The sequence below is a fragment of the Zingiber officinale genome, chromosome 9A, assembly GCF_018446385.1.
Source record: "Zingiber officinale cultivar Zhangliang chromosome 9A, Zo_v1.1, whole genome shotgun sequence".
NCBI classification, from domain to species: domain Eukaryota; kingdom Viridiplantae; phylum Streptophyta; class Magnoliopsida; order Zingiberales; family Zingiberaceae; genus Zingiber; species Zingiber officinale.
The window spans coordinates 13,902,789-13,974,877 of record NC_056002.1 but is presented as its reverse complement, the minus strand read 5'-3'; positions in this window follow the sequence as shown (position 1 = coordinate 13,974,877).

Sequence of the window (72,089 nt, the reverse complement as noted above, 5' to 3'; positions counted from 1 at the left end):
GAGCATCGGAGATAATGAAGGGTATGAGACTTTCATTATTGTGTTGATCACAATTAGTGAAGTTGTGAACAACGATGAGCAACTCTTCAGGGGGAGAGTTTTCAACAATGGGGCATTTGTTGAAGTGTACTCAAAAATTGAGGCATGGGTTGATGTGTGCTCAAAGATGGGTTGATGTGTGCCAATAGGGGGAGAATGTGTGGTTAAGTTAGGCCTTCATTACCTATGGGGGAAGTCATACGGGGAGAATGAAGGGAACCAACATTCATACTTTGGCATGAATGGAGTTAAGGTTATGGGATTAGCTTAACTCAAAATGGTCCAAACTTAAAGGTATTGTCAAACATCAAAAAGGGGGAGATTGTTGGTGCAATATCCCTTAGGTCAAGGTTGACTGAGTTGACCAAGCTTGAGTCTTGGTCACAGTTTCGATGTTTGACAATATATGTAGACACAATGGACAATGCAGGTGCGGTTGTTCATGTGAGGAGATTCTGATCAGGGACTGATCAGTGTGGATGAAGAAGAGTCAAGTAGGTCAAGGATGACTGGATACTTGACTGGGAAGTCCTAACTGGAATGTTAGGTAGAAGAAAATCCTGGTGAGTGAAGCCAGGTGAAAATCTAGTGAGTGAAGCTAGGTGAAAATCCTGGTGAGTGAATCCAGGTGAAAATCCTAGTGAGTGAAGCTAGGTGAAAGTCCTGGTGAGTGAAGCCAGGCAGAAGAAAGACCTGGTGAGTGAAGCCAGGCAGAAGAGAAATCCTAGTGAGTGAAGCAAGGTGAAAGTCCTGGTGAGTGAAGCCAGGCAGAAGGAAATCCTGGTGAGTGAAGCCAGGTGAAAGTCCTGGTGAGTGAAGCTAGGCAGAAGAAAGTCCTGGTGAGTGAAGCCAGGCAGAAGAAAGTCCTAGTGAGTGAAGCCAGGCAGAAGGAAATCCTGGTGAGTGAAGCCAGGTGAAAATCCTAGTGAGTGAAGCTAGGTGAAAGACCTGGTGAGTGAAGCTAGGCAGATTGGAAGTCCTGGTGAGTGAAGCCAGGCACAGGGAAAATCCAGATGGATCAAGGATGATCGGACATCTGGTGTTTGGAAGTCCAAGTAGGTCAACGGATTGACTGGATACTTGGCACGAAGAGAGAAGTCCAAGTAGGTCAAAGGATTGACTGGATACTTGGCACGAAGAGAAAAGTCCAAGTGGGTAAAAGGGATTGACCGAACACTTTGTGGGGAGTCCTAGCAGGTCAAGGGAGTGACCAGATGCTAGGCATGATATACCAACAGGTCAAGGTTGATCGGATGTTGGTTTGAGAGGCTTGGGACTTGGTTTTGGGCAAAAACCAAGATCTGGATCGATCAGTGGATCGATCCGAGCTCCAAATCAGAAGCTCGGATCGATCGGTGGATCGATCCAGTCTTCTGTCAGAGACTCGGATCGATCGGTGGATCGATCGAGGTCCCAATCGATCGGCCGATCGATTGGGACGCCTGATAGCAGCGGGAAATCCGTTATTCCAGAGAGGCGCTCTGGATCGATCCGTGGATCGATCCAAAGCCTCCCCGATCGATTGGGAGTTTTCGAATCGATCGGGATCCGACCGTTGCGTCGTATTTGAGCTGCAGGCGTGCGATGGCTGCGGCAATCTCTTCACCGATTCAATTCAGATCTTCACCAGCTTCTCCACATCTCTTCTCAAGCTCGAGATCGCCAGTTCTTGAAGGCTCTTGAAGGTTCTTCCAAGTCAAGAGGCGGATCAAAGCAAGAAGAAGAAACTAGGGTTATGGTTTTTGCTCTCATTGTAAGCTTATAAGCTTGTATTTCATTGCCTTTCCTTTTCTTCTTGTATTGAGTCTTGTAGGGCTTCTCCGCCCTTGGTAGTTACCATAAAGGAGAGTTTTATTAGTGGAGGGTGTGTGTGTAGGTGTGAATCCTTGGACTAGTCTCCTCTTGTGAGGTGGATACCAAGTAAAATCCTATTGTTAGCATTGTTGTAGTTTGTTTCTTTGTATTCCGCTGCGCATCACTTTGAAGAAACAAGCAACGAAGCACGACGAGCACACGCGAAGCTATTCACCCCCCCCCCCCTCTCTAGCTACTTTTCGGTCCCAACAGCATCATCCAACACTGCCCTCCAATATACCGCTAATGGATCGCTGTCCTCCAATGTGCCGCTAATAGATCAAGCCGTTGCATCTATCTCGCTTCCTTCTCCGTCGCGCCTCCGGTTCTCAAAATAGTATCATGCATAGCAAGGATACAAGCCGCAACATAAATAAATAAAATTTACATTTATCGATCCTATAAAGGAATTTACATGTAATCTAAATCAAACAGAATTTAAAAAAATAATACGGCAATCAACCGTATTTAATTATTACAATTATGCACACACAACAACCTCGACATGTCCGAGGGTTCAAATCATACACAAACATACAAAGCCATAATAGTTGGATCTAGGATGTCTGCAACCACAGAGTTAATCTATCTTGCACATCCTACTATTATCCGACCTAAACTTATGTACAAACAGTGCATAATTTAACCAAAAACCAATCACACAGAACCATAAAACATGCTCTGATACCACTTGAAGGCGTTGGAATTCCGTTCTGTTTCAATTTCCCTGTACAAAAAAATTGTACAAGAACAAAACTTTTCCTATCAACCCGCATGTTTAATCAAACATGTGTTTGATTAATCAAGCAAGTTCTTGAATGATCAAAGCACACCTTGATCGAAGTACAAGATCGCTGGCCTCTTGTGTTAATATTCCACTCATCTTCTTGGACGTTGTGTGGTTGACGATCTACCAAGACAACAACCACCCTTCCTCTCGTTTCTCCAAACCGTCGGCTACAAAAGGAGGCTCTAGGATGGGGCACCTTCTAATCTTCTTCCTTCTCCTCTTCTTCTTCTTCTTCTTCTTCTCCAATCCGTTGGCCACCAAGGGAGAGGGGGTGGGGGTGGGGGACCGGCCACCAAGGAAGAGGTGGGATGTCGCCGACCCTATGTAAGGAGAAGAGGAGGCTTATGGGAAAATTAGATTTTAGGAGGCACCATCTAATTCTTTTATAACCTTTGCCGTTGGTTACAAAGAAATAAAAATAATAGAATTCTATTTAGAAAAAATCTCCCTTTCTATAACCTTGCCACCGACCCTAGGAGGATGGAGAAAACCAAACCAAAACTAAGTTAAACCAAGTCAAGTTAAATCAAACAAAGTTATGGATGGGTGGATGCGAGGCTTTATATAGAGGCTACAATAGGGACCTAGAGGAGGAATTAGTTTAGGCCTCCTAATGAGCTTGGGCTTCCTGTGTTCGACCTGAACACCCAACCCAAGTCCATCAATAATAACTCATACCACTAAAGGGTTATTATTGAACTACCGCACCAATCCCATATTACAATATGAGCTCCTTCTTATCATGAGTGTGTTAATCTCCTCGTGTTTAAGATATCGTATGTCTGTTAATTAAATGAGTTACTGACAACTCAATTAATTAACATCTGATTCCAAGAGTAGTACCACTCAACTTTATTATCATGCCGGACTAAGTCCACCTGCAGGGTTTACATGATAATCCTTATGAGCTCCTCAAGGGGACATCATCAACCTAAATAATTAGGACACAGATTCCTTCTATAATTAACAACACACCAGATAAACAGTACTATTTCCCAACTCATCGGGCCTATTGATTTAACGAATAAATCTCACTCATTGGTAAGTTAAAGAAATAAATACTAAGTATACGTGCTTGTTATTATATAGGGATTAAAAGGATGCACATCCATAATAACAGAAGTTCTATTCTTTTATGTAGTCAGTACAAATCGAATAACCTCAAACGGTCCTGCTCAATACACGCATAGTGTACTAGTGTAATTTTATAGTCAAGACAAACTAATACCAAAATACACTACAACCATTCCAATGGTTTATCCCAATCTATCTTGGTTGTGAACTACTATTTATAATTTATAAGGAACCGATAGCATGATCTTCTGTGTGGCACCACACACCATGTTATCTACAATATAAATTAAATGGACAACTGCATTGACATATATATAAATATAAAATGTAAACATTTGACCAAAGTGATTCTCATTTCAAAATATTTCAAAACAGATGTTCATACAAAAGTTACGTTTATAGTATACATCCCAACAGTCAAAGCCTTTTTAGAGCAGCACGCAAGAGAGAAACTTGTAGTGGTTGTTGTACTGAAGTTCCTGGTTGAAGGCCTTTAAATAGGTCTATTTCGAGCACTTAGAACCCCTCCAGGCCCTTGGACCACGTGGTCACCTTGGACCATCAGGCCCCTAGACCACTCCGGGCGCCCGGATCCCTAGGGCACCCCCGGCAGCCTCTAGGGCGAGCTAGTCCAGGCACCCGGCCCCCCCCCCCCCCCCCCCTTTTTCAGTACTTCTTCTTCTACAAAAAAAAGGGGTTAGTTTTAGGCAACAAAAATAAGTTCATTTTGCAAAATAGAGTTAGTACAACTCAGCAGATAGGAGCAGTAATTAGATCATGTCTCCTCGAGATCATGATCTAGTCAAGATCTTAACTTAGATTTCCCAAATGAACCTAAGTTAGATTGACGCTTACAGTCCTTCAACGGGAAATGCGTCCTCACTGGATCTCTCCTCCAGTTGCTTACCTTCACTTACCAATTGCAATCACTTGACTTGCCTTTGACCCACCAGGTCTTCCCACCAGTTGTCAAGTCCGCAGACTCAATTGGACTTCAGCAAGTTATCAGGTCGCGCAAACCCTATCGGACTTCCCGCTAGATATCGGGTCTCGCGGACCTATCTGGACTTCCTACCATCTATCGGGTCCACAAACCTAGTTGGATTTCAGCCTTGTGTCAGGTCCTTCAAACCAGCCAACTCCTACACATTTGGTAGAAATATTAGACAAACATCACATCTAACTTTAACATATTTAGCATATATCAAAACTAGATTATTAGTGCAACTTGCACCAACAATGATATTGATCATTAATTAACACTTTTGTCATTAATTATTTTGTACATGTTCTCCTTCTAACTGTACAACATGAGAAATTTGACTATTTTGTTTATGCCTATTTCGTCCATACCAAGTCACAACCAAACAAATAACTTGGGCCGATGCGAGTTGATACATACGATGCAACTTAATGAAATCATTCCGTTTTGATCACCCATCTATAATCAAATAAATAAATAAAAAATAAATTATGAGTAAAAGCAAATAATTAAATGAGAAACAAATAGGAAAATAGTGTTTAATAAAGAAAAAATAATAATTAAGCAGAAGATGGGCAAATGTGATAAGCAAACAGTGATGACTTGATATTTTTCTTATTGTTTTTTTTTAAATGAAAGAGAGAGTGATGGATGCATATGTCTAATGTCTTCTTTTTGCTCTTTCTAAGGTGTTCAGATAGGGAAATGAAATAGAATACTTATTTCACGGGATAATGATAGTATGATAGTTGACATTAAAAAAATAGTATCCTCGCTTATTGATGGCTCCTAGTTCACTCCGTTAGTTCCATCATCTTAATTTACAATAAGATAGAAACTTCATATCCATAATTCAACCCGTAGTAATATGAACTTGTAAACACACCGCACAAACCTTAACTTAACAAATCCAATTACATAACACAACCCTAAATTCTAACAAACTTACCAGCTTAGATAAAAAATTTGACCCTAAATAAACTAAGAATACAAAAAGACATTAATCAAAACAAAGTGAATCAATAGAAGATGCAACCAAACAATTGCAATTGATGACCCTAGAGCCAAAAATCCAAAAGGAATATGGGTGGCAATATTACCTTATGTGCAGACGATGAAGCGACCGTAAGAAGAGAAAGACACAATCAATAGCAGTAAGAAGAGGAGCAGCTTGTGTCGTGAGAAGAAAGGAGAAACACAAAAAGAGAAACACTTCTAGTAGAAAGACATGATAAAAAAGCATAGAATTGAAATAGGGATTATTTGGAAATTAATATTTTAAAATAAGAATAAGAATTAAACAAAAAGTATATTGGTTCCCTTCTCCTTTCTTGCACCCCAAATTAGGGTGTAAGAAAATCTTTCTTTTCATCGTGAAAAGGTTAAAGCTTATTGATCCATATCTTTCCTTTCCTTTCCTTTCTTTTTCTTTACCCCACTCGTTTCCAGACAATGTTTGAAGTTGTCCTTCCCCTTATTGATTGTTCACTTGCTTTTACTCACCTCATCCCAAACAATGCGTTAGTGGGACTGGCCTGGCATGCGAGGAGTCAAGCTCATGTACAAAGCTTGTGCTATACAACTTTACGCAAGACAATAGAGAACCAAATTTGATTTGCTAATATTTAATTAACATTATTAATTAAGCCTGTGACATCGTTCTAGCAATTAATCATCATCGATCAAGTTCATTCACTAGCATTTTTTGAAACAGAGACAAAGGAGCAGAGGGAGGCATTTCCCAAGTGGCCACCCTTCACTTCGGCAAGCGTCGTTGCACTTGCTGTTCTTCGCACAGATGCCACGAAACGTGTTGCTTACTTTCACGCACGTCCCCAGGAATTTTGCATCAACATGCCCCATCTCCTCTGCAAAAGTTTGGAGCAAATGAAGATTATAAGAATTTTTAATTCATTTACAATTCTAAACTAGAATCAGTAGTGAACTTACCAGTGGCTAAAAGGAGTAGGACGTGAAAAAAAGAACAGATGAATGCCTTCTTCACCTCCATTGATCTTTTGAGTTCTTGACGATTTCAAGCAGTAGAGAGAAGGGAGATGTATATATAGAGAGATGAGGCATTTGATTTTGTAATAGTTTATGTTTAAATATGAAACGGAAAATTTTATACCTACTGAGTTTGGACAGCTAAGTAAGGACATGTAATTAAGTGTTGTTCACAAATGGTCTTAAATGTGCTAAATAAAGAGAAAGAAAAAAAAAATCACACATGGTCTTAAATGTGCAAAATAAAGAGTACGAATTTTTCTTTTTAAAAAAAGAGAAGGATAAACATTATTTTTAAAAAGTCAACAGTAGTTTACCTTCGCAGTAGTTTGCCTTCGTTGACTTATCTTTTACTTACCATTTGTATGCATCCAGCTAATCTTAATTTATTTGTTATGGTGTTCCTTCCTTTTTCAGAAAGAGAATTTACAATGTAATTTTCGAAAAGAGAAGAAAACTAACTGTACACTGGTTGAAGAAGATACGATCATACAGTTTCACCTGATGTGCATTCTTTTTAAGGAAAATAGTTGAACCTCTTTAAGCAGATGAAGAAAATGCAACAACTAACTTATTCAAGTGGAAGCGAGAGTTTGTAATTGTGCTGTCGTTCGATTTCCTCACCTGGGAAATTTAAGGTGCAAAACTCAATCAGTATATATGCCCAACGAAATCTGTGATCTTTGATAGAGAAGAGTATGTCAGCCATATATAGGCTCAGCTGGATTTGGTTGCAGCCATGGGCACAAAGGATCTCCTTCTGATGTATGTTCCACTCCAGTGCACAAACCTATACATTTGATCGTGCGACATCAAATGTTATTAAATTTTAGAAGTTAATATACAAAAAAATAAGAATTGAAGCAATAGTGTGATGAAGGTATCCCCTTCATAAGTGGCCAGTCATTTTTAGATGATATGAGATTCATCCCCAATTTAACATGGTATGGACTTAGGGCATGCAGCACCTCTAAGTCATGATGGATGTAAAAGAGTGTGATGAAGGTATGTTCTATGTCTATCAGTGTTCAGGTGGCTAGTGACCGATGGGCATGCATGAGCTGACAAAAGAATACTACAGGCCAGCAGGTAGCCAACTGGACTTACCTGAGCATAAGAGTTGATTCTATTACTGCACTTGCCCGTTTGGACATTCCAGATCTTGATGCAGCTCCGCCACCAGAAGCCAAGGTATGTGACTGAAAACGGCATCAAGCAAAGGCTCTTAGTGCAGCGGTGGTCAGACAAGCTGTGCAGGAAACTTGATGCCCTCATCTTTGAGGAAGACCAAACAATGAACAAGGTTATCGATCATTGCCGCCACTTGCTAGAATTCCCCACTGTCTGACCACTTCAAGCCACAAACTTCCTCCGAGTGTGCTTTAAGATGATGTGCCAAATTGTGAAAACATCTCAGTACTGCAGGAATTATTTTTCATTCAATCTCCCTTACAATGTGTTCAGTCTCATAGGTCGATACAGATCTATAAATTAAACACTAATGGATGATAAAGAACGGACCCTGTCGATTGTATACGTGTTTGAAATGCGAATGGAAATAAAAAGGTGATGAAAATGAATGAAATTGCAGTTTCACTTTGAAAATTTCAAGATTTTATGATTAATTTATAATGTATCAAAAATTTTGATTTTGTAAAAAAATGCATGTGTAGATGCTCTGTCCCACACGTAAGTTCGCTGGGTACTTAAAAATAATTTGAATTTGTACTTAATCAAGTTGATTTGTGTGTGAGCACAATCTGTACGCATCAAATGCCCGACCGATCATGACAAAATTTGTCCAAGTAAATGAACTTTGCCACATGAATCCTCTTGCTTGCTGTTCAATAGTACTGGCCAGTGGCTATCATTTAGCCTCAAGTTGAATAGCCTTTTCTTGGTCATCCAACGCAGATCAGGGATGAAGCTCCAAGATAAGAAGATGATCTGGAGCATAGAAGTAAAGTGCAAAATTGCAAGATCCATCCACCTTGTTCCCCAAAATTCTCTCTCTCTCTCTCTCCCTCTCTCTCTTCACTTTGCCACAAAATTTTGTGCTTAGTTGTATATATGATCTTCCTGTTATATTCTAGGAAATAGACATCTGTCGTAACCTTAAAGCAATGTCGAAAGAGACGAATATGTTTTAAAGAAACTCTATCAAATGCAAGTCTCAACATCCTTCTTTCTTAACTCAAAGACTTGCTTGAACAACTTGTGTCCTGACTCGGCAGCAGTACTAGTCGTTCACTCGGAAGCAGGCAACGGCTTGACACTTGATCGACCTGACAAGAAATTGGAGCACTCGATTGACTTGGCACATGGAGCACTTAGCCGACTCGGCACTCGAACACTCAGAGACTCGACACTTGACACTTTACTGACTGAACAACTTGGGTACTTGGCTAGCTCAGTATTATACTACTCGACAACTTAGTCATACAAGGCAGTCCAGTTTTCCAAGCGCTCAGTCATCCCAAGTAGCTTTTCCTTCCATGTTTGACCGCTTAAAATTATCCGCTCAAGTTATTTTGACAGATAAATTTGAAGTTGAATTTTTTAATTTCAATTCAGAATATATCTATGTAATCTCTAACAAAAATTGTCCAACAATCTTAAAACAAATTTATTTCTGTTGAGATGATTACGGAAAATGTTGAGGTACAATAGACAATGTGTGACGACTCGCTCCGCCCCGATTGAAAATGTTCTAATTAACCATGGGGAAAAACCAGAGAAGTTTACTAGGTTGTGTTGGAAATGTGAATGGAATAAAGAGATGGAGACGAAGAGACTATTGTGCATGAGTTTAGTCCCACATTAGAAGTCTCTTGGCTTTATTGTTGGTTTATATTATGACACATGCATTGACGTTGTAAACATATGCATGGGGAGAGCTCTCTCACGCGTGAGTGCGCAAGGGTGGGTGCAAATCCAAGGCCCAGATTGTACCGAACCAAGGTTGACTCGTGCGCGAGCACGACTTGTGCATGTCGAATGCCGGACCGGTTGAGGTAAAATTTACCCAAAAAAATGAACCAACATATAGCCACTTGAATCTTACTCAAGGATGTAATGGAAGCATTAATGTGAAATTAATGCTGATTCCGTAACGTCTCGACATTAATGGCGGCATTAAACTCCTTAATGGTGATTTCGTAACGTCTCAGTATTAATGACGACATTAATCTCATTAATAATGATTCTGTAACGTCTCGACATTAATGAAGACATTAAACCCATTAATGACGAAATTAAACTCAGCATTAAATGATCATAATTTGATCATTTATTGCAGGCAAGATGAGAGCTCCTATATAAGGAGGCTGGATCTTGAGCAAAGCGAAGAAAAAAAAAACGAAAGCAAAGCGAAAGCAAGAGAATTCCTCCACCTTCGTTCCCTGATTCTTTTCTCTCAGTCGTGCATCCACTCGGCTAAACTATTTGTGATAGCACTCAGGTGCATTCTCAGTTCGCCACGAACAACCAGTGCTTGGTTGTGTTCGTGGTCTTGCCGTTGTATCCTGGGAAACAGACGATCCGAGAAAACCTCGAAGCACAGCCAGAAGTGGGACGAATCTGTTTCAAGGAAACTGCGTCGATCGCAGGCCTCGGTCCGGTGCTCTGTTTGTCCGCTCGGTTGGACTCTTCATTTGCTGGGTCGGCCACTCGCCCTTCTGATCTGCCCGACTGGTCTTCCGCTCTGCCTGTCTATCCTTCAGTCTGCTCGGACGATCTGATTGCTCAGACTCTGAGGTCAGAAAAACCAGCCCCTGCTGGCAGGCTGAGATTATCTGCTCAGGTCATCTTAACTGTGAGTTGAATTTAATTCGAGTATTTAGATTCAGCTAATTTCCTGTAAATCTCCGACTACATATTGTTTGGTTTCCAACAGGTTGAACATCAAAACGTAGGTGGCAACAGAAGTTCTTTTACTTAACCATGCTAAATATGACTAGGTACTCGATCAAGGAATCTCCCAAACCAGCTGAGGATGTGACTAATGTCCAAATCATCAGTGTGGTTAAGGCATGGAACCATTCTAAGTTCTTATGCTAAAACTACATCCTTAATTGTTTTGTCGACTCATTATACACTGTATATAGTTAAAAAGAACGACTAAGGAGCTGTGGGAATCCTTGGATAAGAAGTATCAAATGCGGGATCCAAGAAATTCATCGTGGGCCAATTCTTAGATAACAAGATGGTTAACTCCAAGACGATGAACAATCACGTCCAAGAACTTCTGGTGATTCCGTATGAGATTCACTCAAAATGCATAGTGCTGAGTGAAACCGTCCAAATATTAACTATCATTAAGAAGTTGTCTCCTAACTAGAAAGATTTCAAAATTAATTAAAGTATAAGCGGCAGAAAATGAATGTTAATGAACTCATTACTAGACTTCAAAAATTAGTTGAAGCACAAGACCTGGGCTGGCGAACACAGAGCGTCGTGGTGAGGTGACGGAGGAGCCTGGGGGGCGTGCGGAGGCGGCACCTTCCCGAAATGGTCGAACTAGCCCTAACTCTCTTGCATGTGATTCAATTAACTCTTCTTATGGTCGTTTATTTTAATGCTTAACATCGTTAATTTGTTGGGGCCAAGTAAGAAGCTGGATTTGGCCCAATACCAATATATATATATATATATATAAATATATATATATATATATATATATATATATATATATATATATATATATATATATATATATATATATATATATATATATATATCAAAGGATAAATAAAAGTTCAATTAAATCAACTAAATTTAAAAATTCAATTAGGTTATTTTAAAATTTTAATTTTTTTCTATAAAAAATTGTATAAGTTAAATGGTTCGATTTTAAAATCTCTTATTAAATTGAATAAATTAAAATAAAAAAATTAATCAATAAATTCCTAATTAAGTGAACAGTCTTAACAAGTTATTGTAAAATTTCCTATAATATTTAAAAATTTCAACTAATTTAATTTTTAACTGAATTAATTGGTATTTTATCGGTTCAATTTTATTAAAAAATTTTAATTGATTAATTTAATTAGTTCAAAAATATTTGATTTATTGGTTTCGATTAATTGATTGGATTACACGTATGCATTTACTTACGACAGCTAATCAAATTTGATTTGCCAACATTTTAATTAGCATTATTAGTTAAGTCAACGACATCGATGCTAACGATATTAATCATCACGCATCAAGTTCATTCACTGACATCTTATGAAACAGAGACAAAGGAGCAGAGGGAGGCATTTCCCAACTGGCCACCCTTCACTTCGGCAAGCGTCGTTGCATTTGCTGTTCTTCACACATATACCATGAAACGTCCTGCTTACCTTAAAGCACGTATGCTTTAAACTTGCATCAACATGCCCCATCTCCTCTGCAATAATTTGAAACAAATGCAGGTTATAAGAGGTTTTAATTCATTTACAGTTCTAAATTAGAATCAGTAGTGTACTTACCGGATGCTAAAAGGAGTAGGACAAGAAAGAAAGAGCAGATGAATGCCTTTTTCAACTCCATTGATCTTTTGAGTTTTCTATGACTTGAAGCAGGAGAGAGAAGCGACATGTATATATAGAGAGGTGAGACATTTAATTTTGTAGTCGAAAGAGAAAATAATTAAGTTAATGTTTAAATGAAACGGAAAATTTTATACCTACTGCCTTTGGAGTTGGACTGATACACGTAATTATAAATTCGTGCTGCTCACGTTGAAGGAGGGTCATAAATGTGCTAAATAAAAGAGTGGGATTTTTTTTTTTTAAAAGAGAGAGAATATTAATTTACTAATGACAAGAATAAATATTTTTTTAAAAAAGTCAACATTCTTTTACCTTCTCCAACCCATTTTATCGGTTCCAAACATAGTTTGTAAAATTACGATCTAGATCGTAGGATCGTACGATCTTATGATTCGAAAATTTAAAATCGATTCAAGATTGTGTATAATTGATTTTGTAGTAGGATCGCAACAGAATCGGTAGGATTGGAATAGAATATGTAAGATCGGAACAGAATCGATGGAAACTTTGAGAAGTTATAACTTTTGACTTGAATTGAACCACGAAGCCTATAATATATCAAATCAAAACTCGTTCAGAGACGATCTTTAATAAATTTCAAAGTTTATCCTTAACCATCCTATTTCAAACCCAAAAAAATATCATTTAAATTCTTTTCGGATGTCCAGAAGATTTTATCTTTTTATTATGTTTTTTCATCTTATTAGGGGGTTAAATTATTTGTTTCAATTATTTAAATATATATTTAATTATTTTGAGTTAATTTTTATTAATAATATCATGTAATTTCTTTTCCCAAAACGATGAGTTTTTGGATGCCTGATGCCTATTATCTAGTATTGAGTTTTTGGATGCCTATTATCTAGTATTGTGTAGTATCAACCAGTCTTTAGAAAATTATTTCTATGTTTATATTTAAATCAAATGATTCAATAGCTTCTGTTATATATGTTAAATGTTTTGTAAATATTTTTGACATTGAATGTGTTATTATTATTATGTTAATAGAAATTTTAATTTCTTTTATTTTTGACATTGAATGATAGTTAAATTATAAGTTAATTTAAATTTATAAATATAGTAATGTAATATGAAATGTAGTATAATGATTATATATATATATAGTTATCTATTTATATGTAAATGAGTTTTTTTAGTTAGTTTTTTAATTATTAAATAATGTATGATAAGATTTTAAAGATTTTTGATAGGATCATGCGATTCTATGATTCGATCATGACTTTAAATCAATTCTGAATCACAATTCTACAAATTAAGATTCCAAAACTAAATGTTTTTTTAAAGCTTTTATTTACAATTTGTGTGCACCTGGTCCATCATAATTTTTTTGTTTTGCCGTTATGCTGTTCCTTCCTCTTCAAATAGAGAGTTTATAATGTAATTTTAGAACATAAACATCCTGTTTGGAATCCTATGGAATTGAATTCCTATGATAATTGGAATTCAATTCCATAGTTTAGAATGAATTTTTGAGATGGATTTGATATGGAATTCAATTCCAATTCCATTCAAAACGTGAATAGTAAATTAGACCTCAAATGGTGAGATTTGGATAGGGATTTATCATGAACAATTAAAATTACTTAATTGCCCTTTTAACTTAAAACCTTTTTTTTCATCTGTCAACTCTCTTGTTTTCTCTTGCCTTTCTCTCGTGCGTCGTTTTTCTTTGTGTCGAAAACTTCTCCTTGTACCGTTTCTCCCGTGCGCCACCTTCTTCATACTGTTGTCTTAACTGTGCGATCCCTTCTTCCTATTCTTTAATACTTAACTTGATTATTAAATGATTAGTTATGAGAATAAAATGATAAATGTATAAGAATAGATTCTAAATTAAGGAATTCAATTCAGTTCTATTATTCACTAAGTCATTTTAAACATAGGAATTGAATTTAATTTATGTCAAAATTCAATTCCTAATGAAATTCAATTTAATTCTTTCACTTAAATTGTTTCTAAACATGGTGAAAAGAAAAAAAAAAATAAGAGAGAACTAATTGTACACTGGTTAAAGAAAATACGATCGCACAACTTGATCTGATATACAGTCTGTTCAAGGACAATAGTTGAATCTCTTTGAGCAGGGAATTCGCCGATACAGGCATCAAACCCTTTCCAGAAACCACGAGTGGAGACCAGCACAAGTTTACCCGGGCTGTAGCCCGGGACCCAGTTGGTGGTTATGTTAATTTTACTTATACACAGTATGGATTTTGAATTTCCAAATGACAAAGAAAGGGCCTATAGCCAGGGGATCCCTTCGAGGCTATTTTTAGCCAGGGCATATTATAATTATTAGCTTCGCCATTTCTAGAAACGAATGATTTCATCGGCAGCAGCCAATGCCACCGTTGATCCGTCGGAGCTCTAAGATGAAGAAAATGCAATAACTAACTTATTCAAATGGAAGCATGAGTTTGTAATGTGCTGTCGTTTGATTTCCTCACCTGAGAAAGATGCAAAACTCTATCAGTATGCACAACCAAATATGTGATCTTTGATAGAGAAGGATGTTACGTTCCAAGATGTAGCATAGATGATAGACAGATGATATTTTTAGAGTAATAATGGGTTCGATTTCCAAGAACTAATGATATGCATGGTTTATTCCATCATGTACCTTCCGCCTATGTAGCTATATTTCTCTCATTCTATATTCATGGGACCTATATTAGGGGACTTATTAAAATAACAGATCTACCTTTGATAGAGGAGGGTATGTCCAGAGGCGCAGCTGGTTTTGATTTTGCAGCGCCAAGAAAATTATAATAAATAAATTGACCTTCCTCGAGGTATAGTGATCATCTTGCTTACTAATAGGATAGAAAATGTTTCTAATGATCTTATTTTTGTCAGTTTTCATAGTTTGTTTCAATACTTAAGTATGCATCATTGAAAACATGTCATGTGTAAATAAAAACAATTATAAACGGAACATATGCAAGAAATATTAATATTAATTTAGTTAGGCAAATACTTATATCAAATTCAACCCTAAAAACTATGAATAGGTAGTAGGTATGCCAGAAGTTTTAGTTTCATTTGATATAATTAAAAAATATATATTTATGTAATTACAATAAGTATATTGAGTCCAATTAAATAATGTTACGAAAGATTCATATCTAATGAAAAAGTTGAGTTAGATCATACTGGAAGCAACGTAGTTCTAACATAAACAAAGCAATATGACAAATTATAAAATAAAGGAAAAAACTATCACAATTATTATTATAAAATAATATTCACAATTCCTATACTTATAGTAGCTACGTAAATCATATGTAATGTAGGATCCAAAGTAATAGAGGGGAGAGGGGGATTTGAATATCACTCATGACTTTTCATATTTTTCAGAAAATAGTCGGAGATAAATGCAGCAGAAATGAAGATAAATGAATATAAGCGCTAACACATGTTGGTTTTATTTAGTTCGAAATTTGTGATAACTCCTACTCCAAGGCTCACTCTCGTTGAGTGTTTACTTTAAGTAATTCACTATCAATCCATAAATTATAAGTACAGAAACGAAGTACAATAACAATATATTTAAAGTACTATAATCAAAATTATACCAACGACTTTGCAATTTGGAGAGGCATGCTTTCGGTCGTCGGAGTAGCGTTACGACTTCATCGGACCATTTTTGGAGCAGCGCGCAAGAGAAAGATCTTAAAGATGACTTGTGCTAAAGAAGCTATTCGAACCAGTCTTTTATAGACTAGCTGAAGGCGCCTTCAATATCATGGAAGGCGCCTCTAGCTGTAGAAGTTATCCTCTTCTCCTCAGACTTGATAACCTCCGCAGCTTGCGTTGTTTATCCATCCGAAGGTGCCTTCAAGACACTCAAAGGTGCCTTCCATGCCAAATCTAAGGTGACTTCAGTTGCATGGAAAGCACCTTGAGTACTGTTCACCCCAGATAATCCTTGCACTCATGACTTTTCATGTTTTTCAGAAAATAGTCGGAGATAAACGCAGCGGAAATGAAGATAAATGAATATAAGCGCTAACACATATTAGTTTTATTTAGTTCGAAATCTATGACAACTCCTACTCCAAGACCCACACTCGTTGAGTGTTTACTTTAGGCAATTCACTATCAATCCATAAATTATAAGTATAGAGATGAAGTACAATAACAATATAATTAAAGTACTATAATCAAAATTATACCAACGACTTTGTAATTCGGAGAGGCATGCTTTCGGTCATCGGAGTAACGTTACGACTTCACCGGATCAATTTTGGAGCAGCATGCAAGAGAAGGATCTTAAAGATGACTTGTGCTAAAGAAGCTATTCGAACCAGTCTTTTATAGACTGTTGAAGGCGCTTCAATATCATGGAAGGCGCCTCTAGCTGTAGAAGTTATCCCCTTCTCCTCAGACTTGATAACCTCCGCCGCTTGTGCTGTTTATCCATCCGAAGGCGCCTTCAAGGCACTCAAAGGTGTCTTCCATGCCAGATCTAAGGCGGCTTCAGTTGCATGGAAAGCACCTTGAGCACTGTTCACCCCAGATAATCCTTTATGCATTTCACTTCCTGTAAGGCACATTAGTCCAAATACAAAAGATACCCTGCAAAATAAAGTTCGAGCAATAAAATAATATAGAAATAAAATATTTAACAGTCTTCAGACTGCCTGGTTTTAACTTTCGAATATTTTGAAAATCCTAGGTCGAATCGACGCTTACTATTCTCTCAATGGGAAATGCGTCCTCACATACTCTTTTTAGGAGAATTTGCCTTTTGCCAAACCGATCCTCTAGATCATTTGGGCTTTTGCTCAGTGTTCAAGACATCAGGACTTTTCGTTGGACGTTCACTTCCTGACCCGTCTAGTCTTCCATCTGGTGTCTGCGACCCCTAGGACTTTCACCTAGTGTCCTCGATCATAGGATTTCGTCTAACGTCCTCAACCTACCAAAACTTTGTCCAATCTCTCAGACTAGGACTTCGTTGCCTAACCACAGATAGGACTTTTCCACCTGCCTAGTGTCCACTAGGACTTTCAATTTGCCTAAGATCACTTAGGACTTTCCTGCACACTTAATTCAACTTATTAGAACAACAAGAAACCTTAACTTTGAACCCTTTGCATAATCAAAACTTAGGTTCAATCATCTGGTGTTTGCTGCACCAACATGTAACAGAACAACTTCTAAATATATAGTAGGTTTTCACTACTACTGATAGTGAAATTTAAAATTCAAATATATTATTCTCAATAAATATGTAAGTCATGAAAACAATATTATCCTTGTTTTAACAATATCTTTTTTTTGAGATATAAATAAATTACTCATCATTGTCTTATGCAATTGCACTTCCAATTAACTCACTTTAATTGACTAAACTGCAATAATACATTTGCTACTATAACATCTTTATTCATCTTAAAATATAATTTCACTTGCTAAACAAATATATAGACAAATATATCATTGAAAAATTAACAACACAAGAATTAATTATAGTTAAATGTACCTTTAAGACTTTGTAATTTTTTATTGTCAATCTCAACATAACATGAATTTGATGAGACTGAAATTTTTTTTGATGGGATATGGTTTCTAGATCTTCATGTTGAACGCAACCAAAATAAGTGTTTGGGTAAGGTATTCATCTTTTATTTTGCATAATTGCCATTTAATTTGCTCTTGAACATCCTCTGTAGCTTGATCCTGAACATTCTTTTTTTACTGTAGGTTGAACATCATCTGCAGCTTGATCTTAAACATCCTATGCTTTCTCAAGAAAAGACACAGTGACAAAGTTCTTTGCAATTTGATTATCATTTTACTCTACAGCAACAGCTAGGGAATCAGTTGATAACATATGTTCCTCTAAATATGATGGAATTAAATCAACTTTTACTTTTGGTGAAGGTAGTTGTTCAATCATATTCTTTATTTTTTTCTACGCATGAGGCTATCCACTTCCATCGACATAATCTTTGAAGAGCATGGTTCTTGTAATGCTATATGATTCTAATATGTTCACGCATCCAAACATGCAATATAATAAGAATAGTTAAAATTTTTGAATGAATGATATACATTAATGAAATTACATTAAAATTTAACAAGTTACAACAAGTAGTTTTCCAAATCCTTTGAGCATTGTAGCTTAATTACTCTTAAGGCCCTTTAGCTTGGGCCTATGTGAGAGCATCACACCCATGATCTCCATCTGTAAGGTCATATGTCACAAACAACATCACATCAATTATATCTATCTAAATTTTCAAAGTCATCTACACAATCAATTAGTGATAGTATCGATTGATCCTATCCAAAATCTGAGTCAGATGGACCGTCGATTGAGGTAGATGAAATATTGACCGAATCGCGACCTCCCGGAGGGGGGGGGGGGTATACTGAGATGACTTCTATATTTACCAAGTCATCAGAAGTCCTTTGGTCAATGCTACCTACAGCTAACGACTGGGTTGCCCCTGTCCTTGGTACCCTGATGTTCAAGACAGATCCAACGAATATATAAGTAACAGACTAAAACATATAATAATGAAATGTGTATGAATGGAGAGCGTACCCTAGCCCAGGGGGGCACCATCGGATGGAACACTACTAGAGTTGTCATGACCCGGAAATGACTTGGAAGAGCAGGTTAACGGGAGTCAGATGTGGAGCTGTGTCTGGCAACACGGAGCCGAATACGACCTGGATTTGAAAGATGACACGCAGATTGAGAGATAATAACGACACACATGCCAGGAGATAATAATGGCACGTAGGTCGGGATAAGACACCGACACACAAGTCGGGATAAGACACCGACATGTAGGCCGAGATGCAAAATGGCACGAAGGTCGGGATATAAAATATCATATAAGTCAGGTCAAAATAGAATGACAGTGAGGGCTCGAAGGCCCAATCAACATCGAAATCATACGACAATAGCAGATCAGATATCGGACCTACGTTGGTAGTGTACGATAGTGTGTATCGGATGTCGGATTGACTTCGGATGCATACCACAGGGTGGATTAGAAGTCGACCGCAACGATGAAGGTCGACCGCAAGCGACAGTAAGCATAGGATGTCGGAGACAGCACTGAATGGAGGAGGCGCCGCCAATCTCGGCAGGAGAGGGCGACGTGCGCTGTGGGCTACAACGGGAGAGGAGAGGTGATGCCATGCTCCAGTCGGAGACTAACAGCGAGGAAGGAGGGGGCGACGCTGGTCGATGATGGTGGCAAGGGGCTGCCCAACGAAGAGTTGTTCCCTTAACGCTGGAGAGGGAAAGCAATGATCGCGGCGGTGATGGCTGGTTGCTGCGACGAGGAAGAAAGAGGGACGGTGTCGGAGAGCAGCACTGTGGATGTTGGCGTTGATCCCTCACTGCGGCGGCATGCTCTCGTGCAGCGGCAACATCGCATGAGGTGAAGAGAAGAGAAGGCCGACGACGAAGGTGGGAGAGGGAGGCGGCAACCTCCTCCCCTGGGTGGCGGCGTGGTCATTGACGGTGAGGACTTGAGAGAGGGAGAAGATGAGGGGGCAAGGATGATGAGGCTGCTTGTGTGCGTGCGATGAGAGGAGATGACAGATGACCAGCGACGGTGCTGGCCACAGGAAGAGAGGAGGAAGAGGAGAAGGATGGTGTCAACGTGTAGGGGAGGAGGTGGCGACTGACATCATTGGCGTGGGAAAGGAAGGAAGTGTCGCCAGTGACCCTCGCTCGAGGGTGGCAGCGAGAGAGGGAGAAGAAGCTCCCCTCTTCGTTCCTGTTGGTGGCGGAGAAATTCCACGAAGAAGGAAAAAATGCAACCCCCTCCATTTTCGCATGAACAGTGCCCTAAAAGGGCTGCAGTCGAATGACCAAAACACCCACCTTCTCCCTCCTAATTCCTCCTCTGCTATCCAATATATCCACATCACAAGTCTCCCCTTCAAATCTAGTCGAAGGAGGCGCAAGTGTGGCTGACTAGACCCAGCCAAACGAAAAGCGAATTTTGTCTTAAATGCATAGTTCGATCACTGGGCTTGCCATATAACATCAAATGAATAGTGACGAACGACAAGCACCTAGCAAAGCAATGAGTGAGATGCGAACGATGAGCATCGGGCAGAGCGACAAAAGGAGGTGGGAGCGATGACGAGGTGAGTGTTTACCAGGCCATAGGTAGAATGTCGAGCGAATCGAAAGAAGACGAGCAAAGGGTTCCGAGGGAACGACCGAAAAATGTCGAACTAGCGACAGTAAATCATGACCGGGAAAAATGTCGACCAAGCGACGGTAAATCGCGATCGGACAATCGAATAATGCTAACCTGGCAATCAAAAAATGCTGACTTGGCAATCAAAAAATGCTGACTTGGCAATCAAAAAATGTTGAGCGGGTCGAAAGATGTTGGGCGAGCGGTATCAAAGGCGCGGCCAAGAAAATATCGATCGAGCGACAGTAAATCGCAACCAAGCAATCGAATAATGCCGACTTGCAATCTAAAAATCTTGACCAAGTAATTGAGACAATGATGGTCGTGAGGAGACATGAGTGTGACCAAGAAAAATGCTGATCGAGCGACAGTAAATCACGACTGGGAAAAATGTCAATCGAGCGATGGTAAATTGCGACCGGATAATCGAATAATGCTGACCTAACAATAAAAAAATGTTGACCTAGCAATCGAAAAATGTTGAGCGGGTCGAAAGATGTTGGGCGAGCGGTATCAAACGCGCGGCTAAGAAAGGTTAATTGAACGACAGTAAATCGCGACTGGGTAATCGAATAATGCTGACCTGATAATCAAAAAATCTTGATCGGGTAATCGAGAGAATGATGATCATGCGGAGCCATGAGTGTGACCCAGAAAAATACTGACCAAGCGACAGTAAATTACAACAGAGCAATAGAGAGAATGATGGATGAGAAAACATGTGAGCGTGACCGAGAAAAATGCTGACTGGTACAAAGTGAATAATTGAGCAGATAACCAAGCGATACTGATTGGTCGATTAAGAGAAGGCCAACCGGGTGATCGAAAGAATTCCAAGTGGACGCGAACTTGTGCGCTAGAAAGACACGGAACCTAAGACCAAATGAGAATGGGAGCAGATTGAGCGCAAATGGGAGTAAAGGCTTTGTGAGCTGAGTCGGGCTCGGATCCCAAGAGACTGAAAGCGACTAAGTACAAAGCCTGTGGATCGAGCGTTAACACGAGTAGAGCCTGTGGATGGAGCGCGAACGGGAGCATAACAATCAGGAGGTTATGCGAATGCTAAGCAAGGAGGAAAGCGGGTATCGACCGAGCAGCAAATGCGGGGCAAAGCGATGAGTGAGATGCGAGGGACAAGTTCTGGGCAAAGCGGAAAGTGAGGCAAGAGTGATGAGTGTCGGTCATAGCGGTGATTGAGACATGAATGGTGAGTGCTGGGCAGAGCGGCAAGTGAGTCGTGAACGATGAGTGTCGGGCAGAGCGGCGAGCGGAGTGAGTGTGATGAGTGCTGGGCAAAGTGGCGAGTGAGGCGAGTATGGTGAGTGTCGGGTAGAGCGGCAAGTGAGTTGCGAAGGATGAGTACCGGGCAGAGCGGAGAGTGGAGTGAGTGTGATGAGTGCTGGGCAAAGCAGCGAGTGAGGCGAGTATGGTGAGTGCCGGGCAGAGCAGCAAGTGAGTCACGAATGATGAGTGTCGGGCAAAGCGACGAGTGGAGAGAGTGTGATGAGTGCCGGGAAAGCGACGAGTGAGTATGGTGAGTGTCGGGCAGAGCGGTGAGTGAGCAGTGAGTGTCGACCGAGCAATAGCAATGAGCGAAAACGCGAATGGAGAGTGTTGGGTAGAGTGGCGAGTAAAGCAAGTGTGATGAGTGTCAGGTAGAGCAACGAGTGAGGTGAGCCCCTGACTAGGGAGTAACCAGACCAACTAGTAGTTGAATGTGAGAGCTTGACCGGGAGGCCGTTGGTCGTGAGAGCATGCTCACTTATAACTCACAGTAGGTCGAGAGTCTGGAGGAGTGAGAGCATGCTCACTTATAACTCGCACTAGGGCGAGAGTCTGGAGGCGTGAGAGCAGGCTCACTTATAACTCACGCTGGGGCGAGAGTCTGGAGTCTAACCGGGAGGTCGTTGATCGCGAGAGCATGCTCGCTTATAACTCGCATTGGGGCGAGAGTCTGGAGCCCGATCGGGAGGTTGTTGGCGATACTCTGGTCTAAGGCTGGTGGCGATACTCTGGTTCGAGACCAATTGCGATACTCCAATCCGAGACCGGTGGCGATACTCAGGTTCGTGACCAATGGCGATACTCCGATCCGAGATCGGTGGCGATACTTTGGTCTGAGGCCAGTGGCGATACTCCAGTCTGAGACCGGTGGCGATATTCCGGTCCAAGACAGGTGGCGATACTCTGGTCCGAGACCAGTGGTGATACTCCGGTCCGAGATCGGTGGTGATACTCTGGTCCAAGATTAGTGGCGATACTTTGGTCTGAGACCGATGGCGATATTCTGGTTCGAGACCGGTGGCGATACTCCAGTCCGAGACCAGTGACAATACTCCGGTCCGAGATTGGTGGCGATAGCTCGACCCCGAACAGGGGAGATAAGAAATCGATAGGTTGGTCCGAGACCAGTGAAGACCGCTCAACCCCGAACGAGGAAGATAAGAAATCCGATAAGCTGGTCCGAGACCAGCGAAGACCGCTCGACCCCGAACGGGAGAGATAAGGAATCCGATAGGCTGGTCCAAGACCATGAAGACCGCTTGACCCCGAACGGGGGAGATAAGGAATCTGATAGGTTGGTCTGAGACCAGTGAAGACCGCTCAACTCTGAACGAGGGAGGTTAAACCTTGAAGTCCATAAAAGCAAAGCCTATAGCAATATGAGGGAGCAAAGCCTTTATCATACCTGATCATGGAGTGGTGTCAACCGGCTGAGGATCTAACCTGATCCCTCAACTCCCAAATACCCGTGAAGTTGGGGAGAGAAATACTGTCGATCCCTTGACTCCCAAATGCCCGCAAAGTCAGGGAGAGGATAATCTAAGCTTTAACCATCAAAGAGAGTAAAGCTCATAGCAATATAAGGGTGCAGAGTCCGTAGTAATAGAAAGCAATAGAAGGAAGCAAAGCACCGTGGGTGAAGGGAGCAGAGCATGTTGACGTAAGAGGATGTAAAACAGGAGGAGGATGCAGAGCATATAGTAGTAATAGAGGGCAGCGCTTATAGCAGTAAGAGGATGCAGAGCCCCATGGTGAAGGATACAGAGCGTATAATACACCTAATTGGGGAGCTAGGCCCCTAGTCCCTGATCAGAGAGTAAGGCCCCTAACTTGTAATCAAAGAGTGAGGCCCCTAGATCTTGATCGGGAAGCTGCACTGTGAGTCACTGATCAGGAAGCTGTGTCCCTAGTGTTGATCGGGGAGCTGGGCCTCTAGTATTCGATCAAAGATCGAAGGCCCTAGTCTTTGATCAAGGAACTGGGATCTTACTCTCTTATAAGGGAGTTATAGCAGATCCTATAATCGTAAAAAGGGAGCAAATCCCGTAACGTACTTGATAGAGGAGCCGTGCCAACTCACTGAGGGTTTTTCTCTGTCTCTTGACCCCCGAATACCCATGGAGTCAAGGAAAAAATATAATGAAAAAACTAACCTGTCGGCCAGTTGAAGCTCCAACTCAATCCCTCGACTTCCGAATACCCACGGAGTGAGTGTAGAAGATATTATGTTCGTCAGGATCCTCCGGGACTATGATAATAGCGGAGAACCTCCTGACGTCGTCCATCTTCATGTTCCAAAACAGGTGGAGAAGTTCCCACATATGACACCAAATTGATCCTATCTGGAATCTGAGTTAGGCGGACCGCCGGATGAGGTGGATGAAATATTGACAGAATCGCGATGTCCCGGAGGGGGGGCGTTATGTTGAGATGACTTCTATATTGACCAAGTCGTCAGAAGTCCTTTGGTCAATGCTACCTGCAGTCAGTGACCGGGTTGCCTCGGTTCTTAGTACCCCGATGCTCGAGGCAGATCCAACGAATATATAAATAACAGACTAAAACGTATAATAATGAAATGCATATGAATGGAGAGCGTACCTTGGCCCAGGGGGCGCCCTCGGATGGGACGCTGCTAGAGTTGTCATGACCTGGAAATGACCCGGAAGAGTAGGTTAACGGGAGTCGGATGTGGAGCTGTGTCTGGCAACACGGAGTCGAATGCGACTTGGATCCGGAAGATGACACGCAGACCGAGAGATAATAATGACACGTAGGTCAGGAGATAATAACGACACGTAGGTCGGGATAAGACACCGACACGCAGGCTGGGATAAGACACTGACACGTAGGCCGGGATGCAAAATGGCATGAAGGCCGGGACATAAAACACCACACAAGTCAGGTCAAAATAGAATGAAACGAGGGCTCGAAGGCCCAATCAACATTGGAATCATACGACCATAGCAGATCAGGTATCAGACGCACATTGGTAGTGTATGATAGTGTGTATCGGATGTCGGATCAACTTCGGATGTGTACCACAAGGTGGATTAGAAGCCGACCACAATGATGAAGGTTGACCGCAAGCGACAGTAAGCATAGGACATCGGAGACAACGCTGAATGGAGGAAGCGCCGCCAATCTCGGCAGGATAGGGCGACGTGCGCTGTGGGGCGTTGTGGGCGACAATGGGAGAGGAGAGGTGAGGCCACGCTCCAGTCGGAGACCAATGACGCGGAAGGAGGGGGCGACACTGGTCGATGATGGTGGCAAGGAGCTGGCTAATAAAGAGTTGTGCCCTTAACGCTGGAGAGGGCAGGCAGTGATCACGGCGATGATGGCTGGTCGTTGCGACGAGGAAGAAAGAGGGGACGGTGTTGGAGAGCAGCGCTGTGGATGTTGGCATCGATCCCTCACTGCGACGGTGTGCTCCCGTGCGGCGACAGTGACATGCGCCCGTGAGGCGGCGGCAAAGCATGAGGTGGAGAGAAGGGAAGGCCGACGGCAAAGGTGGGAGAGGGAGGCGGCAGCCTCCTCCCCTGGGCGGCGGCGTGGTCGTTGGTGGTGAGGACTTGAGAGGGGGAGAAGATGAGGGGGCAAGGATGATGAGGCTGCTTGTGTGCGTGCGATGAGAGGAGCTGATAGATGACCGGCGGCGGTGCTGGCCGCGGAAAGAGAGGAGGAGGAGGAGGAGAGGGATGGCATCGACGTGTAGGAGGGAGGAGGTGGCGACCGGCGTCGTTGGCATGGGAAAGGAAGGAGGCGGTCGTCGCCGGTGGCCCTTGCTCGAGGGTGGCAGCAAGAGAGGGAGAAGAAGCTCCCCTCTTCGTTCCTGTTGACAAGTTAACAAAATGGAAGATCAAATTTATGAGATGGTTGTTTGTTGATGTTGATCAGCTTGTTATCTAGTTCTTCTTTAAACAATCCTAATCTAAGAAATGTTGAAGGTAGAGTGGGGTAGAGTTGATATCTAAATGCAAAGAGCTTCATTGCCACAGTCTAGAAGTCCTAGAATCAGCGCAATAATTTTTTTTTTTTTTTGTGAATCTAATCTTCTGATTTTGAAAGATGAAACACTTAGCTTGATAGTCTCAATTGTTAAACATATTTTGAACAAGATCTCTAATGTTTGCATTATCCAGTATGTCTAGAACCTAGGTAAATGGACTTCTGCTTGTCAACTCTATCTATCAGTCATTTGGTTGTATTGATGATACGAAAGACTTAAACCAGAGAATGTTATTTTTCCATTGTATTTTCTTACATTATCCACGAGAAGTACAACTTCTGTGGGAGGTTGAAACACTAGTCATCATTTAATTATGTAAAATAAATACTTAAAATCTTAGTAATACATTATAATGTTAATTTTGAACAATAAAATGATATATTAGCTAGTTTTATTGAGGATAACATATTTTAGCAGCTACAAAATTGTAGCTAGTATAATGTGCTTAAACCATAGACTAGAACGTTGTAGTAGCTATGATTTTATAGCTGCTACAACGTGCTTAGGCCATAGACCAGAATGTTATAGCAGGTACGATTTCATAGCTACTATTGTTAGTATAGCTTATTATTATTTTATAAAGGTAGACTAGTCTTTTTGTTATTACTTTTGATTTCTATTTATATCCCTGTTTTTTTTTGTAAAGTCTAAGACTTCTTAATATAATTTGCTAGCCTCCTTTTGTAGCTATCAAATTTTTTCCTTCTCTTTGTGTTGTCTTTTGCATTCTTTACTTTATTTATATGGTATCAGAGCTGATCCGGCGGTTAGAACAGGGGACCCCCATTTTGGGGGGTCAACGCCACGTGGAAGTCAAAGGGCCAGGTGGCCGATCGGAGAAGGGCGGATTGGTCGGCCGATCGGAGAAGGATGGGCCGACCTCCCGGCCGGTCGACCGGTGAATAACCGAGGGCAAAAGGCGCCCCGACAGGAGTCGGGGTTCCGGCGCTCGATTGAACAGTAACGAAGGGCCGAGCGGAAGTCATGCTCGGCCGTAGACATAAGGTAACATACTGCTAGCAGTCCCCACATAGCACCTTACCGAGGATTTCCCCAGCATACCGATGCATATGGAGGGCCGGACGAGATGTGAGTGCTGGCCGGCCGGACGGGAGACGAGTGTCGGCCGGCCGGACGGGAGATGAGTGCCGGCCGGCCGGATGCCCCGGCATGGAGTAGGGAGAGAAGAACAAGGAACATCTTATGACAGCTGTCAAGTCCAATGACTAGGCCATACTCCATATCTGGCGGCAAGGTGTTCTGCTATCCCATCGAAGACGTGCCTGGATTGTAGCAGTATGGTGTCAGGTAAGCTCTCTGACAAACACATACCGAGGTATGGGCTAAAGACACGTATTTGCCTCGGTAGGTGTGCGTGAGCTTTTTCACCGCTCTATATAAGGAGCCTTATACTTCGCCGGAGGTACGCGTTCTACAATATTTGGAGCCACTTCTTTACTGTTCGCTTGCCTGACTTGAGCGTCGGAGGGTCGCCGCCGGGAACCCCTTCCCGGCCTGACTTCTGTGCAGGTTCGCCGGAGGTTCGTGCGACCAGTCGTAGATCTACGTCAGCAACCCGGAGAGCGCCACGTGCCCAGCGTCCGTTGATTCAGCTTTCGGACAGGATCAATTTGGCGCCGTCTGTGGGAACGCTCCTGCATCCGAACGGAAACAATGGACGAGGCTGGACGACAGCACACGGTGACGCTTTCCACGGAGGAACTTGACGCTCTGATCGAGTTGAGGGCCGCTAAGCTTGTGGAACAAAAACAGAAGGCACCAGCCGAGCGGCCTGAGCAGCAAGCAACATCAGCATCTGGTGGCCGAGCGGAAGCACCCCCAGCCACAGTTCCATTCCATCGAGCTCTCTTCCGCACTCCTCCTGAAGCTGCAACAGCTAATCGTGATAGAGGTTCTTCGTCAGAAGAAGTACCAATGCGGGATAACAGAAAAGGTAAAGCCCCTCGAGCGGATGCCTCGCCCGAGCGAGTCAATCGTCAATTCTCAGAGGCCATCTTGAGGGACCCTCTGCCAAAGCACTACGTGCCCCCGGCGATCGGTGAATACAATGGGACTACCGATCCGGATGATCATTTGGGTAAATTCGACAACACTGCTACCCTTCACCAATATACGGATGGGGTGAAGTGTCGAGTTTTTCTAACCACCCTCTCTGGATCGGCTCAACGGTGGTTTCGGAGGCTGCCGGATGGGTCTATCACAAGCTTCAAGGACTTCCGAACAGCCTTCCTCCACCATTTTGCAAGTAGTAGGCGCTACCAGAAAACTAGCGTGAGCCTGTTCGCCCTCAAACAAGAGTCAAGAGAGCCGCTCAGAGCTTATATCCAGCAGTTCAACCAGGTGGCCATGGACATTCCAACGACCACCTCAGAGACAATGATGAATGCATTTACACAAGGCCTTGTGGATGGGGACTTCTTCCGCTCGCTCGTTCGGAAGCCGCCCCGAGACTACGATCATATGTTGCACCGGGCCAACGAATACATCAATGTGGAGGAAGCTCAAGCTGCCCGAAGAAAGGAAACTCCAACCGAGCGGGCTCCTCCGACCGAGCGGAGCCGCACACTGCTCATCAGCCGCCAAGAGGACCAAGGTCTGAAGCAATCCGCTCCCCCCATGCTAGGTCCCATGTCCAAGAAGTTGCAGCCGAGCGGCCCAAGCCAAAAAAGAAGTGGACCCCCATGTTCTTCTCATTCCACCGGACGGACACACACAATATCAGAGATTGTCGGAGTCTTCCCCTGATCGCCCATCCTGTTCCCCGGAGTGGTGGCCATCGATCACCATCGTCCGACAGGTGACAGAGAACTTATGGAGCCGATCGGACTATATCCGATCGCCGACAGAGACAGACTCCCGAACGACAGCATACTCTTAGGCGTGAAGACAATCCTCGGATGTCCAGGGAGCGGCCCAGACTGTCCGCTCGGGAAGAAGAGAATAGAAACAATACTTCTCGAGGTGAAATCAACATCATAGCTGGTGGTCCAACCGGAGGCGACTCTAACCGAGCAAGGAAGGCTAGCATCAGGCAGCTCTAAATCCACGCAGTCGGCTGTAGTCAGGAAAGGGTGAGCGGACCCGAGATAAGTTTCGGGCCCAGAGACTTGGAAGGAGTCGAAGTGCCGCATGACGACGCTCTCCTCATCAAAGCGGTAATAGCCAATTACACTATCCACCGCGTTTTTATTGACACAGGGAGCTCGGTTAATATCATATTCAAAAAAGCCTTCGACCAACTACAAATTGATCGAGCCGAGCTGCTGCCCATGACGACCCCCCTCTACGGGTTTACGGGCAACGAAGTTCAGCCGGTCGGACAGATCTGACTGGCTATCTCGCTGGGAGAAGAGCCGCTCAGGAGGACGCGGACAGCAAACTTCGTGGTGGTCGACTCTCCCTCATCATACAACATCATTTTGGGACGACCGGCGCTCAGCGAGTTCCGAGCGGCCGTCTCCACCTTCCACCAGAAGATCAAGTTCCCCGTCGAGGACAAAGTGGGAGAAGTACAGGGAGATCAACTAGCAGCTCGGCGATGCTACGTCGAGATGGTCCGAGCAGAAGCAAATTCCGCTCGGAAGTCGCCACGGATCGAGGTGAACGCTATAACTGAAAAGCCTCCCTCTCTAGTTTATGAAAAAAAAGAGGAAGTGCAGATTCACCCGACCCGAGCGGAAGACCGTCGAGCTCTGACGTTAAAAATTGAGAGACGAGCCGGCGTCTATAAACCCGCCGAGTGGAAGACTGTCGAGCTCCGACGTTAAAAATCGAGAGACGAGCCGGCGTCTATAAACCCGCCGAGCGGAAGACCGTCGAGCTCCGACGTTAAAAATCGAGAGACGAGCCGGCGTCTATAAACCCGCCGAGCGGAAGACCGTCGAGCTCCGACGTTAAAAATCGAGAGACGAGCCGGCGTCTAACCCGCCGAAAGACCGCCGAGCTCCGACGTTAAAATCGAGAGACGAGGGTCTATAAACCCGCCGAGCGGAAGACCGCCGAGCTCGATGTTAAAAATCGAGAGAGGCGTCTATAAACCCGCCGAGCGGAAGACCGCCGAGCTCCGACGTTAAAAATCGAGAGACGAGCCGGCGTCTATAAACCCACCGAGCGGAAGACCGTCGAGCTCCGACGTTAAAAATCGAGAGACGAGCCGGCGTCTATAAACCCTCCGAGTGGAAGACCGTCGAGCTCCGACGTTTAAAATCGAGAGACGAGCCGGCGTCTATAAACCCGCCGAGCGGAAGACCGTTGAGCTCCGACATTAAAAATCGAGAGACGAGCCGGCGTCTATAAACCCGCCGAGCGGAAGGTCGTATGGCGCTGACTGTAAAATTCGACGTTAAAAGGCGAGCAACCGGAGTCTATAAATCCTCCGGACGGATAACTTTCTGCAAGGTCCTGATCGGTTGTAAAGGTCGACCTCTGATCGGGCCTGCCGATGAGGCAAGAATAAAGAAATCGTGGGGTCGAGCGGCTCCTTTATAAAATGTACTTGGACGGGAGAAAACTGTGACCGAGACGAAAGTAAAGATGGGACGTTGATCGAACAAACAAATAACAAAAGGAGACAATCCACTTACGCCTAACGGCGGACAGACAAAATTTATATTCGCCCCGAACGACAGGCATACAAAAGATTGAACACTTAGAGAAATTACATAAACCCCTCATTCATTATCATCAAAGTTAAAGAGAGAGTCAGGGATGGAGCCCATCATGGCCGCCAAATCTTCGCGGGGGACGGACAGCTCGGCAGGTATGTGGCCTTTGGTCTTCAGATATTCCACTGTCACTTTGATCGCCTCTTCAAAAGTTAAGGATAGCTTGTCGCTAAACCTTTCGCCAAATTCATCCGAGCGGACGTATGCTTTACGCACCTCCGCCGACCGACCAGGCTCCCCGTCTTGATATTCTTTAAGAGTAGCTTTAGAAGCATCGAGAGCAGCTTGAAGATCTTTCAAAGCCCCTTCCGCTTTAGCCTAGTCGTCCGAACGACCCTCCCGTTCGGCGGACAAAGAGGCGTCCAATTCTTTAACCCGCTGCTCTAACCCCCGGTTCTCTACCTTCATCATATCCATGTCATCGATGGCTTTAAGCTTCCGGGAGGTCGCGGTTTTTATTTCCTTGTCCCGCTGCTTGACCAAAGCCTCGAGTCGAGCCACTTCGCTCGATAAACCGGAGGACTTACCCCGTTCGGCTTCCAGCAGCTTTTTGGCCTTCTCCAGAGCGGTCGTTGACTGTCTGCTTTCTCCCGCTGCTTTGAGCTTTTTCAGCTCGTCCTCCAGTTCGGCTAGGCGATTGCTGATAGCAATCTGCTCCACCCAATTCTGTAAACGGACAGGAGCAAGTTAGAAACTAAAATCCAAACAACTAATAAGGCAAAGAACATACCCCGGTCGCCTGTTGTAAATTGTTGTCGCCTAGCTGACCGGGAGTCATCATTGCAATTTGGAGCCGAGCATCCTCCCATGCTTTGGCAAGAGGGCCCGTAAGGATGATCTGCTGTTCGGGGACCATTGGCCGATCAGCAGCCGCCATATATTCCTCCGACGGAAGGCGCAGGACAATTTTTATCAATCTCGGGCCGCTCGGATCACCCTGGGGTGCAGCTGCTTTACCGGACGACTTACCACTTGAGGAAGGAAGGTCGCCCAATCGCCTAAGGCGACGCATGGTTCGCGGAGGACTGGCAGGCGGCACCTCAGAAGTAGCCCTAGGAGAGCCGCGCGGCGTGGGGGTACTCTCTATAGAGACCGTCCCGGACAGCACTGGAGCTTCATCGCCCCGCTCGGACTGCAGTTCATCAGATGGAGTTGGTTGAGAGGCTGGCTCTGGCCGTCTGCGTTTCCGAGCTGCCAGGGGAACTTCGTCGGCCGAACGACCCTCTACCTCGACTTGAGTAGAGGGCTCTATATCGTCCGCAGCCTCGCCTAGAGAGGCAGAAGCGTCTAAGGCTTCGGGGACACTCTGAATCCCCTCATCCTCTCCGCTGGCTGGACCAGCTGACGCCAAGCTCCGCTCGACGACCTCCCTATTCTTGGCCGCCTCGATCTCAGCGGCTCGCAGTTTCAGCCGCTCGGTAGCCTTTACGCGCCACATAACTTCGGCTGCAGAAACAAAGAATAAATCAGTTAGAACAAAAGAAACGGGAAGATAAGAGAACTTACTCATGCTGCAAGGCAGATCGGCTGGGATAGAAGACAAGACGAATATATACAGTACTCCCGGAAGGAGCAGCTTGTCGATGTGATAACGCTGGCCGACCAGCCGGTCGGCTGCATGAAGGTAGGCCGGATTGCCCCTAAACTTGCCGAGCTCCGGTTGCACTGGCATCGCCGTCTGCCATTTGATACGGAAGGCCGGTGGCTCGGGGAAACACACGTAGAAAAAATGCTCCTTCCAGTGTTTGTTGGAGCTCGACATATTATCAAAAAGGACAAAACCTATCCTAGATTGGAAAACGAAAGTACCCCACTCGGCTTGCTTAGGGTAGTAGAAGTAGTGGAACACTTTGGGGTCCAACGGGATGTTGTTCAGTTTAAACAGAACTACCACCCCGCTCAGCAGCCTAACTGAATTCGGAACTAGCTGGACGAGCGGGATGTGAAAGTAGTTGCAAACTTGCAAGAAAAACTTATGGGGTGGAAAGCGTAGCCCGGCCAAAAATTGGTCTCGGAAGAAAAGAACGGTGCCGGGCGGCGGTTCATGAGGCCGGTCGGCGGGAGTGACTAATACTATGTGGTGGTCGGCAGGGATTTCATAGGTCCGAGCGAGGCGTAGCGCGTCCTCCTCGTCAAATCGGCTCTCCATGGTCATGTACCAAAGACTGGGAGCGCCGGCGGTCGGCTGTGAGGTACTAGTCATAGTATAAGGCAAGGAACGAACGCGGAATGAAAGGAAAAGGAAATAAAGCAAGGAAAGAAGGGGGCAGAATGATAGAGACAACTAACAGGAAGAAAAGGAGGGAGGAAGCGAGGAAAAGAAAGGCTTACGAGCAAAAGGATGGTCGCAAGGGGCCTCGAGGTCGCCGGAGAAGAAAGGAGCAGCGGGGCGCCGGGGATCGATGAAGCCGAAATGCGGAGAAGAAGAGAAGTCGCGAGCTTTATAACGTCGGCCGCAAGCAGCTTCCACCGTCAGATTCAGGTCGTGAAGAACGAGGCCATCATCCAGCCGTTCATTTCAAATGGCGGTTGTCCCATCGTAGGTAACGCCACCGCCATACGCTGACAGAAGCGAGATCGCCACGTGTCAGCAGGACACGAGTCGCATTTAATGAGCGCCCCTTACTGCGCGCAGCGCACGTGATTGGCAGTAGGGGAGAGGATTCGGCATGGATTCCACGGGAATACAAGGCACGGGCAAGACACCGCCGTACGGATGAGCATCCCTAAGCCTGGCCGAGCGGACTAATGCAGCGGCCGTTACTCAGTCAGATCGGCAGTCCAGTCAGTCGGACTTCGCCTCCTTCGACTAGACTTGAGGGGGAGGCAAGTGATGCGGCGGTTAGAACAGGGGACCCCCATTTTGAGGGGTCAACGCCACGTGGAAGTCAAAGGGCCAGGTGGCCGACCGGAGAAGGGCGGACTGGTCGGCCGATCGGAGAAAGATGGGCCGACCTCCCGGCCGGCCGACCGGTGAATAACCGAGGGCAAAAGGCGCCCCGACAGGAGTCGGGGTTCCGGCACTCGATTGAACAGTAACGAAGGGCCGAGCGGAAGTCATGCTCGGCCGTAGACATAAGGTAACATACTGCTAGCAGTCCCCATATAGCACCTTACCGAGGATTTCCCCAGCATACCGATGCATATGGAGGGCCGGACGAGATGTGAGTGCCGGCCGGCCGGACGCCCCGGCATGGAGTAGGGAGAGAAGGACAAGGAACATCTTATGACAGCTGTCAAGTCCTATGACTAGGCCATACTCCAAATCTGACGGCAAGGTGTTCTGCTGTCCCATCGAAGACGTGCCTGGACTGTAGCAGTATGGTGTCAGGTAAGCTCTCTAACAAACACATACCGCGGTATGGGCTAAGGACACGTATTTGCCTCGGTAGGTGTACGTGAGCTTTTTCACCGCTCTATATAAGGAGCCTTATACTTCGCCGGAGGTATGCGTCCTACAATATTTGGAGCCACTTCTTTACTGTTCGCTTGCCTGACTTGAGCGTCGAAGGGTCGCCGCCGGGAACCCCTTCCCGGCCCGACTTCTGTGCAGGTTCGCCGGAGGTTCGTGCGACCAGTCGTAGATCTACGTCAGCAACCCGGAGAGCGCCACGTGCCCAGTGTCCGTTGATTCAGCTTTCGGACAGGATTAAGAGCAAAACCATCTCTTTGTATAACAAGAAAGAAAAGAATTTTATTTTAAAAAATTCTTTGAGGCAACTATAGAAGAATTATATTTTCTTGAATTTCAACCGTTGGATCGTCTTGAAACTTTGAGGGAATGTTCTTGACATCCAGGGCTATATTTTAAATGATGGAGATTGAATTTTGAATTCTTTAAGTCCACCTGATGATAAAAAAATGTGACTGATGATTCTGGTATGTACATATATTGTTTTTATTGTTATAATGATTGGTGCAAAAGATGATTCACTTTAGTCTACTAGTGTGCAATTGAATGAGCAAAATTACTCCTATTGGAGTTATGTGATGTGGAATTTTTTTAAAGGCAAACAAATGTAGGGGTATGTTTCGGGAACCTTTGTCAAACCTATAGATAATGAAGATGAAACATATGTAGAACAATTAGATATTTGGGAGCTTGCAATTTGAAAATTATCACTGTAGGGATCTAGTGGGCTAAACACATGAAAAGCGTAGTGGAAAATTTATTAGATCTTCTTCAGAAGATCCATGCGAAGGAAAAACTATCATATACTAAGTTTGATTAGAGGGGCATACCTTTGATGTGTACACTCGATCTCCCGACAGCTAGAATCTCAGCATGATCATGTGTCTATACCTCTATAGTATCCAGATGAACAAGCCTTCGTTTGTCTCGTAAACTCACGAAGTGAAAAAAGAAACAACCTTTGGTTGTGCTAGCAACTACCTAAGATGTTTCGGCTAAGATAGGGAGGAAGAAGATGAGGAGGAGGAATCTCAATGGACACAACAAGTTTTCATCTAATGAAAACTCTATACATAAATCATAGTTATATCCATCTAAGGAATACCAAAGGTCATGTGTCTTTTGATCTTCTTTCGTGAATTAATCTTAATCATCTTTCATGAAAAGTCTTTTGGTCTTCCTTCTAGAATTCAAATCAACATTTGAATTCTTCATGAGTCAATGGTCATTTTTAAAATTGACCTTTCATCTTCCATGATGAATTCAAGTTCACCCAATGAGTCTAACTCATTAAACCTCATCAATCTAAATTTCCTCCATGAACATCAATTCAAATTGACTCCATGAATCTAATTCAAATTAGACTCAATCCAATAATTGGATCCAATTGAATCTAACTCAATGAGTCCAATTTGGATTAGATTTAATCCAATGATCTATCATATGAACCCATCTCCAAATCAACTTATTCTTTGTGTGTAACTCAATAGGTTTTCATAACATTGGCAATGTATCTAAATCAACATTTTAGATACATAAACAATGAGTGACATATAGCAAGACATTATTGCTATCCAAGTGATGAGAATGTCGAGATCCAACTTAATCTTTCTGTGACTATTATCTTGTATGACTTGGTCCTTTTATCATTGATATCTAGATTGATCAATGATGCATAGATCGTGTCATCCTCTTATCAATCTTTGTGTTTCTTGATCTCTAAGTAGACACATTTAATCAAATAAGCTCAATATTGACTCATTTGAGCATGACCATGCTTTCTTGTGTCCTACTAATCAAGGGATCCACAGACATCATTTCAGTCTTATGGAAGGGATAGATCTCATCTACATCACTCATATCCCTCTACATAAGTTATTGCATACCCAGTGATCGACTTTATAGTCCACCCTATTACATGTGATGTTTACCGATACCAAAGTAAATAATGCCTTATGTAGGGAACCGTAGTGACTGCAGGTCTAAGGACTATTCATACCAATAGTCATATGAGAATATTTATGACACTCATATAATGATCTATGAAATATTCTCATGGCGGGTCATTCAGTATATATTCTCTAATATATATCCATGTGTAACTTAATATCTCATATCCATGACTTGTGAGATTAAGTAATCTGTTGACCTACATGCTAGTCTCAACGTATTAATATTGTCCTTGTATATTAATGTTTGACTAGGAATAGTTAACAGTAGTATTCTATGTATATCTACAATATCTCACTATCAATTCAACCAATTGATATGTTGTAGATTAGAACCTCCTACTCTAGGACATTATTATATTTATTCATTCGACACTAAATTGAAGTAAATATAATAACCAGCTTTACCTTTATTAATAATGAAATATGATACAAAAGAAGCCCTTTACAATCATCTCATAATTGGTAGTAGGGCTAATACTAACAATCTCCCACTAGCACTAGTACCAATCACTGAAATATCTAACACCCAGTAATCTAGTATGACCATAATGCTTCCTTTGTACCAAAGCCTTGGTCAAGGGATCTCTAATGTTAGCATCAGTCGGTACTCTGCATATCCTCACATCTCCTCTATCGATGATCTCTCAAATGAGATGGAATTGCCATAGTATATGTTTGGATCTCTGATGAGAGCGAGGTTCCTTAGTCTGTGCAATAGCGCCATTGCTATCACAATAGAGGTCTATTGGGTTCGCTATACTAGGAACAACACCAAGCTCTGTAATGAACTTCTTGATCCAAACAACCTCTTTAGCTGAAGTGGCAATGTACTCGACCTTTGTTGTAGAATCAACGACTGTGTCTTTCTTTGAACTCTTCCTACTCATAGCACCATTATTTAAGCAAAATACATACCTTGACTGTGATTTATAATCATTCTTGTCAGTTTGGAAATTAGCATCGGTGTAACCCTTTACAGCAAGCTCTTATTCACCTCCAATGATCAAGAAATAATCTTGAGTTCTTCTCAAGCACTTAAGAATATTCTTGACTACTGTCTAGTGACCTTCACCTAGATCTGACTGGTATCTGCTCATCATGCTTAATGCATACGAGACATCTGAGTGAGTACAAAGAATTGTGTACATGATAGACCCTAGAGCAGATGCATAAGGAATCTGATCCATGCGATCCCTTTCTTCCTTAGAAGATGGGCATTGAGTCTTTGAAAGACTCACACCATGTGACATTGGCAGGAATCCATTCTTGGAATGCTACATGGCAAAACGTTTAAGTACCTTGTCAATATATATACTTTGACTTAGACCAAGCAATCGCTTAGATCTATCTCTATAGATCTTAATGCCTAAAATATAGGCTGCTTCACCTAAGTTCTTCATTGAAAAATAATTCCCAAGCCAAGTCTTCACTGAGTGAAGAGTAGGGATATCATTTCCAATGAAAAGTATGTCATCTACATACAATATGAGAAAGATGACTGTGCTCCCACTAACCTTCTTGTAGACATAAGGTTTATCTTCATTCTTGATCAAACCAAACTCTTTGATCGCATCATCAAATCGAAGATTCCAACTTCTAGAAGCTTGCTTTAATCCATATATAGATCGTTGTAACTTACATACCTTTCCAGCAAACTCTGAATCTACAAAACCCTCAGGTTGTGTCATGTACACATCCTCGAGTAGATTTCCATTAAGAAATACAGTTTTGACATCCATCTGTCATATCTCATAATCATAGTAAGTTGCAATAGCAAGCATGATCCGAATGGACTTTAGCATCGCAACTGATAAAAAGGTTTCATCATAATCTATACTATGAATCTTCTTATCCTGGAAATAGATGACCCGAGAAAATCTTGAAATACAGTCGAAGGTGGGGCGAATCTATTTCAAGGAAACTATGTCCAGCGTAGGCCTCGGTACGCTCGCCTGGTCGCATTGCCCGGTCGATCTCTCTGACCGCCCGATCAGCCTCTTAGTTCCCTTGGCGACTCGACCACTCGCCCAGTTCGCCCTGCCGCTTATATGCTTTCTCGCTCGACCACTTGGTTATGTGGTCTACGACTCACCCGTCCGGTTGCTCACTCGTCTGGTCAATCAATTGCCCGACTGCTCGCTTTGTCTGCTCGACAGTAAGCTCACCCGACCTCTGAGTCGGTCTTCTTAGCTATCCGCTCGTCCGGTCGCAGCTCGCTGGGTCAACTTGCCCGACCTCTTAACCCGGTTGACCTTTTCCCCCACCTAGTCGATTCGCTTGGCCAAAGGCTTACTCGCCTGGTCGCTTCACCCTCCTAGTCGGCCTCTACACCTAGCCAGCGCCTTCAGCTTGCTTGGGAGATAGTTCGCTCGGCTATCTGCTCGCCCAACCAGTTGAAAGCTTGATCATTCTATCTTTGGCTCGCCCGCTCGACCTCTTTGCCCTGCCGACCCCAGCTCGCTCGGCCACTATGAAGCCTGCATTCAACACTTGGTAGACACCAAACCCTGCTAGCAGCCTAAGATTATCAGCTTAGGTCATTTCAACAGATAAATTTAATTTAAGTTTGTATATTTAAATTTGTCTAAAGTCTCAAAATCTCTAACAACAGATCATTTTGTTCAACAATCTTGAAACAGATTCGCTTCTGTTGAGATGACCACATAACAGAATGTTGAGGTGCAACAGACTCAACACATGAAGGCTCCCTTTGCCTCAATTGGAACTATGCCAATCAATTACAGAGAAAATCTAGAGAAGTTTAGTGGACTAAACTTCAAGAGGTGGTAGCAGAAGATGTTCTTCTACTTAACCACGCTTAATCTAGTTAGGTTCTTGACCGAGGACCCTCCCAAGCATGTTGAGGATGTTGATGTACAGACCATCAATGCAGTGGAGGCATGGACTCATTCTGAGTTCCTTTACCAAAACTACATCCTTAATTGTCTTGTCGACTCACTGTACGATGTGTATATCATGAAGAGAATGGCTAAGGAGCTGTGAGAGTCCTTGGACAAGAAATATAAGACGGATGATGCATGGGCTAAGAAGTTCATCATGGGCCGATTCCTGGACTACAAGATGGTTGATTCCAAGATGGTGATCAGCCAAGTCCAGGAGCTTCAAGTGATCTTGCACGAGATCCACTCAAAAGGGATGATTCTGAGTGAAACCTTCCAGGTAGCTGCTATCATTGAGAATCTGCCTCCAGGCTGAAAGGACTTCAACAACTACCTGAAGCATAAGTGGAAGAAGATGAATGTGGAGGAACCCATTCTTATACTTCGTATCAAAGAAGACAACAAGAGTTCAGATAGAAAGATGTTTTCTTAGGCTACTGTGAAAGCTAACATGGTCGAGCATGGTCAAAGCTCGAAACTGAAGAACCCCAAGTCTTCTAAGATGGGGCCCAAAGGAGGCATCAACAAAAAGAAGTTATCTGGAAAGTGCTTCAACTGTGATCGAGTGGGTCATAAATCTTCGGAATGCAGAAAGTCAAAGAAGAAGCAGGAGGCCAACCTGAACGAGAGACCAGAAATCGACGACCTCTGTGCAGTGGTATCAGAACTGAACCTGGTCGATTTAAACTCATGGTAATGGTGGATAAAAAAAAAGTCAATGCAGACAAATTATTCATGGGGAACTCAGCAACCTTGGACATCATGGACCAAGGAAAAGTGGTGCTGAAGATGACCTCGAGCAAGGACCTCACTCTGAACAATATGTTGTATGTTCCAGAGATTTCGAAAAATCTAGTGTTCGGATCATTGTTAAGCAAGCATGACTTTCGCATTATTTTTGAGTCAGACAGAGTTGTATTATTTAAGAATAGAATGTTTGTAGGAAGAGGCTATGTATCTGATGGGCTGTTTAAGCTCAATGTAATAGCGATTAGGCGTAAGATAAATAAAAATGAAGCTCTTCCACTTATATGCTTGAGTCTTCTTGTTTGTGGCATGATAGACTAGAACATGTTAACTACGATGTGTTACGTAGATTAATAAACATGTAGAGCATACCTACATTTCACCTTAACACAAGTGTGAAATTTGTATTAAATAAAAAATGATAAGATCATCCTTTCAATATGTTGAGAGAAGCAACGAACCACTCGGGCTAGTTCACACCGATGTGTGTGACCTCAAAGGTACTCCAACACGTGGTGGGAATAAATACTTCATCACTTTTATAGATGATAACACAAAATATTGTTATGTGTATCTTCTCAAAAGTAAGGATGAAGCTATAGAGAAATTTGCTCTCTATAAGAATGAGGTTGAAAACCAACTTAATAGAAAGATTAAGGTGGTTCGAAGTGATCGAGGCGGTGAATATGTATCATCGTTCGCTGAGTTGTATACTGAACATGGGATCATACATGAAACAATAGCTCATTATACTCCTCAACAAAATGGAGTTGCTAAGCGAAAGAATCAAACTCTAAAGGAGATGATGAATGCTCTTCCATTGAGCTCTGGACTGCCAGAGTTCATGTGGGGGAAGCTGTGTTAACAGATAATTACTTTTTAAATAAGGTGTCTCGAAAGAAAATAGATAAGAGCCCTTATAAGTTGTGGAATGGAAGACAACTGTCCTATAAATATTTACGAATATGGGGGTGTCTTGCCAAAGTTTTGGTGTCTGATCCGAAAAGGATTAAAATAGGACTAAAGATTATTGATTTCATATTCATTGGATATGCACATAACAGCAGTGCGTATCGATTTTGTGTGTATAAGTCACACATACCGGAGATACACAAGAACTCGATAATCGAATCGAAAAATACCTCATTCTTCGAGCATGTGTTTCCGTATAAGACCTGAGAGGATGCTAGCTCCTTAAAACAAGCATATAAAACACAAGGTAAAGATGATGATGATGAACCAGTCAATGTTGAGCTTAGACAGAGCAAAAGAGTTTAGATACAAAAATTCTATGGATCAGATTTTATCACTTTCATGTTGGAAAGTGAGCCCTAAAGTTACTTTGAAGTTGTAAGCTCTCTTGATGGACCTCACTGGAAAGAGACAATTGCATCTGAGATAGAATTTATCTTGCAAAACTACACTTAAAAACTTGTGGATCTTCCTCTAGGAAGTAAACCACTAGGTTGCAAGTGGATCTTTAAGAAGAAAATGAAGTTAGATGACACAATTGATAAGTATAAGGCCAGGTTGATAATCAAAGGATACCGACAACGAGAAGAGCTCGATTACTTTGATACATATTCTTTGGTGTCGAGAATAACTTCCATTAGAGTATTGTTGGCTATTGTCGCTCTTTGGAATCTCGAAATACATCAGATAGATATAAATACAACCTTTCTAAACAGGGATTTAGAAGAGGAAATCTACATGGAGTAACTTGAGGGGTTTTCTGTGCCAGGATAGAAAAATAAGGTCTGTAGATTGGTGAAGTCATTACATGGCTTGAAACAAACACCAAAACAGTGGCATGAGAAATTTGATAATGCCATGAAGGAATGTAGATTCAAGATTAATGAATGTGATAAATGTGTCTACATGAAAGTCATAGAGAATGACTATGTCATCTTGTGTAGATGACATACTTATTATTAAGAGTAATGATTAGATAATCAAATCCACTAAAGATATGTTGAACTCAAGATTTGACATGAAAGACATGGTCCTTGCTGATGTGATTATAGGAATTAAAATTCTTAGAACAACAGAAGGACTTGTTCTTAGATAGTCCCATTATGTGGAAAAAATTCTTGAGAAATTCACCAAGGGTGATACTGCGTTTGCACGAACGTCAATAGATATGAGTCAACATCTATTAAAAAATTGAGGTGAAAGTATCTCTCAAATAGAGTACTCTCAAGTGATTGGAAGTCTGATGTACCTGATAAGTTGTATACGACCAGACTTGGCCTATGCAGTAAGTAAACTGAGTAGATACACAAGTAATCTCGGTGTTGAGCACTGAAAATGGATAACAAGAGTACTGAGGTACTTGAGGTATACTCATAAATATGGACTGCATTATACAAGATATCCTGTTGTGATCGAAAGATACAGCGATGCGAGTTGGATATCTGACATAAAAGACTCTATGTCTATGAGTGGATATGTATTCACTCTTGGAGGTGCAGCCATATCTTGGAAATCTTCTAAACAAAAGGTAATAACTAGATCCATGATGGAATTTGAGTTTGTAGCTCTTGACAAATGTAGTGAAGGGGTTGAATGACTACGATAATTTTTAGAAGATATTCCAAGATGGCCGAAACCTATGCCGGTAATTTACATACATTACGATAGTCAATTAGTAATTGGTCGGACACAGAGCCATCTTTATAATGGTAAGTCTATACATATACGTCGTAGACATAATATCATTCGACAACTACTCTCAACAGGAGTTATCGTTGTTGACTATGTGAAGTCAAAGGATAACCTAGTAGATCTGTTAACTAAGGGGTTAAACAGAGAGTTAGTTGCAAACTTATCACGAAAGATGAGTTTGATGCCAATGAGAAATGTTGGTGCAAAGAAAACCCAACCTATGCAGACTGGAGATCTTAAGAACTAGATTCAAAGGGATAACCTAATTGTACCGACAAAGTTGCTCACTGTGGAGGAATGACCCAATGAATAAGTAAATGATGGAGGTTAAACACATGACTTTTAATGATCTAAGAAGAATAATGTGGAATACTCTTAAGAGATCACCTATGTGAGAAAGAAGTGGGGCCACTTTGAAAAAAATTTGAAGCACAATTCTAAGAGCTTCTCACAAAACCAGGCATGCTCATTGCCATGAACGAACACACTCATGAGAACTGAGATGTATCAGGAAGAGTCTTAGGTGAAATATGTCAATGTTTACACAGACGACAGAACAATTCAAGGACATCACATCTACTGTTAGCCAGTAAGCAAATAGATTTTCACAAGAGAAGATTCAAAGGGTAAAACCTACTTGTCCTATATTGGACTCAATTGCTGAATGTTATCATATACCCTATCTCCATTCATGTGGAAGATTGTTGGATATATGTGAATGGAGAAGAGGTGGAAGGGGGAAGAAGCTCCATTATGAATGGGACTTTAGTCCCACATTGGGAGTTTTAAGGTATTTTGGTTGGTTTATATTGATTTACATGCTTTGATGATGTAAATAAATGTATAGGGAGAGACTCTCTTTCACACGTGGGTACATAGGGGGAGTGCAAATCCAGGGCCCGGATTGTACTAAACCAAGTTGACTCGTGTACGAATATGACCTGCACGCGTCGAATGTTGGACCGGTTGGGACAAAATTTGCTTAAGTGGAACAACCAACATTTTACCATTTAAACCTTTTGTTGCTTGTGTAACAGATGCATTAAAGCAAGATTAATGCATAATCAAAACGGTCGAGAGCTCGTTGAGTAATCATCATTAATTGATCATTAATGTTGCCGTTGATCTGAGCTTCTATATAAGAAGGTTGTGATCATAGGGAAAAAGGTTACATAAATAGAAAAGCAGTAGCAGTAGAAGCTTTCCACCTATGTTCCCCATTTCCTCTGTCATGCATCTTTTGCTCAGTTGAGTGCTTGTGATAGCAGTTGGGTAGCTCTCAGTTCACCATGACCATCAGTGCTTAGTAGGAATCACGGTTCACCGTTGTATCCTGGGAAACAGACGATCCGAAGAAACCTCGAAGCACAGCCGGAAGTGGGGTGAATATGTTTTAAGGAAACTTCGTCTAGCACAGACCTCGGTATGCTCGGCCGGTTGCATTGTCCGATCAGTCTCTTTGACCACCCAGTTGGCCTCTTAGTTCCCTTGGCGACTCTACCGCTGGCTCAGTTCGCTGGGCCGCTCGTACGCTTTCTCGCTCGGCCACTCGATCACGTGGTCTGCGACTAGCCCGTCTGGCTGCTCACTCGCCCAGTCAGTCACTTGTCCGACCGCTCGCTCTGTCTGCTCGACAGTAAGCTTGCTCGACCTCTCAGTTAGTCTGCTCATCTGCACGCCCATCCGGCCGAAGCTCGCTGGGTCTACTCGCCCGACCTCTTCACTGGGTCGGTCTTTTTTCCTGCCCAGTCGATTCGCTCGACCAAAGGCTTACTCGCCTGGTCGCTTCACCCTCCCAGTTGCCCTCTACGCCCGGCCAGCCTCCAGCTCACTCGGGAGATAGTTTGCTCGGCTATCTGCTCACTCGACCGGTTGAAAGCTCGGTCAGTCTATCTTCAGCTAGCCCACTCGGCCTCTTTGCCCGGCTGACCCCAGCTCTCTCGACCACTGTGAAGCTTACGTTTAGCACTTGGCAGACACCAACCTCTATTAACAGTATGAGATTATCAGCTTAGGTCATTTCAACATATAAGTTGAATTTAAGTTTGTATATTTAAATTCAGCTAAAGTCCCAAAATCTTCGATAACAAATTATTTGATCCAATACTATAGGTGAGTAAAAGTTTGGTTAACTCAAACTTCAACCAAATTGTTAGGTTATTTTAGAATTTAAGTTTTTTTTTTAAAAAATTACTTATATCAATTAATTAATTCAGTTCAGGATTTTAAAATCTCTTATTCAAATGAATCAAAATAAAAAAATAACGATAAATTCCTAAGTGAACCTATAAATACCTAATTAATCGATAAATTTTCTTTACTTGAAAAATAGTAAAAATTTGATTAATAAATTAATTGATATTTTATCGATTTAATTTTTATTGAAAAATTTGATGAATTTTATTGGTTCGAAAAAATTTAATTTATCCGATTTGGTATACACAAAGCGTGTGTCATACAACACGTATGTTTACTTAAGACAATAGCTAACTAAATTTGATTTGCCAACATTTTAATTAGCATTATTAGTTAAGTCAACGACGTAGATGCTAGCGATTAATCATCATGCATCAAGTTCATTCACTAACATCTTTTGAAACAGAGACAAAGGAGCAGAGGAACGCATTTCCCAAGTGTCCAACCTTCACTTTGGCAAGCGTGGTTGCACTTGCTGTTCTTCACACAGATACCGTGAAACGTCTTGCTTACCATAAAGCACGTATGCTTTAAACTTGCATCAACATGCCCCATCTCCTCTGTAATAATTTGAAACAAATGCAGCTTATGAGAGGTTTTAATTCATTTACAGTTCTAAATTAGAATCAGTAGTGTACTTACCGGATGCTAAAAGGAGTAGGACAAGAAAGAAGGAGCAGATGAATGCCTTTTTCACCTCCATTGATCTTTTCAGTTCTCCACGATTTGAAGCAGCAGAGAGAAGGCAGATGTTTATATAGAGAAATGAGGCATTTAATTTTGTAGTCGAAAGATAAAATAATTAAGTTTATATTCAAATGAAACGGAAAATTTTATACCTACTGTCTTTGGAGTCGGATTGATAAGGATGACACGGAAGTTTGTTGTGCTCCCGGAGAATGATCTTAAATGTGCTAAATAAAAAATGGTAATTAAAAAGAGAGAGAGAGTATTAATTTACTAATGACAAGGATAAACATTATTTTAAAAAAGTCAATAGTATGTTACCTTCTGGAACATATTTTGTCTGTTCCAAAGCCAAATGGTTTTTTTAAAGCTTTTACTTACTATGTGTGTGCACCTGGTATGATACGGTGTTTTAAGGGACATGGAAATTAACAGTCAAGAGGACGTGACAGTCGAAAGTAAAAGAGACGTGATAAATAAGGACAGTCAGAAGTTAGAGGGAGGTGGTAGGTAGCATATAGGAGAGGAAAGAAGGAGTTAGGCCGCATAGCGTCATCAGCTGCATAATGTCCGGTCGAGTACTAACAGATCGGGATCCAAAATTTGAAGCACAATATGTAGCCTGGAGTAATGCCTAACCTGCCCCGACTGATCAGGCTTCCTCAGCCCTGACCACATAGCCTGGCTTGGTACCTTCAGGGAGACAACTCCTGGTTGGCCTTTCAGTGATCCAAGTGTGAAAGGTGGGACTCTCACCATAGTTTGTCTCCCTCATCAAGACTCGCGCCAGGTGCCACACCCGAACGGTCATCCCGATCTGTTCGTAGCTAAACCCGGATGGGACAGAAAGAACTAGGCGACAACAATATCAGGGAATCATAACCTCCTGTCAAGGAATAACTGTCATAAGTGAAGGAATATTCCAATGGTCTGCTATCATCTGTGAATGAAACATTCTTTCAACCAATAAGAGGGCGCCATGTGTCCTCTATCACCCGATAGGCTCTGACATCAGACATTCTCTTACATCAAGCAATCTTCAGAGGTACACATTGTCATATAAAAAGGAAGGTCCTCTCTCTTAGTCAGGTATGCGCACACACACATTTGCACTCGTCTTCTACATTTCTTTTTTTCCTTCGTACACTGTTCTTCTGGGGAACAAGTACCTGACTTGAGTGTCGGAAGGCCTGCGCTGGGGACTTTTTCCTTGGTTTCTGGTTTCTAAAGTTCCATGTGCTCGCCGATTTGGTCACCGCTATCCTTCAGCTCCACGTGGGGGTTCGTTTTCCTGTGCACCTACATTAGGTGTGTCCAAGTCGCCTCTCCGTTAACACCGACAACATCTCAGTCGACCGTCGTCTTACTCAGATTCTGGACATGATCAATTTGGCGCCAAGGACTTTTCCCCTTTGGTCTCTAACATTTTGTGTGATTGTCTGAGTGTGCGCAGAGCCTAAGTACCGCTGGTTTGGTCACCGCCATCCTTCAGCTCCACGTGAGGTTTCGTTTTCCTGTGCACCTACGCTAGGTGTGTCTAAGTCGCTTCTCTGTCAATATCGACGACATCTCAACCGACCTTCGTCTGACTCAGATTTCGGACAAGATCAATTTGGCACCGTCTGTGGGAATTTCCTTCACTTGTTCTAGAACATGACAATGGAGGAGATCGAAAGAATCAACGTCACCATGATAGCAAGAGAGTACGAACTGTTCAAGGAGGCCAAGAGGCGAGCGGCTTCCGAAAAACACACCACTGCTTCACACCCACACAAGATCCCCATAATTTCCAAGGACCAGACCCGCATCTCGGACAGGGGGTTTAAAAGAAAATAGTCCGAGGATTTGCCTCAAACCTTCTATCGTGAGCCCTACCCGGACTATTATAACAAGTGTTTGGACTGTTATAATAAGAAAGAGCAACCGCAAGCCTCCATGACCGAGAGTGTTAGGATGTATACTAAAAGCATAGCTTTTTATATGAATATTTATTTTGAAATGAGAATCACATTAGTCAAATGTCTGCATTTAGTTAAATGTAGTTGTCCATTTAATTTATATTGTAGATAACATAGTGTGTAGTGTCACACAGGAGATAATGTTATCAGTTCCTTATAAATTATAAATAGTAGCTCACAACCAAGATGGATTGGGACAAACCATTGGAATGGTTGTAGTATAATTTGGTATTAGTTTATTTTGACTATAAAATTACACTAGTACACTATGTGTGTATTGAGTAGGATCATTTGAGGTTGTTTCTTTTTATACTAATAGCATAAAAGAACAAAACCTATGTTATTATGGATGTGCGTCCTCTTGATCCTGATATAATAACAAACACATATACTTAGTATTTATTTCTTTAATTTATTAAAGGGTGAGATTTATTTAGTTAAATCAATAGACCCGAAAAGTTGGTAAATAATATTATTTATATGGTGTGTTATTAATTATAAAAGGAAACTGTGTCCTAGTAATCTAGGTTGATGATGTCCCTTTGAGGAGCTCATAAGGATTATCATGTAAACCCTACAGGTGGACTTAGTCCGACATGATAATAATATTGAGTGGTACTACTCTTGGAGCTAGATGTTAATTAAGTGAGTTGTCAGTAACTTATTTAATTAACGGACATACGATATCTTAAACACAAGGAGACTAACGTACTCATGATAAGAAGGAGCCCATAATTTAATATTGGATTAGTGCGGTAGTTCAATAATAACTCTTTAGTGGTATGAGTTATGATTGATGAACTTGAGTTGAGTGTTTAGGTCGAACATAAGAAGCTCAAGTCCATCAGGAGGCCAAAACCAATTCCTCCTCTCGGTCCCTGTTGTAGCCTCTATAAAGTCTCGCATTCACCCGTTTTAGTTTTGCTTCCTACGCAAGAAAGGGGTCGGCCACATCCTTGCTTGGTGCCCAAGTAAGGGGCTAGCCAAGCCTTGCTTCCTACCCAAGAAAGGGGTCGGCCAAGCCTTGCTTAGTGCCCAAGCAAGGGGCCGACCAAACCAAAAGAAAAAGAAAATAAAATAAAAGGGGAGATTTTTTCTCAACAAAATTAGAGATTTTTCTAAAAAAAATTACGTTGATTTTTTCTTAGAAATTTTTAAAAAGAATTACATTAATTCTTTCCTAAGAAATTTTTTTAAAAAGAATTATGTTAATTCTTTCCTAGAGATTTTTCTAAAATGAATTATGCTGATTCTTTCTTAGAAATTTTCTAAAAAGAATTATACTAATTTTTTCTTAAGAAGTTTTTCTAAAAACAATTATGTTAATGCTTTTCTAGAGATTTTTTCTAAATAAAAATTTATTACTTTTTCTCCTTTTTTTATCTGGGGCAAAGGGTTATAAAAGGAGAGGAGTTGTGCCACAAAAATCAATCAATTAAGAATTGATAAGTTTTTCTCCACAATCAAAAACCCTCTCCTTTCCCTTAAGGTCGGCGCCCCATTCTTTCTTTTCTTTCCTCTAGGGTCGGTGCCCCACTTCTTTTCTTCTTCCCTTTTCTTCCCTCTTGGGCTGGCACCCCATCTTCTCTTGGTGGCTGGAGCTTGGAGGAAAAGAAAACGAAGAGACGAAGTACCTTGGTGGTCAACAGTTTGGAGGAGAAGAAGAAGGAGGAGGTGCCTCTTTTCTTTGTATCTTTTGTGGTAGGCGGCTTGGAAACAAAAAGGGTTTGAGTGTTTTTGTCTTGGTAGATCTTCGCCCACACGACGTCCAAGAAGAGGAGAGGAATATGCCAGAAGATCAAGAGATCTTTGTCTACAAAGAAAGGTACAACTAGTTATTTATTTCACAGCACAACTAGTTTTGTTTTCTTTGTATGGATCCTAAAATACCAACACAAGAGGCTAGCGATTTCATGTTTTTATTTTTGTGCTTCGATTTTATGTTTCGATCTTATGCTTTGATTGAGGTCTCTATAGTTAAACCTAAGGTTACTGTGAGAAGTTTAAATATTCAATTTCTTTGAGAGACTTTGTCTAGGAAGTGGTGGGTGATCCCATAACTAAGAATGCCTAGTGCCTTGCCAACGACCTGGAAGTCAATCCTTGAAATAGATATTTAATCAACTTTTGTAATATGGTTTAACTTCTGAAGAACACAAGGGTTGAACTTGAAGTAAAAATTGTTGATGTGGGAAGCATCCGACGATCGAACATATATTCTGATTATGTCAAAGGGTTCAAAGTTAAGGTGTTTTGGTTTCTAATAAGTTGAACAAGTTTGCAGAAAAGTCCTAAGTGTACTTAGGCAAAAGTCCTAGCTGCGGTTAGGCAGGTGGAAAACCCTAGGGGATGGTAACCCTAGGTCATAGGGGGTGGTAACTCTATGCAGAAAGTCTTGGCGGGTCGAGAGCTTCAGACAAAAGTCCTAGGGGGGATAACCCTAGGTGGAAAGTCCTGGTGTCGCGAACCAGGTGAAAGATTGGACCAGTCAGGAAGCGGAAGTCCAGCAGAAAGTCCGGAAGCTTCGAATGCTGAGCAAAAGTCCAGTCGATCTGGAGGATCGCACTGGCATCAGGTAAATCTCCTGAGTGGAGTAGGTGAGGACGCGTTCCCCGTAGTGGGAACAGTAGGCGTCGGGTGGACCTAGGGTTTTCGATTGGAAATCCGAAGTCAGACCCGGACAGTCCGATGACTGTCGATTATATCACTTATAATATGTATGTGCTAACTTTGTTTTGCAGGGTTTTGTATTTGGGGACTAACACATCTTGCAGAAACAAAGAAGCGCATTTTGACCTCGGATGAACAGTGTCCGAGGCGCCTCCATGGGGCTTGGAGGCGCCTCGGGTGCTAGCCAAAGCCAGCTGTCCAGAGACGCTTGAGGCGCCTCAGAGTCCATTGGAGGCACCTTGGACCAGGCGTTGGAGGCGCCTTGGAGCAGCTTGGAGGCGCCTTCAGTGGGATAAGGTGCGACCAGATCAGAGTTGATCCATGCGTGCGACTCGACGGCCTGGAGGCGCCTCAGACAGGCTTGGAGGCGCCTCCAGCACTGTTTAAAAGGGGACTTCGACCAGCAGCTTTAAATAACGAATTCTAACTAATCCTTATGCTGCATGCTGCCTACGAGACGATCCTGAAGTGCTGCAACGACATCCCGACGACCCGGAGCTTCAGTTTCAATCTAGTTGTTGTCGGTATAAAGTTTATTTCAGTTCATAATTGTACTTAGTTTGTAATACTCTTTCGTGATTATAGTTGTTGCCTAACGTAAACGCTCAACGAGCATGGACCTTGGAGTAGGAGTCACCCTAGGCTCCGAACCAAGTAAATCTTGGTGTGCTTCTGTGTGTTGATTGTTTTATTTATTTATTTCTGCTGCTTTATAACTTGATAGTTTTACGAATTCGAAAAGAGTGAAAGCCACGAGCGCTATTCACCCCCCTCTAGCACTTTCGATCCAACAATTGGTATCAGAGCGGGGTCTGGTAAATGGATGTCAACACAACTTTCCTTAACGGAAGTCTTGAAGAAAATATCTATATGAAGCAACTAGAGGGATTCATTGCAAAGGATAAAGAGCATCTTGTATGCAAGCTCAATCAGTCTATTTATGGACTGAAGAAAGCTTCGAGATCTTGGAACATCCGGTTTGATGAAGTGATCCAATCTTATGGATTCATTCAGTGTCCGGATGAGTCTTGTGTATACAAGAAAAGTGACAGAAACTTGGTGGTATTTCTTGTACTATATGTAGATGACATTTTGCTCATTGGCAACAATGTCAAAGTGTTGTCAGACGTAAGGGTATGGTTGTCCAAGCAGTTTGATATGAAGTACTTGGGAGAATGTGAACATATTCTTGGGATCAAAGTAATTAGGGATCGAAAAAAAAGAATGTTGTGCTTATCCCAAGCTTCATACATCAATACTATCCTAGCTCGTTTTAGTATGCAAAACTCCAAGAAAGGTTTTCTACCTTTTCGGCATGGAGTACCTTTATCTAAAGAGATGTGTCCTAAGACATCAAAGGAGATAGAGGACATGAAGGTAGTTCCTTATACTTCGGCTGTAGGAAGCCTAATGTATGTGATGCTATGTACGAGACCGGATATCTGTTTTGCCGTGGGCATGGTTAGTAGATATCAAAGTAATCCAGGACAGGGACATTAGACTACCGTAATGCATATATTAAAGTACCTGAGAAAGACTAGAGATTATATGCTGGTTTACCAGGTAGATGATTTGCTCCCTGTAGGTTACACGAATTCTGATTTCCAATCAGATAGGGGCAATAGTAAGTCAACCTCGGAGTATGTGTTTACTTTAGAAGGTGGAGCCATAACATGGAGGAGTGTTAAGCATAAATGCGTTTCTGACTCTACCATAGAAGTTGAGTATGTGGCAACTTCTGAGGCAGTCAAAGAAGTTGTATGGCTCATAAACTTCTTGATGGACTTAGATGTGATTTCTGTTGGTGCGGGAAGCATCAGACGATCGAACCCAAGTTTTGATAATGGCAAAGGGATCCAAAGTTAAGTTTAATTGTTATCCAATGTGTATGTTTGAGTGTTTCAGGAAAGTCCTAGCTGCGGTTAGGCAAATGGAAAACCCTAAGGGGTGGTAACCCTAGGTCATAGGAGGTGGTAACCCTATGCGAAAAGTCTTGGCGGGTCGGAGCTTCAGGCAAAAATCCTAGGGGGCAGTAACCCTAGGTTAAAATCCTGGTGTCGCCAACCAGGTAGAAGTCTGGGTGGATTGAGGACCGGACATCCAGCATGAAGACCGGAAGCATCGGACGCAGAGCAAAAGTCCAGTCGGTCTAGAGGACAGAACTGGCAAAAGGTAAATCTCCTGAGTGGAGTCGGTGAGGACGCGCTCCCCGTAGAGGGAACAGTAGGTGTCGGGTCGACCTAGGGTTTTCGGTTGGAGATCCGAAGTCAGACCCGGATAGTTCGTTGACTGTCGATATTTCATTTAGTATACCTATTCTGTGCTAACTTTGTTTTGCAGGGTATGTGTTTGGGACCAACACATTTCGCAAGAACAAAGAAGCGACTCACACCTCGAATGAACAGTGTCCGAGGCGCCTCCATGGAGCTTGGAGGTGCCTCGGGTGCAAGGCTGAAGTTGGCTGCGTGCGGGAGCTGGAGGCTCCTTCATGGGCAGTGAAGGCGCCTTGGACCACTGCTTGAAGGTGCCTTGGAGCGGCGTTGAAGGCACCTTCAGATGGATAATGAGCAGTGACCATGCCTCATCGACAACGGCTGGATCGGGATCGAATTTTCGGGTTGGATGCGCCTTAGAGCTTGATGAAGGCGCCATGAACACCCTATATAAGAGAGTCTCAACCAGCAACTAAAGATATCTTCTTCCAAGTGATCTTTCTGCTACAAGATACTAACGAGACGATCCCGAAGTGCTGCAACGAGATCCCAACGACCCGAAGCTTCGAAATTGCTCATTCTTGTTGTCGGTATACTCTTTCAATTTAAATAGATTGTAATAATTCTGTAACCATTGTTCGAGCTTATAGGTGTTGCCTACAGAAAGCGATCAACGATCGCGGGCCTCGGAGTAGGAATCGCCACAGGTTCCGAACCAAGTAAACAACCTGTGTTTGCGTGTATTCTTTGTCTTTACTTAATTCCGCTATGTATTTTGACTCTGTTTCTAAATCGTTCAAGAAAGCCATGAGCGTTATTTACTCCCCCTCTAGCGCTTCTCGACCCAATAATTGGTATCAGAGCGGGGTTGCTCTGAATTGGTACAACTACCGTTCAAGCATTTTTTTCGTCACTTTTTCGTTCGTTTAGGATAAAAATAAAACCTTACACCTTTCGTTTTTTCCCTCCAAAATTAATTTTGAAAAATTCAATGTCATCTTTTCACTACTGGTCCGTATTAGCAAAATATTACGTTTTCAAAAATTTGTGATAATATTTTTTAATATTATTTTAATAATATTTTATTATTTTATTATTTTTTCTCAAAATTCGTGAATTTCCATTTCTATCTTTTTCCTGCACTACTAATCCAGGATTAAGTCCTGGGACATTCTTTTCCATTATTTTTCTTTGTGTACGAGATTCTGCTTTCATGGCTCTCTAAGAAGGCTTCAGTATAGCCTGACCCCCGCTTTTCACCGGAGACGACTTTGGCTATTGGAAGAACCGGATGGAATACCACCTCAAGACGCAAGTCGAGATGTGGATTATTATCCAGACCGGTCTCGAACTTCCGCGTAACGGCGCGGGAGAACTAGTCTCATGCATCAAATGGGATGCTAGTATAGAGAAGAAGGTTGAAGTCGATGCCAAAGCAACCTGCACGCTACAATGCAGACTTACAAAAGAAGAACTCAACAAAGTTGGACCCTTCTCAAGCGCCAAAGAGCTATGGGAGAAGCTGATCGACCTGCACGAGAGAACTTCTGACGCTAAAGTAAACGTGATTTAATTTTGAATAAATTGTATAATATTATGGGCATCCATGGTAGATGCGTACAAGGTATCCAAGGATCTCTCGTCAATAAAATTAGATCAACTTTTTTTTGAATTGGAATTGCATGAGCAGACTAATGCACGCCTGGTCGAGAAGGGTATTGCCTTAATTGCAGGTACAAGCAGAACCCGGGAAGCTAAAGTAAATCGCAAAACCAAACCCGAGTCCAAAGATGAATCAAACGCAGAAGACGATGACGAGGCTATTTCCGAACTGGTAAAGCTCGTACGGAAGATATGCAAGCTAAAAAAGGTGACTCAAACGAAGACGAAGGACAAGACTGGAGTCACCTGCTACGGATGAAACCAGAAGGGGCACTACAAGCCAGATTGTCCAAACAAGAAGAAAAGAAGGAAGGTGTTGAAGGCAACTTGGTCCGAGTCATCAGATGAATCCGAGACTGATGAAGAAGAGCCGACGAGTTTCCTCGCGTTACCAGTGCAAGAGAACATTGTCGAAACTGATTCAAAAACTGAGAGCGAGTCAGAAATCGAGTCCGAGCAAAGCCACGGATCCGCATCCATTTCCGAAGGACCGAACCCCACTATAAGGCCCTACTCGCCGAAACTCATTTAGATTAATTGCAAGAATTAGTACCTTACTTGTTAAAAAAGTTGGCTAAATCCAACGTTCGGGTCAAGTCAGTCCAAAAGGAGGTAGCAGCCCTTAAGGAAGCGACTGACTTGAGTTCTTTAACTGAGCCAGTTCAAATTGGAAACTTAACTCAAGTCGAACAACTTGAGGAAGAAAATTCCAATTTGAAAACTCAAATTAAAGAACTCAAGGACACGTTGGAACAGTTCACCATGGGTTCTAAGAATTTGGATCTGATTCTTGGAAAATAGCGAGCCGTTTACAACAAGTCCGGACTTGGATTCAAAACCAAAAGTAAATATAAATCATATCTATCCGTAGTTAATAGAAATAATAGAAACACAATTCAAGAATGGGTCCCCAGGTCAAACTTGGTTAATCAAGTTGGACTTAGACAATATTGGGTCCCCAAGGATCAGATCCATTACCTTGATAGGCCATATCGAGGCTATGATCTAGGGGAGCCAATAGAAAGACCATCTTTACCAATAAATAGAACTGATTGATGCTTGTTTATTTATTTGTTTTTTTATATACATGTTTAGATAGTTTAAGGACCTAGGCGTAATTTACACTTGTTGGTTAAACCTTGAGGTTTCAAAAAAAAAATTAAATATGTAATTTCTTTGAGCGGCTCTATCTAGAAAGTGGTGGATGTTCCCATACCCAAGAAGGCCTAGTGCTTCGCCACTGACTGGGAATCAATCTTTGAAATGTATATTTAACTGACTAATTGAAAAATCTAAGTTTAACTCAAATGTAAATTAATCCTTAGACATAACCTAAATTAAAGATAACCATCTCACAAAATTATTTAAGATTACCTGATTGATAACTTAGAATTGGGTGAGATGGATCTAGGTTGAATCAACAGTATTAATCTTCAAATAAATTTAAGTTAATTAAATAAATTCAATTTAATCAAATGAATCAACTTACTTAATTAAAATTAATATTTAAAAAAAAAATATTTAAAAAATTCTTTAAAAAATTATTTGAAAAATTATTTATTAGAACTTATTTTAAAAATCTTTTAAAAAATCTTTAAAAAATTTTTTAAAAAATCTTTTAAAATTCTTTTAAAAATCACCTTAAAAATTATTTTAAAAATCTTTTAAAAAAATACTTTAAAAATTCTTTTAAAATTATTTTAAAAAATTATTTTAAAAATTACTTTTAAAATCACTTAAATTTTTTTTTTTAAAATTATTTTAAAAATCTTTTTAAAAAGCACTTTAAAAATTCTTTTAAAAATCTTTTTAAAAATCACTTTAAAAATCCTTTAAAAATTATTTAAAATCATTTTAAAAACCTTTAAAAATTATTTCGAAAATTATTTTAAAAATTCTTTAAAACTTATTTGAAAAATCATTTTAAAAATTCTTTAAAACTTATTTGAAAAATCATTTTGAAAACCTTTAAAAATTCTTTGAGAATCTTTTTAAAATCCTTTAAAAATTATTTGAAAATTATTTCAAAATAATTTGAAAAATTATTTTAAAAACATTCGAAAATCATTTCAAAGTACTTTGAAAAATTATTACAAAAGCATTTGAAAAATTATATTTTGAAAATTAATTTCAAAATTAATTTCAAAATTATTTGAAAATTTCATTTAAATCTTTCAATATGCTTTGAAAAATCAATCGAAAAATCTTTTAAAAGCATTTGAAAATACTTTGGAAATCTGTTGAAAAATTTATAAAAAATAATAAAAAAGTAAAATAAAATACTTTGTAAACTATTTCTCAAACTTAGATTTTTTTTAAAAAAAGTGTGATTCCAAACTTATGGCAATTTTTTTCTAACTTAGCTAAATTTTAAAAGAGCTATGTGTTTATTTCTATACTCATTTTTCTCTCTTTTTTTTATATATGGTGATCCTGTCCGAACCAGAAGTCAACAGACGCTGGGCACGTGACGCTCCAAGGCTCGCTGATGTAGGTCTCCAACTAGTGTCGAGATGCTCCGGCTATCCTGCACAGAAGTCGAGCCGGGAAGGGGATTCCCAGCGACGACCCTCCGACGCTCAAGTCAGGTAAATCACGATGAACAAGGTGGCTCCAGAAGTCTCAGAGTACATACCAGCCTCCTTTGTCGATGAAACCTGAGGTTCTTTATATAGAGCTGTGAAAGGTTTGGGCACGCGTACCAAGGTGCATAAGTGTCCCCGGTCCTATCCTAGGTATGCGGCTGTCAGAAAGCTTACCTGTCCTTTCCTAGGTACGCGGCTGTCAGAAAGTTTACCTGACCCATATCGCTACAGTCAGAGCATGCCCTCGATGGGACAGCAAAATCCCCTGTCACAAGATTTGGAGCATGACACACACGTGAAACCTACAGGTTGTCAGAGAAAGAAATCCTCTGGCCCTTTCCTTTGCTCCAAACTTGTAGTCCGAGCGGAAAGATACCTAAACATCCGACCGGACATCCGCAGTGGTTTACTTGTGCTTTGTGGAGACTAACAAACAGGGGTGCTTTATGACTGTGATCGGTCAAAAGGTCAGCTCGGTCCATGACCTTTTTAACTGAGCGTCGGAACCCCGATTTGACAGGGTGCCTACCAACTATAAGTGCAAACCGGCCGGACCCTTCCGGGTACTCGATTCCATCGGCCGGCCGGCGGTCGGACCACACTCTCCTCTGGGTGGGCGGCTGTTCCGGTGACTTCCACTTGGCGTTGACTTTGCAAGAGAAGGGGGGGCCCGCTCTTACTACCGGATCACTTGCCTTCCCTTCAAGTCTAGTCGAAGGAGGCGCATAGTCCGACTGACTGGACTGTGAGTCTAGCCGAACGGCTCTTCCATGCTAATCTCCTCCGCCCGGTCAGCGGCAGAGGTATCCTTGAATGAATCAATGATGGCTTTCGCCGGATCTCCTTGCGTTCTGCGCCAATCTTCGACATCAATGTCGATCATACCTTCATTAAATGCTCCGAATGATTGACTGCCACGTGGAGCAATGCCATCAGAGTACGGAGGCGGTTGCATGATATTTTGATGTGACCGAAGCAATTCGAAATAAACGGCTAGATGTATGCATTGATTCCCGTGACCTGGATCCGACGGTGGAGGCCGACCGGCCCTCACCCTATAAATTCTTCGTTTCCTTCTCGCCTTCACACGCCTCTGTTACCTCTACTGTTGCTCTCTGCGCTGTGGAGCTCCGGCGATCTTGTTGCTGCCTTCTGACGCTCTCCGGCGCCTTTCCTCGATTCATCTCCCCTCAGTAAGGTTTTAGATCTCTCCTCCTTCCTTTCCGGTATCTAATCCGTATTTCTTCCCCTAGCTCGAGTCTTTGAAATTCCATTCCTTCGTCTTTGGAACTTCCTTTTTGATTTCTTCTGCCCCGATCATGGCCAGTTCTTCTCATCCCGAAGAACAATCCTTAGGCCCATGGTATACTACCATGCGATCTCGTTTCGAACAACGGGATTTTGATATTTTGGCTGACAATTTCGAAATCCCCGAGGATATCGAAGTTCGCCTAGCTGGTCCCGCCGACCGCCGCGCGGTGGTTTCTGTGTCTTTCGCGACCAATTTACCGCCGGTCTGCGGTTCCCCGTCCATCCTTTTATAGCAGACGTCTGCAATTATTTTGGCGTGCCGCTCGGAAGTTTAGTACCAAACACCTTCCGTCTCCTCTGCGGCGTTGTCGTTTTGTTCAAGATTCACAACATTCCCCTCCGACCGGAGGTCTTCTTTTATTTCTATTATCCTAAGCAAGCCGAGCCGGGCACCTTTATGTTCCAAGCTCGGCCCGGTTTGGTCTTCTTCAATAAACTACCCACTTCCAATAAACATTGGAAGGACTATTATTTCTACCTCCGCATGCCCAGTCAGCCAAACTTTCCGACCCAGTGGCAAGTCAATCTACCTCCCCCTCCCGAACTGAAGAAATTCAAGACCCGACCGGACTATCTTCACGCCGCAAATGTACTAGCCGGTCTACGACTTGACATCAACAAGCTTCTTCACGAGGGAGTGATGTACATTTTTGGGCTGAGTCCTATACGGACCCCACTTCCGACCGGCTTCGGTAAGAACTTTGCTTTGGCACTTGCTTTAATTGCTAACTGATTTCTTTTTCTCTTCCTGCAGCTGACATCGTCATGGACTCGGTGATGGCCGGCGTTCTAAAGAGAAAGGCAACGGCTAAGGAAATGAAAGCGCTGGTATTCAGCCGGTCGGTTCTCACGAAGGAGAGAGCGGCACCCAGGTGAATCGGCCGCTCCAGCCTCTCAACAGCAGGCGGCCAGCGGAACTACCCCCGAGGAAGGGTCCGTTCGGGAGGAGGATCAGCCACTGCAAAAGAGACGCCGAGTGGAGACCCCGCTACGCTCGGCTACCTCCGCGGTCCAACCCTCTGACCGGGCCGCCTCGACTGCGAAAGGGAAGGCGCCTGTGCCCGAGACCATTTCGTCCGACCGGACGCCTTCTGACTGGGACGAGCTGACTGCTCCGGTCGAGGCCACTCCGGTCGACACTCTCCCCCCCGCTCGCCGTTCAGTCCAACGTTCGACCATCCATTCGCGGTCTTCTGCGCCAGCTTCTGATCCCGGTCGGGCGATCCCTGGTCACGGCCGCACAATACGGGTTACTCTTCATCTTCCGACTGAAGAGTTGCTACCAGAAGCCGACCGGCCCACCGTGCCCGAGCACACCATTACTTTGAAAGGGCCCCTCGCCGAGATGTGGGCCGACGCTCGGGCGCGCGTAGCACTGATCCCTCTCCAGAACTTAGCCAACAGCCACATGCAAGCGGCTACGGGGGTAAGTTCTTCGTTGTTTTTTGTTTTTTGTTTTGCCTAAAATATTTCCGCTCGGCTTCTAACAACTGCGCCTTCTCGTTTCAGAGGTGGGTGGAAGAGATAGCAGTTTCCAGCCGTCTGGCTATGGCGGACGAGGAGATAAGGCAACTGCGGGCGGCAGGTGGTCCGAGCGGCTCCCAAGGACCTTCCTACTCCGAGCTGCAAAAAGAGCTGAAGAAAGCTCAAACTCTGCTGGCTGCTGAGCAGAAGAAAACAGCTGACCAGGCCCACGCCCTAGCCGAGTCCGAGCGACAGGTCAAGTCGCTTGACACAAAGATAACTCTGGCCACCACTCGGAAGAACACAGCCATCTCCGATCTGGAGAAGAAAAACGTGGAGGCCCGGGGCCTGGAGTTGAAGATAAAGGAGCTGACGGAGCAGCTCGATCGGGAGAAGGCAGGCCGCTCGGCCGATGCGGAGAAGATTGAACGTCTGAATGAGGCCCTGACAAGCTCCCAGGCAACCTTCAAGGAATACCAGGATGCCGAGCCGAGCCGAGTCGCCGCTCTCCGACAAAGTTACATCCGATCGCCCGAGTTCTCGGAGAAAATTTGCGAGCGGATGTACTCGGCTTTCGACCTGGCAATTACGGCCACTATGACCTATCTGAAGTCGAAGGGCCTTCTTCCGGAGTCCACCAATATTCCAGCCGGCGATCAAGTGGAGCTCCTGAGCAACATTCCGAGGGACCTCTACGACTACATCGAGTAATTTTTGTAATTTCGCCGCTCGGCTGAACATGAACCTTTTTGTACTTAGGCCACTCGACCTAAGGTTCTAATTTTAATGAAATGCTTTCCTTTCGTGTACTCTATCTTTTGGCACTGTTCCCTGGCTAACACTTGTACGGTCCGCTCGTCTTCTATCACATCATACCTTGGGCATTCGAGGTGCATTCTTCCAGAATGAAGTGTTTTCCCCAGCTCTTCCGTCCGGCCGAATATCAATCTGGGCTGCTAGCCAGAATCGCTCGCTATAAGCCGATCCGAACCTTTTATACCTCGAGTCCGAGCGGAAAATAGCTTCGGTCTGACAATCGGCGGAGAATACGGATAATTGCAGTGTCGACGATATTCCGCTCGGATTATTTATAGACGCCGGTTCGTCTCTCGATTTTTAACGACGGAGCTCGTCGGCGCGGATATTTATAGCCGGACGGCACGGCTCTCGATCTTTAACGACGGAGCTCGTCGGTTCGTCCGCTCGGATTATTTATAGACGTCGGCTCGTCTCTCGATTTTTAACGACGGAGCTCATCGGTATTCCGCTCGGAGGGTTTATAGACGCCGGCTCGTCTCTTGATTTTTAACGACGGAGCTCGTCGGCGCTCGGAGGGTTTATAGACGCCGGCTCGCCTCTTGATCTTTAACGACGGTGCTCGTCGGTCTTCCGCCGGAGGGTTTATAGACGCCGCCTCTTGATCTTTAACGACGGTGCTCGCCGGTCTTCCGCCGGAGGGTTTATAGACGCCGCTCGTCTCTTGATCTTTAACGACGGTGCTCGTCGGTCTTCCGCCCGGGGGTTTAGACGCCGGCTCGCCTCTTGATCTTTAACGACGGTGCTCGTCGGTATTCCGCCCGGAGGGTTTAGACGCCGGCTCGCCTCTTGATCTTTAACGACGGTGCTCGTCGGGGATATTTATAGCCGCCGGCTCGGCTCTCGATCTCGGCCGTCAAGGCTAATTTTGACACTTCCGTTCGGAGTTGCTCTTCGCCTTTCCCCGGCTTGGATAATGCCTTCTTGGCCGCACGGCTCAGGATCTACTTCATCGAGTATTTTGGCTCGGATAATATACCTCCGTTCGAAGGGTACGGGGCCTTCGATCTTCGAGCGTTTGGCTTGACCAATTTAATTCCGGCCGAACGGCACGGGTTATTTGCTTACAAGTCTAACCACATAAACCTCCCGGCCGATCGGCCTGGGGGCCTTCGCGCTACGATGATAATGCCTTATATTCGCTCCTTTGACTTTTCATCTCTGCATTTCAAGTATTTAGTCGAAAAATGAAATACACAGGGTGATTTACAGTGATACACCTTTCACCCTGCCCGGTAAGGCTGGAGGTGGTTCGCGCTCCACGGCCTATCTAGCTGCCGTCCGTCCTCATCCTCCAGATAATACGCGCCCGAGCGGAGCTTTTCGATGATTTTGAAAGGGCCTGCCCATGGCGCTTCAAGCTTGCCGACGTCGCCGACCGGCTTGACTTTCTTCCAGACAAGATCGCCGACTTGGAACGATCTGGGAATTACGCGCCGGTTGTAGTTTTGCTTCATCCGCTGACGGTACGCCATCAGCCGAACGGAAGCCTTTGCCCTCTCTTCTTCTACCAAGTCCAGCTCCATGTTTCTTCGTTCGGTGTTGTCATCATCATAGTTCTGGATCCTGGTTGACTCAACGCCGACTTCGACCGGTATGACAGCCTCACCGCCATATACCAAATGGAACGGTGTGACTCCCGTCCCTTCTTTTGGCGTCGTTCGGATAGCCCACAAGACGCTCGGCACTTCATCCGGCCAACTCCCTCCCAAATGGTCGAGCCGAGTGCAGAATACGAAGAATTTCCGGTTGGCGACTTCACTTGACCGTTGCTCGAGGATAGGCCACGGACGTGAAATGTTGCTCGATGCCGTAGCTTTGGCACCAATCCTCCAACATCTTCCACGTGAAGCCGCCTGTGTTGCCGGACACCGTCGGCGAGGGATGCCAACCGACAAATGATGTCCGCCAGATGAATTTTTAACCATTTGCTCATGATCTTTGCTCGGCCTCCACCCACTTGGAGAAATAATCTACCGCCACTAGTAAAATTTCCTCTGCCGGCCGCCATCGGAAATGGACCCACAATATCCATTCCCCACGATCGAACGGACATGAGATGGTTGATGCCTTCATCTCCTCTCCCGGCCGGTGGGAGAAGTTGTGATACTTCGGCATGAAAGGCATGTAGATACTTGTCCGAGCGGATCCGCTGTAAAGTTGGCCAAAGTATCCGCCAAGAGGATCTTCGCTAACGTCCGGGATGACCTCCACATGATCCTTGATGTACTTCCCGGAGGATATGCTGAGTCCTCCGAGCTCACACATTTTAGCAGAGGACGCGAGAAAGCTTTCTTGTAAAGCTGATCTCCGATGAGTGTAAACCGACCGGCTCTTCTTCCGAGGAGCCGGGCCGCATCATCGGATGGTGTGGTGCCCAACGGAGGAATTCTATAATAGGTGTCCTCCAGCACTTGGAAACGCGAGGCCTTGCATCCGGTCGACATGCGCCACCATCAGCGTTTTTTCAATTGGCTGCTGAATGCCAGCCAGCGTTATTGCTTGGCGATTGGCCAACCTCATCGCGGTTCTCCGTGAGGGTGCAACGACCAACCTACACGCGGAAAGCCTGAGCTAGTGCCTGAGGTCATGATTGGCAGACATTGCATCACCAATTTGGCGATGAATTCTCCTTGAGGGTGCGGCTAGCACCCGAGGTCATGGCTGGCGACCACCACACCTCACGCTCATGACTGGCACATCTCACACGCGACCAAATCTGGCAAGTGAGGGGTCTAGCAAATGAGAGGGGAGGAAGCTTACCACCGCACCTCTCCAAGCTCTAATTTGAGATCCCAGCCAATTTATAAATTTGACAATTTGACAATGAATTCAAGATTCATTGTTAATTTGGTGATGAATTCTGGATTCGTCGTCAATTTTTAGATCCTGGTCGATTCTTAAATTTGACGAATATCATTAAATTTGGTGAAGAATTATATATGCGATGCAACTTGACAACCAATGTAGCGAGATTCAGCATCTTTCAAAATATGGCTCAGAAAATACACCGGCTGCTCTTCGCCGTTCGCCCTCACAAGTGCTGAGCCTACAGCATGCTCGGTTGACGACAAATACATATACAGTGACTCGCCTCCGATCGGCTTGGCCAGTACAGGCAGGGAATTCAGATATGTTTTCAACTCTTCAAATGCTCGGTCACACTCTTCGTTCCACTGGAACTTAGTAGCTTTGCGTAGGATCTTGAAGAATGGCAGGCTCCGGTCGGCAGTTTTGGAGATGAATCGGACAAAGCAGCGGTCAACCGTTGCACTTCCCTTGTGTTTCGGAGGAAGCATGTCTTGCAGAGCTTTCACCTTGTTGGGATTTGCTTGATCCCCGCTCGGTCACTATATACCCCAAGAAACGCCCTCCTTTAGCTCGAACAGGCATTTTGGGGATTTAGCTTGACTCCATATTTGCGCAGTGTTCGGAAGGTTTCTTCCATATCCTTGAAAAGATCGGCCGCTCGGACGGATTTGATAAGAATGTCGTCCACGTAAACTTCCAGGTTCCGCCCGATCTGCTCCTTGAATACCTTGTTCATCAAGCGCTGATAGGTGGCCCCGGCATTCTTCAATCCGAACGGCATCACATTGTAGCAATATGTGCCGTCGGCCGTTACGAAGCTCACCTTTTCTTGATCTTCGCGGGCGAGCGGTACCTGGTGATAGCCCTGGTAGGCGTCGAGCATGCTAATTAACTCACAGCCGGCCGTAGAGTCCACCAGCTGATCTATCCGGGGCAGAGGATAAAAATCTTTGGGACATGCTTTGTTTAAGTCCCGAAAGTCAATGCAAACTCGCCACTTGCCGCCCGGCTTGGAGACCAATACCACGTTGGCTAGCCAGCTCGGGAACTGCACCTCGCGTATGTGGCCGGCCTCCAGAAGTTTCTCTACTTCCGCCCGGATTATGGCATTCTGCTCGGCGCTAAAATCTCTTTTTTTCTGCTTTACTGGCCGAGCGTCAGGTCGGACATGCAACTCATGTTGTGCTAGGCTAGGCGAAATTCCGGGCAACTCGTGTGTCGACCAAACAAAGACATCATGATTTTGCTGGAGGCATTGGATCAGCTTCTTCTTCTGTTTTTCCTCTAGATCTGAGGCGATGAAAGTGGTGGCCTCCGATCGGGTCGGATGGATCTGAACTTTCTCCTTTTCATCATAAATTAAAGCAGGAGGTTTCTCGGTTATGGCGTGTACCTCGATTCGGGGGACCTTCCGAGCGGAAGAAGCTTCTGCTCGGATCATCTCTATATAGCAACGCCGAGCGGCTAGTTGATCTCCCCGTACTTCTCCAACCTTGTCCTCCACGGGAAATTTTATCTTCTGGTGGAAGGTTGAGACAACCGCTCGGAATTCGTCGAGCGCCGGTCGTCCCAAAATGACGTTGTAGGATGAGGGAGAGTCAACCACCACGAAGTTTGTTGTCCTGGTCCTCCTGAGCGGCTCTTCTCCCAGCGAGGTGGCCAACCGGATTTGTCCGACCGGCTGAACTTCATTGCCCGTAAACCCGTAGAGCGGGGTCGTCATTGGAAGCAGCTCGGCTCGATCAATTTGCAGCTGATCGAACGCCTTCTTGAATAGTATGTTGACCGAGCCCCCTGTGTCAACAAATATGCGGTGAATGGTGTAATTTGCTATTACCGCTTTAATGAGCAGAGCGTCATCGTGGGGTACTTCTACTCCTTCCAGTCTCGGGCCCGAAAGTGATTTCGGTCCACTTGCCCGCTCTTGGCTACAGCCGACTGTATGGATCTGCAACTGCCGACGCTTGCCTTTCTTGCTCGGTTGGAGTCTCCTCCGGTCGGCCCACCAGCATAACGTTGATTTCGCCCCGGGAAGTATTGCTCCTGTTTTCTTCCTCCCGAGTGGATGGTCGGGACCGTTCCCTGGACGTCCGGCGACTCTCCTGTCTTGGGGATCTATGTCGGTCGGACGTATGGTGATGTCGCCTCTCTATGCGGGTCCGGTCGGCTTCCTGGGTCCTTTGCCTCGTGTTGAGGGGAGGAGACCGTCGTTCGGTTCTCCGGGGAACAGGATTGGACACAAAGGGAAGGCTTCGGCAATCCCTCGTGTTGTGCGTATCCGTTTGGTGGAATTTGCAGAACATTGGGGTCCACCTCTTCGTTGGCTTGTGGCGAGCGGCAGCCACTTCTTGCACGTGCGATCTGGTGTGGGGAGATCGAATTGCTTCCGCCCTTGGTCCTCTAGGTGGTTGCTGAGCGGAGTGCTGCTTCCGCTCGGCATGAACAAGTGCACGTTCGGTTGGAGCTTCTTTTTCAGCGGCTTGCGCTTCTTCCACGTTTATGTATTCGTTGGCCCGATGTAGCATGTGATCATAGTCTCGGGCGGCTTTCGGATGAGCGACCGAAGAAGTCCCCATCAACAAGGCCTTGTGTGAAGGCGTTCATCATCGCTTCCGATGTGGTCGTTGGGATGTCCATCGCCACTTGGTTGAATCACCGGATGTAAGCTCGAGCGATTCTTTTGGTTCTTGCTTGATGGCGAACAAGCTAACGCTTGTTTTCGATAACGCCTGCTGGCGAAGTGGTGGAGGAAGGCCGTTCGAAGTCCTTGAAGCTTGTGATGGATCCGTCCGGCAGCCTCTAAACCTGGGCCGATCCCGAGAGCGTGGTAAGGAAGACTCGGCACTTCACTCCATCGATGTATTGGTGGAGCGTGGCGGTATTATCAAACTTACCCAAATGATCATCCGGGTCCGTTGTTCCATTATACTCGCCGATCGTAGGGGGCACGTAGTGCTTGGGCAGAGGATCTCGCAGAATGGCTTCCTAAAATTGGCGGTTGGTCCGCTCGGGAGATGAGTCCGTCCGGAGCTTTCCTTCCTGTCATCCCGCCTTGGCATTTCATCCGAGGAAGATCCTATATCTCTTCGGGTTGGCGTGGCTCAGGGGTGCGAAATAAGGCCCGGTGGAATGCGAGGTGCTTCCGCTCGGCCCCGACGCGGACGTTGCTTGTTGCTCCGCCCGCTCGGCGGATGCTTTTTGCTTTGCTCGGCTTTCGACCTGGCAATTACGGCCACTATGACCTATCTGAAGTCGAAGGGCCTTCTTCCGGAGTCCACTGATATTCCAGACGGCGCCAATTTGATCCTGTCCGAACCAGAAGTCAGCAGACGCTGGGCACGTGACGCTCCAAGGCTCGCTGATGTAGGTCTCCAACTAGTGTCGAGATGCTCCGGCTATCCTGCACAGAAGTCGAGCCGGGAAGGGGATTCCCAGCGACGACCCTCCGACGCTCAAGTCAGGTAAATCACGATGAACAAGGTGGCTCCAGAAGTCTCAGAGTACATACCAGCCTCCTTTGTCGATGAAACCTGAGGTTCTTTATATAGAGCTGTGAAAGGTTTGGGCACGCGTACCAAGGTGCATAAGTGTCCCCTGTCCTATCCTAGGTATGCGGCTGTCAGAAAGCTTACCTGTCCTTTCCTAGGTACGCGGCTGTCAGAAAGTTTACCTGACCCATATCGCTACAGTCAAAGCATGCCCTCGATGGGACAGCAGAATCCCCTGTCACAAGATTTGGAGCATGACACACACGTGAAACCTACAGGTTGTCAGAGAAAGAAATCCTCTGGCCCTTTCCTTTGCTCCAAACTTGTAGTCCGAGCGGAAAGATACCTAAACATCCGACCGGACATCCGCAGTGGTTTACTTGTGCTTTGTGGAGACTAACAAACAGGGGCGCTTTATGACTGTGATCGGTCAAAAGGTCAGCTCGGTCCATGACCTTTTTAACTGAGCGTCGGAACCCCGATTTGACAGGGTGCCTACCAACTATAAGTGCAAACCGGCCGGACCCTTCCGGGTACTCGATTCCATCGGCCGGCCGGCAGTCCAGTCGGACCGGCCATCTATGGCCGTCCGTCCGGTCGGACCACACTCTCCTCTGGGTGGGCGGCTGTTCCGGTGACTTCCACTTGGCGTTGACTTTGCCAGAGAAGGGGGGGGCCCGCTCTTACTACCGGATCATATGGCAAAGGGGGAGAGTATAAGAAAATTCAAAGGAAATTAAAGAAATTTTTGTTAAGGGAGAGCTTTTATTGAGGGGGAGCTTTAATTTGCTTATGTTTTATTTATGCCTGTGCTCACTTATACTTATCTTTATTGCATTTTTTTACTTAACTTTGAATTTCTGTTGCCATAATAAAAAAGGGGGAGATTGTTGGTGTGGGAAGCATCCAACGATCGAACCCAAGTTTTGATAATGGAAAAGGATCCAAAGTTAAGTTTAATTGTTATCTAATGTGTATGTTTGAGTGTTTTAGGAAAGTCCTAGCTGCGGTTAGGCAAATGGAAAACCCTAGGGGGTGGTAACCCTAGGTCATAGGGGGTGGTAACCTTATGCGGAAAGTCTTGGCGGGTCGGAGTTTCGGGCAAAAATCCCAGGGGACGATAACCCTAGGTTAAAATCCTGGTGTCGCGAACCAAGTAGAAGTCTGGGTGGGTCGAGGACCGGACATCCAGCATGAAGACCGGAAGTATCGAACGCAGAGCAAAAGTCCAGTCGGTCTGGAGGACCGAACTGGCAAAAGGTAAATCTCCTGAGTGGAGTCGGTGAGGACGCGTTCCCCGTAGAGGGAACAATAGGCGTCGGGTCGACCTAGAGTTTCCGGTAGGAGATGCGAAGTCAGACCTGGACAATCCATTGACTGTCGATATTTCATTTAGTATACCTATTTTGTGCTAACTTTATTTTGCAAGGTATGTGTTTGGGGCTAACACATTTCGCAGGAACAAAGAAGCAACTCACACCTCGGATGAACAGTGTCCGAGGCACCTCCATGGAGCTTGGAGGCGCCTCGGGTGCAAGGTTGAAGTTGGCTGTGTGCGGGAGCTGGAGGCCCCTTCATGGGCAGTGAAGGCGCCTTGGACCACTGCTTGAAGGCGCCTTGGACCACTGCTTGAAGGTGCCTTGGAGCGGCGTTGAAGGCGCCTTCAGATAGATAACGAGCAGCGACCAGGCCTCATCAACAACGGCTGAATCGGGATCGAATTTTCGGGTTGGAGATGCCTTGGAGCTTGATGAAAGCGCCTTGAACACCCTATATAAGAGAGTCTCGACCAGTAGCTAAAGATATCTTCTTCCAAGTGATCTTTCTACTACAAGCTGCTAACGAGACGATCCCGAAGTGCTGCAACGAGATCCCGACGACCCGAAGCTTCGAAATTGCTCATTCTTGTTGTCGGTATACTCTTTTAGTTTAAATAGATTGTAATAATTCTGTAACCATTATTTGAGCTTATAGGTATTGCCTACAGAAAGCGATCAACGATCGCGGGCCTTGGAGTAGGAGTCGTCACAAGCTCCGAACCAAGTAAACAACATGTGTTTGCGTGTGTTCTTTGTCTTTACTTAATTCCGCTGCGTATTCTGATTTTGTTTCTAAATCGTTCAAGAAAGTCACGAGCACTATTCACCCCCCTCTAGCGCTTCTCGACCCAATAATTTCTGGTTTACTCAAAATTATCATAATTTATTGTGATAATAGTGGTGCAGTAGCAAACTCGAAGGAATTGTTAGAGTGTATACTAAAAGCCTAGCTTTTTATAAACATTTATTTTGAAATAAAGAATCACATTGGTCAAATGTCTACATTTATATGCTAAGTGTAGTTGTTCAATTAATTTATATTGTATATAATATGATGTATGATGTCACACACAGAAGATCATGTTATCAATTCCTTATAAATTATAAACAGTAGCTCACGACTAAGATGGATAGGAACAAACCATTGGAATTATCGTAGTGTAATTTGGTATTCATTTATCTTGACTATAAAATTACACTAGTACACTCTGAGTGTATTGAGAATGACTATTTAAGGTAAGTTCTTTTTATGCTGACTGCATAAAAGAATAATACCTTTGTTATTATGAAAGTGTGTGCTCCTAATCATGATATAATAACAAGCACATATACTTAATATCCATTTCTTTAATTTATCAAAGGGTGTGATTTAGTTCGATAAATCAATAGGCTCGATAAGTTAGGAAATGATATTATTTATATGGTGTGTTGTTGATTATAGAATGAAACTGTGTCATAGTAATGTAGGTTGATGATGTCCCAAGAGGAGTTCATAAAGATTGTCATGTAAACCCTATAGGTGGACTTAGTCCGACATGACGATGAAGTTGAGTGGTACTACTCTTGGAGCTAGATATTAATTGAGTTGTCAGTAACTCATTTAATTAGTGGGTATTCTATATCTTAAACACAGGGAGACTAACACACTCATAATAATAAGAAGCCCATATAGTAATATGGGATTGGTACGGTAGTTCAATAATAACTCTTTAGTGGAATGAGATATTATTGATGAACTCGAGTTGGGTGTTCGGGGCGAACACAGGAAGCTCAAGTTTATCGGGAGACCAAAATCAATTCCTCCTTTCGGTCTCTGTCATAGCCTCTTATTTATAAAGTCTTATACCCACCTATACCCATCTTCTTACCCATCCTTAGGTGGCCAGCCAAGCCAAGCTTGGAGCCCAAGCAAGGGCCGGCTAAGATAAGGCTTGGATGGGTTGAGGTGTGGCCGACTCTAGCTTGGAGCCCAAGCTTAGATGGTCGGCCACATAAAAAATAAAAGGAGTTTATTTTAAAATCTTTCCTTATGTGGAAGCCATGGTTTTAAAAGAGAGTTTAAAATTTAAATATTTCCTTTTATAGCTTTCGACAAAAGATTAAAAGAAAGATTTGATATCTTTCCTTATTTGTAGTTAAAAGAAAGATTTTAATTTTTAATAAAACTTTCCTTTTTTGTAACCATCCTCATGATTTTAAAAGAGAGTTTTAAAATTAAATATTTCCTTTTATAGTTTCTACAAAAGATTAAGAGAAAGGTTTAATATCTTTCTTATTTGTAGATTGAAAGGAAGATTTTAATTTTGGAGAAAACTTTCCTTATTGTTATCATCCACATGTTTTAATAGAGAGATTTTAATTTATAAAAGTTTCCTTTTATAACCAACCATGAAGGGAATTTTTTAAAGATAAATTTTTATTTTAAAAATTTCCGAAAACAAATTAGGAAGTTTTAATTTTGTGTTTAAAACTTTCCTTGTTTGGGGGAGATGGTGGTGGTCGGCTATTAATAGAAGAAAAGGAAAATTTTTTATCAATTAAATTTTCCTTTCAATGGCAAAGAAAATAAGGAAGTTTTATTAAAACTTTCCTTATTTGCCAAGACCAAGGAACATAAAAGAGAGGGTAGAGGTGCCTCATCTCATAACACAACAATATATCTTCTATTATTCCTCTCTTCCTTGGTGGTGGTCGGCCCTCTCTTCCTCTTCCTCTTCCTCTCCTATTCTTCTTCTTTGTGTGGTCGGCGGCTGATAGGATCGAGTAGCACGATAGAAGGGGTGGGGGGTGAATATCGCTTCTTTTTAAAAACTATTATTTTCTTTTTAAGTCAGAATCGTGCAGCGAAAAATAAGAAAGGAGACACAATCGTTTACTTCATTCAGAGCCTAGCTCGACTCCTACTCGAAGGCCCGTGGTCCTTGACCGCACCGATGGGCAAAACACTATAATCCTTCTTTCCGAACTCCTCGGAAAGAAGTGAATCGTACAAGTACAGATATGTAAGATAGTAGCACTTCTACTATCTTACAGAATTAAAGTGCAGTACAAAAATAAAGCTATACCGACAATTGCAGAATTTAAGTCGTAGCTCGGTCGGCAATCGGATGAAGTCGCTTGCAAATTTGATGAAGACTTGTAGCGTGGACAGATTGCAAACGAGCACAAGAGTTGATCAGAAAAGTTGTTCCCGCCTCTGTCTTCGAGCCTGGTTTTATAGGAGTACTGAGGATTCGGTCGACCGATCCCCTGTTCGGTCGACCGAACCAGCTTCGATCACCTCCAGCTAGCAATCTGACACTGACTCGTAATTATGCTTTAATTTGCCTTCAATGGTTCGGTCGACCGAACCCTTTTATCGGTCGACCGAACAAGGTTTTTCCTTGTTCGCTGAAATCTGCCGAGATCACCCTTTAATGTTGATTAAATGCTGATTGGATCGGTCGACCGATCCTCTTGTTCGGTCGACCGATCAGCCCTTCTTTCCTTTGCTTACTGATTCGGTGCTGATGAACTGGCTTGTTGAGTCAACAGGTTCGGTCGACCGATCTTACCTTTCGGTCGACCGATCAAGCTTCGACCAGACTCTGGCTCAGTTCTGATCTGGACTAACTTCTGTGCTGATCTTACTTGGTTCGGTCGACCGAACCAGATCCGCCTAGACCTGCAAAATAGTGTTAGAACAAAAAACACCCTGCAACACAGATGTTAGCATAACAGTATAATAATGCATGAGTAATAAAAGAACAGTAGAACTGTTCTTGATCTCAACTTGGAAACCTTCCCGGTTTCTTCAGTTGGATCAGCGGCCTAAGGTTGTTCCCTCCGGGAACCCGACCTCACTGTCGCTCCTCCAGTTTGCTTACCTCAATCTACCTTCCAAACTTTGATCCTCCAGATCTAGTTTGGACTTCTCACTCAGCCTTGATCGGCTCCCCAGGACTTTTCCTTTGATCTTCGGTCCTTCAGACCTCTTGATCACACTGCCAAGCTTTGTCTCCCCTCGACCTTCTTGGACTTTCACCTGGGTTCCACGATCTGCTAAGATTTCTTCTGCCTAGCCTCCAACTAGGTCTTTCCCGGTTGAGTAAACATTCTGCACACTCAGTAAACTTGTTAGATCACAACAAGACTTAACTTGAACCTTTGACAACATCAAAACTCAGGTTTGATTCTGGTGCAGTTTGCACCAACAGCGGCATCTTCATCTCAAGGAGCTTGGTGGTGGCTGGATCTTGTTAGAGGAAGAAGGAGAGATAGGAGGCTTTGTTTCTTAGCATCCCTTAGAGCTTGGTTGGTGGCCGAAAGTTCTTCATCTCTTGAAGATTGGTGGTGGCCGAAACTTGCTTGGAGAAGAAGGAAACTTGGGTGGATTCTCATCCCGGTAGATCATCGCCCACACGACGTCCGAGATAAGAAGAGGAATACGACAGAAGATCGTGAGGTATATAAGCTACAAAAGGTATAACTAGTTATTAGTTTCCGCATCATAAGTAGTTCATCTTTTTGTTTAGATCTTGAAATACCAAACACAAGAGACTAACGTTTCTAAGTTTCGAATTTATGATTCGAGTTTTTATTTCTTTTATTTTTTTTTATCTTGTGATTCAATTATTCTTAATGGTTAGACCTAGGGTTACTATAAGGAGATTAAATATTAAATTTCATTGAAAGGCTTTGTCTAAGAAGTGATGGATGCTCCCATAACCAAAAAGGCCTAGTGTCTCACCATGTTTAACCTGGAAGCTGATCTCTGAAATTAATATTTA